The sequence below is a fragment of the Pleurodeles waltl genome, chromosome 5 (genome assembly GCF_031143425.1).
Source record: "Pleurodeles waltl isolate 20211129_DDA chromosome 5, aPleWal1.hap1.20221129, whole genome shotgun sequence".
NCBI classification, from domain to species: Eukaryota; Metazoa; Chordata; class Amphibia; order Caudata; family Salamandridae; genus Pleurodeles; species Pleurodeles waltl.
This window is the reverse complement of record NC_090444.1, coordinates 1,075,721,673-1,075,793,761: the sequence shown is the minus strand read 5'-3', so window position 1 is coordinate 1,075,793,761 and position 72,089 is coordinate 1,075,721,673.

Below are 72,089 nucleotides of genomic sequence, written 5' to 3'. Positions count from 1 at the left end.
ATCATAAACAAAACAAGTTCAGCCACATATCTATGTACATCCCAATCAAAACAACGGACAAAGAAAGGAGATACAACATCATCTTGTAAAGGAATACATTGCCAAGTAATGTGCCCATTTCCCTGTAGATTAAGAGTACCACAAATGAACAAAAGTGACATAAGTAAAAACATTAAACCATGTTTGGAGAGTCTGTAAGTTGGTGTGAGAAGGGAGGGATTCGAGACTAGTCTGCCAGGGACGTTATTTGTTTTGGTATTGAATACTGTAATGGAAGGACGGTAAAATCTTCACACATGGACGAAGTGTGACGTCCATGTACTAGTGGGACATGAGAAAAGCAGTAGGCCTTGTGAAAGAAATTGTACTAGCGGACCCGAAATAAAATCAAAGCCTTTCCGAGTAACCGCCAGTATATCTACCATGCGTCCCTTAATGAGAGCTTGCCGGAGAGCAAGGAAGGAACCTTTCATGCTGAAGCTAAAGCACTATTGGCTGCCCCAAACAAACCCAGAGATTAGAGCAGACACCTAGCATCTGATGTTTAGGGGATGGATTTCGGAGCCCTAAAAGTACACACTCTGGAGTGCATGGGACTGGGTAACCTAATATTTTCTTTATTTGAGCTAACATTTCGGTCCAGTAGGGTCGTATGGGTGGACAGTCCCACCAAATATGTTGAAAATCACCCAAAAGCCCACAGCCTCTTAAGCAATGATCTGAGATGTTTGGGAATGTTTTCTGAAGTTTTTCTGGATGTAGATACCAATCATAAAGCACTTTACACTACGCTTTCTAGAGGCCCAGTGAACGGTTACATTTCGATATATCGTTCCATAGCATCCGCTATTGCTTATCAGTGATTGGAGTGCTCAGCATACGTTCCCAAAAAACAATATGGTGGGGAGTGGGAATGATTGTGGTGGATTAGGAAAAAAGAAAGAAAGAAAAATATGGTCCCCTGTGTGGTCCCTGCTCTTCTTACTAATTGCTCTATAGGGAGATGCTCTCTAGAAGCAGCCTCGCGCATAGTTGATTGTAAAGCCCAGTGCTTCAGTTGGGTGTAGTGATAAATCTCTGAAACAGGTAACAAAGTTGCTACAACAGTTCTCGAATGTCAATATGTCCTCCACATGGGAAGAGATCTGTTACCTCCAATTTTTGTGACCTATCAAGTCATTGTTTCACAGTTCCATCTTAATAGTCATTTTCTAGACAAGGGATGTGGAGTCACTATTGATATTTCAGAACTGATTTGGGGTGATTCTCTTTCAGTTATCATTTTCTGTCTGTAGCTCAGATGCAGTCTTTGTTCAAGGTGCTGGCTTTTACAGTAGTAGCAAAAGTGCTGGCTCCCCGCAGAAGTATCCAAAACAAGGACACAATGATGCATGAGATTTCAGCATCTGGCTATCATCAGCCTTCATGGGCAATCATCAGGCATAGACAAAAGGGCAGCCCTGCTTTGAAACTTTGTCACATTTAACCATAGAAACCTATGACTTACCCATTCCTCCTACAATTTACCCTGTATCACAACTATGGAAGAACTAATCAGCAGCCCTTTGCTAGAAAAGGACCTCAAAGATTTTTTTGGGGTAGCCTTTACTTTATTCTCTCTCACTTCAGCACTGGGCCTCTACCCTCCATCTACAGGGATGCAGTCAATACTTACTCTCTGTGTAGGGCAAATGTATCTACTCTCCATCACGTCATGGAAAATGCTTCCTACTGGTCCGTGCACGTAGCATTTCGTCACACAAGTAGTCTTACTACTACGCAATTGCTACATACCCATAACACTTCTATGTACACGGAATGCCAGCACAAAGATATGGGAGTCACACAGCATCCATCTTTGGGACATCTGAGATAATCTGTCTGGAGCCTCCATAACCCCCTCTCCTGCACATCTCATCAGAGCCTTTTATGATTCTGAGCTCCTCTTTCTTTGCTGAGTACCATAGCCCATTGACCCCTTAATCATTAACAATTTGTCCTTACTTCAGCATTCTAAGTTTCTCAAACACCTTCTCCCATTCTTCAAAGACAACACCCATTTTCAGCTCTACACCTTTAAGCACCTTTGCCAGGTTGCAGTGTTTATGTCCTCAGATACACCCTAAGTCTACTGTGCCAGCAACAGGCAGAGATTGCTATTACTCAGAGGTCAGAGTGTAACAGCCTTAGCTTTTTATTCACTTTTTATGCTCTGTTTTCTAGCACATACTTAGTTCAAAAAGTGGGCTGGAGAGGTGGGGGTTCTCAGGGTTGGCAGCATAGGAAGCAAGAATAAGAACAATTTTAAAAAGGGTTATCCTAATACATATGACCTAGACTCACATAGGTGTCCTCTGGCTCTTGTCTTCTTTCTTCTCTTCCAGGTCCCCATTGCCTTTAGGCATTGGTCCTCCTTCTAGTCCTCATTTTTCTGGGCTGTTTTGGTCATCCTAATCCTCATCCTGCCCTAGTCTAAGTAGTTCTGGTCACCCTTCTACTGGTTTTCTGAATCTGTTTCTCCTAGTTGTAGTCCTTGGTGACCCTGTGCCTGGCTCATCCTTGTATTAGCCCTTCCTGGGTTTACTGATCCTGGTACTACAGACCCTCAACCTTATCCTGCTAGTCTGCTGGGTCCTTCCCCACCTAGCCCTGTTGTTCTGGGTCTCATAGGGCTGGCACTCCTAGTCTTTCTTGTTTGGGTCATCCTGATTCTCCTTGCCATGGTCCTTGCGGTCCACCTTGTACTGGGTCCACTGGCCCTGGTCCTCCTTATTTGATCTTCTTAGGCTGAGACTGTAACTTCAGGCCAGGTTTCCTTGGATCTGACCTCTCTGGTCCTACTTATTGTGATCTTTCTAGTCAACCTAATCCTCCCTCATAATGTTCCTGTTCTTACTGGCCCTAGTCCACCTGCTCCTGACCTGACTAGTTCTCCTCATCCTTCTCCAACATATCATGATACTATTGGCCCCGATTCTCCTTCTCATTGCCATCCTGTATTAATTTTTCAACTTTGTCCTAATCATCCTTGTTCAGGTCATCCTGTTCTTAGCCACCCGGCATGGCCATCATGGCTCCAGTCATCCTGGCCTTCCTTGTCCTGGTCTTCCTTTTCCTCCTCGTTGTGATACTCCTGGGTCTCTGTGACTTAAGCTTCCTTTTCTCCTTGGTTCAGGTCCCACTGATCCCCCCCCTTGTTCCTCTTAGCTCTTGTCCTACTGGCTCTGGTTGATTTCCCAACTTCTCTTGATTATTTAACCTGTTTTCCTAATGTTCCTCGCTCTCAGTCTGGTTTGCCAAGAAATGGTCTTCCTATTCCTGATCCTCATAGTCCATGTTCTCTTCCTGGTTTTGTGCCCACTAGACTTGATCCTTTTGTTTCTGGTCCTTTTTGTTTGGGTCTTTGCATGCCTTATCCTCTTGGTTCTGGCCCCTGGTAAATTTACACCTTTTTCTCCTAGGTCTTTCTTTTCTTTCAAGATCCTCTTGACTCTTGTCTGTTTGACGTGGTCCTTCTGATTCTTCCCGCCCTGCTCCTCTAATTCCTAGTGCATCAGTTACTGGTCATGCTAGTCCTCTCAGTCTACCTGGCCTTTTATGTCCTGACCCTCTTAGGCTTTGCCCTCTTAGCCCTTGCCTTCCTGGTATGGATCATCCTTGTCCTCCTGGTGTTGAGCCCTGTCCTCATGGTCCTTCTGGCACTGCGCCCAGTGGTCTGGGCCCTCCTGGTCCTGGCTTGTTTGGGTCCTTCTGAGCCTCATCATTTAGATCCTGGCCCTCCTGGACATCCTGGTCCAATCCCCTATGTCTCCCAGGCTCTGGCTGTCCTGGTCATCCTATTCTTCATCACCCTGGTCCTGCTACCTCCAGATCCTGGTATTTCTCCTGCACTTGGTACTCTGGGCCTTGGTCCTTTGATCACTGTCTCCCTGGCATGTCTATAGCTGTTCCTGGTCCTCTTGGTGCCGATCCTTCTAATCCTCCTTGCTCTGGTCCTGATCCTCATGGCTCTGGTCCATTTGGTATTCTTAGTACTAACCCCCTCATCTATCTTACTTATCCTGCCCCCCCGGACCTATTGGTCTGAATCTGTTCTTACTGGATCTGGTTCTGATCCTCCTGGCCATGGTCTTCTTGTTCCTTGTCCTTCTATGAAAACTCATCATGACCCTCCTTTATCTGCCCCTCCTGGGCCTGACTATCCTGTTGCTCATCCTCCTGACATCCTGTTCCTAGCCCTGAGGCCTGGACCTCCCGGTTGTAATCATCCTGGTCCTGATGTCCCTGGTCCTTATCTTCCTATCTGTGGTCCTCAAAGTCGTGATCCTCTTTGCCCATATCTTCCTGGCCCTCTTAGTCTTCTGTTTCCCGATCCTCTTAGAAATTTTCCGACTTACTCTGGTTGCCTGTGTGCCTAGTCTCAGCTATCTTGCGTTCCTAGTCAAAGTCAAGCTATTCTTGTTTTTCATAGTCAATGTCTTTTTCAAGATTATGGGGGTCATTCTGACCCTGGCGGTCAGTGTTAAAGCGGCGGCCAACCCGCCAACAGGCTGGCGGTCCAAAAAATGGAATTCTGACCCTGGCGGGAACCGCCAACACAGGCCGCCGCTTTAACACTCCGACCGCCACGGCGGGACAGACAAACAGCCCGGTGGTCACCGCCAACAGCCAGGCGGCAGACAATGTACCGCCCACCCTTTCACAACTCACCAATCCGGCACCTTTCCCGGGGCGGGAGCCCCGCCGATAAAAACACGGCGGAAACAGACTACGAACGGGAAAACGCTCACCTATACACACTCCACGAGGAAGGAGGACAGCATGGAGCCCGAATTACACATCCTACCGGCTATTGTCTACCTGCTCATCTACCACGAGTACGAACGCCGGCGCAGACGACAACAGTGAGTACTGCACCTACGACACAGGGGAGGGGGGAGGAGGAAAGCGTACGGGCACACACATATGCAACCCCCCCCAACTATCTACACACCAATGCAGAGCACCAAGTCACAGTGACACCACCCAAACCCCCCGGAATAATGCAAAGACATAATTAAAGTGAGAAACAACATTTATGTATATAAGAGGTTCTTTGACGTCATGGTAAAATAGAAATATGAATAGTAAAAAATCAAGTAAGAAAATTACGAAACCGATAAACATAGGCAATAAGTCCTGCACAGTCACCTAAATTTCCACTGTCCGTGGGCCAAAGTGTATCAACACATGGGCAAAGCCCACACAGGAGACCTGAGTCCGTTGGAGAGAACACTGCTGGGGCATCAGATGACAAAACTACAGGCACCTCAGGGGGAAGGGAAGGGGGGGCACCTCAGCCACATGAGTCCACGACGCCAGATCCACGAAGGGTCCACCATGCCCACTGTGCCATCCTGGGGAGTGCAAAGCCACAGTCTCTCAAGTCTTTACAGTGGGAGGGTTGCCCACCGTGCCATCCTGGGGAGTGCAAAGCCACAGTCTCACAAGTCTCGACAGTGGGTGTGTTGCCCACTGTACCATCCTGGGGAGTGCAAAGCCACAGTCTCTCAAGTCTTTACAGTGGGAGGGTTGCCCACTGGGCCATCCTGGGGAGTGCAAAGCCACAGTCTCACAAGTCTCTACAGTGGGTGGATTGCCCACTGTTACATCCTGGGGAGTGCAAAGCCACAGTCCATCAAGTGGATTACAGAGACCACTGGACATGGAGGAGGCATGGTGGGCAGAGTGCGTCGTGAAGGACTGCCCGACACAGAACCAGGACTGCCAATGGGCCAGCGGTGCTTGACAGGAAGGGCCCAGCGGAGCGGTGCTTGAGACGGCGGGGCCCAGCGGAGCGGTGCTTGACAGGAGGGGCCCAGCGGAGCGGTGCCTGAGATGAAGGGCCAAGCGGAGCGGTGCCTGACAGGAAGGGCCCAGCGGAGCGGTGCTTGACAGGAGGGGCCCAGCGGAGCGGTGCTTGACAGGAAGGGCCCAGCGGAGCGGTGCTTGAGACGACGGGGCCCAGCGGAGTGGTGCTTGACAGGAAGGGCCCAGCGGAGCGGTGCTTGAGATGGCGTGGCCCAGCGGAGCGGTGCCTGACAGGAAGGGCCCAGCGGAGCGGTGCTTGAGATGAAGGGCCCAGCGGAGCGGTGCTTGAGACGGCGTGGCCCAGCGGAGCGGTGCTTGAGACGGCGTGGCCCAGCGGAGCGGTGCTTGACAGGAAGGGCCCATCGGAGCGGTGCTTGACAGGAAGGGCCCAGCGGAGCGGTGCTTGACAGGAGGGGCCCAGCGGAGCGGTGCTTGACAGGAAGGGCCCAGCGGAGCGGTGCTTGACAGGAAGGGCCCAGCGGAGCGGTGCTTGAGATGAAGGGCCCAGCGGAGCGGTGCTTGAGACGGCGTAGCCCAGCGGAGCGGTGCTTGACAGGAAGGGCCCAGCGGAGCGGTGCTTGAGACGGCGTGGCCCAGCGGAGCGGTGCTTGAGACGGCGTGGCCCAGCGGAGCGGTGCTTGACAGGAAGGGCCCAGCGGAGCGGTGCTTGAGACGGCGTGGCCCAGCGGAGCGGTGCCTGACAGGAAGGGCCCAGCGGAGCGGTGCTTGAGACGGCGTGGCCTAGCGGAGCGGTGCTTGACAGGAAGGGCCCAGAGGAGCGGTGCTTGAGACGGCGTGGCCCAGCGGAGCGGTGCTTGACAGGAAGGGCCCAGCGCAGCGGTGCTTGAGACGGCGTGGCCCAGCGGAGCGGTGCCTGACAGGAAGGGCCCAGCGGAGCGGTGCTTGAGACGGCGTGGCCCAGCGGAGCGGTGCTTGACAGGAAGGGCCCAGCGGAGCGGTGCCTGACAGGAAGGGCCCAGCGGAGCGGTGCTTGAGACGGCGTGGCCCAGCGGAGCGGTGCTTGACAGGAAGGGCCCAGCGGAGCGGTGCTTGACAGGAAGGGCCCAGCGGAGCGGTGCTTGACAGGAAGGGCCCAGCGGAGCGGTGCTTGACAGGAGGGGCCCAGCGGAGCGGTGCTTGACAGGAAGGGCCCAGCGGAGCGGTGCTTGACAGGAAGGGCCCAGCAGAGCGGTGCTTGACAGGAGGGGCCCAGCGGAGCGGTGCTTGAGACAGCGGGGCCCAGCGGAGCGGTGCCTGACAGGAAGGGCCCTCTTCAGCGGTGTCTTTCTGCACGGCGGGGCCCTCTTCAGCGGTGTCTTTCTGCACGGCGGGGCCCTCTTCAGCGGTGCCTTTCTGCACGGCGGGGCCCTCTTCAGCGGTGCCTTTCTGCACGGCGGGGCCCTCTTCAGCGGTGTCTTTCTGCACGGCGGGGCCCTCTTCAGCGGTGCCTTTCTGCACGGCGGGGCCCTCTTCAGCGGTGCCTTTCTGCACGGCGGGGCCCTCTTCAGCAGTGTCTTTCTGCACGGCGGGGCCCTCTTCAGTGGTGTCTCTGCACGGCGGGGCCCTCTTCAGCGGTGCCTTTCTGCACGGCGGGGCCCTCTTCAGCGGTGCCTTTCTGCACGGCGGGGCCCTCTTCAGCGGTGCCTTTCTGCACGGCGGGGCCCTCTTCAGCGGTGTCTTTCTGCACGGCGGGGCCCTCTTCAGCGGTGCCTTTCTGCACGGCGGGGCCCTCTTCAGCGGTGCTTGCCCAGTCATCCAAGGGAGCCAGACCTGGCCAGGACTCCCTGCTTAGTCGCCCTCCGACCGTGCAGTTGCTGGACCCTTCTGTGACGGAGTCCTGGGCCCGTGGGTGTCCTCCCTCACACCCGGGATGGGGCTTGTGGGGCCCTCCTGGTCCGCGCCCCTGCTGGCTGACTTCTCCGCCCTGCTGCCCTTGCCCTCCTTCGATGAGGCTCTCTGGCCCTTGGCTCCCCTGGATGTTGTGGCAGGTGAGGGCCCAGGACTTTGCTCATTGGGGGCAGCCGTGTCAGTCTTCTCGCGGCGGCCCCTGATTTTACGGGTCCTCTTCCCAGGGGGGGGGCTGGCTGTTCCCTTGCTGCTGGCCGATGTATCTGTGCTGGGAAAGGGTGGACTCCAAAACCCCTGCACAATGTTGACACTTGAAGCAGGGCTGGTGGTGGCTGAGGTGCTCTTGGGACTCTTAGCAGATGGAGGGGGTGGGTCAGGTGGGGCAAAGAGGTTAAGTTTGGAGAGGTAAAGTTTTTTAGGACCAATGTAAAGGGTAGGTGTAGTGGGTATGGGAGTGGAGGAAGAGGATGTGGTTGTAGGAGAGTCAGGTGTGCTGTCTTTGGGTGCAGGTGCTTGTGACGTAGGCTGTCGTGAGGTGGTTGGCTGTTGGGTGGGTGGCTGCCTGCGCTTGTGTGTCTTGGAAGAGGGGGTGACAGACATAGTGGGAGAGGACACAGGGGACGTGTAAATGGCAGTGGGGGTGGTGACTGCACGTGTGCGGACTGTACTGGAGGGTGTTCTGGTGATGGAAGTACTGGCTGATGGTGGTGTGCATGCAGGTGTGAGTGGAGACGTCACAGGGAGGGAGGAGGGAGACGAGGAGGAGGGGGACACAGGGGTGGTAGTGACTGTTGGCATGTCTGCATCTGGGTGTTGCTTGGGTGAATGCTTGTGTGATCTGTGGTGCTTATGTCTGGATGAGCTGCCCTTGGGTGTTGAGGTGTGTGCAGGCTGGTCTGATGGTGTGGATGGGATAGGCTGAGGAACAGGAGACAGAGACAGGGTGGAGGCAGTTAGAAGAGGGAGGCTGGAAACAGGGACAATGACTGCCGTCAGTGCTGAGGCCAGAGCATTGAACGATTGTTGATGGGCAGCCTGACCCGAATGAATGCCCTCCAGGTATGCATTGCTCCGATGCACCTCCCTCTCTACCCCCTGGATGGCATTCAAAAGGGTAGGCTGCCCAACAATGATGGTCTGTAGGAGGTCAATGACCTCCGCACTGAGGGCAGCAGGGGTAACAGGGGCAGGGCCTGAGGTGCCTGGGGCGAAGGAGATGCCCGCCTTCTTGGGCGAGCGGGCACGGAGCGAAGGCTGAGGGGCTGCTGGGAGGGCGGAGCTGGTGCGCTGGGTGGCGGCTGTACCTGTAGAGGCGGGGGGCCCGGATGTTGCCGCCACCGCTAGGGAGCTCCCTTCCGAGGATGTGTCGGTGTCGCTGGTGTCACCACGGGTCCCCGTTGTGGTGCTCCCCTCGCCCTCCGTATCACTGGTGACCTCGGTGTCTGTAGCATGGCCCACCGGGGCCTTGTGAGTTGCAGCTCCCTCATGCTCCGATGCCAATTCTCCTCCGCCTGATGATGCTAATGCACACATGCACAAGAAGACAAAGAAAAAGGGTGGGGAAAGAAATAAAAACAGGTTGAGAGCATGCATTGTCAACACCGTTGGCGGAGAGGACAGATACAGGAGCCTCATGCACTACGCCGCGCAATCGGGGTACACTACTCAGTACTTGTGACTAGGCCAACAGGTCTCTGGACAACATATGCGCACATGGGTGATGCTGGACCATGCCTTGCTGTTCTTGGCACCCTACAGAGGTGGGGGGCGGGGGCACAGGGCCATGCCTAAAGGAGGGGACTACACTACAGAAAGCACCCTGGCCTAATGTCACCCACAGCCCTCCTCCCCCACCCAGGCACCTCCACTGCGCGTAAAGATAGCAGTATGTGCTGGTACTCTCCCCCTTGTGTCTGCTGTGAACCCGCATTTGCGCCGGATTTTAGCGCCTGGGTCAGGGCAGGCGGTAAGGGACCTGTGGGCTCAGAATGAGCCCAGAGGTGCCCTCCCCTGCCCCCAGGGACACCCCCTGCCACCCTTGCCCACCCCAGGAGGACACCCAAGGATGGAGGGACCCACCCCAGGGACATTAAGGTAAGTCCAGGTAAGTATATATATATACATTTTTTTTTGTGGCATAGGGGGGCCTGATTTGTGCCCCCCTACATGCCACTATGCCCAATGACCATGCCCAGGGGACAGAAGTCCCCTGGGCATGGCCATTGGGCAAGGGGGCATGACTCCTGTCTTTGCTAAGACAGGAGTCATTTCAATGGGGGATGGGCGTCGTAAAAAAATGGCGCAAATCGGGTTAAGACGATTTTTTTGCCTCAGCCTGACTTGCCCCATTTTTGGACGCCCAAACGCCATTTTTCCCTACGCCGGCGCTGCCTGGTGTACGTGGTTTTTTTTCACGCACACCAGGCAGCGCCGGTCGGCTAACGCCATTCAATAAATACGGCGCCCGCATGGCGCTTCAGAATGGCGTTAGCCGGCGCTAATTTTTTTGGCGCAAAACTGCGTTAGCGCAGTTTTGCGTCAAAAAGTATAAATATGGGCCATTGTTTTCCCTGAGGAGGGTGATTTGGCCACTGTGAAGGGTGATTTCTATGCCCTTGGACATATCCCCAACATCATTGGTGCCATTGATGGGACCCATGTGGCTTTAGTACCCCCAAAAGACAATGAGCAGGTGTACAGAAATAGAAAAAGTTACCATTCGATGAATGTCCAGGTGGTCTGTTTGGCTGACCAGTACATCTCCCATCTAAATGCCAAGTTCCCTGGGTCAGTGCATGACGCGTATGTCATGCGAAATAGCAGCATCCCTTATGTGATGGAACAGCTACAGAGACACCGTGTGTGGCTAATAGGTGACTCTGGTTACCCCAACCTGCCTTGGCTATTGACCCCAGTGAGGAATCCCCGGACCAGGGCAGAGGAACGGTACAATGAGGCACATGGGCGAACTAGGAGGATTATAGAACGGACCCTCGGGGTCCTGAAGGCCAGGTTTAGGTGCCTGCATATGACAGGGGGATCCCTCATGTACTCACCAAAGAAGGTGTGTCATATCATCGTGGCCTGCTGTATGCTTCACAACCTGGCTTTGCGATGCCAGGTGCCTTTCCTGCAGGAGGATGGTCCAGATGGTGGTGTTGTAGCAGCTGTGGAGCCTGTGGAGAGTGAAGAGGAGGAAGACGACGGGGACGACACGGACAACAGGGACACAGTTATACAACAGTACTTTCAGTAGCACCCAGGTAAGAATCACCCACGCCATTTTACATTTACTTCTGGCCTCCTGCATCTCTACTTTCTGTGTTTCCCCCCAGTTCCTTTTCACTGATTTTTGACTTTCCCTTCCCTTTTCAGAGCTGTATGACCCACAGCGTGACTTCTGCTTTGTTTGCCCATGGACTAATGCTTATTGACACTGGTATGTTGTCATCACAATGTAAATTAACATTATTGCACCGTTATGTGTAATACATTTGTAAAGAATACAAGCAGACTCCTGACATTTGAAGTGCAATTGGTGATTTATTTTAGGTGCTGCGTATAGGTCCGTGATAGTAAAACGGTTATGGGTGGGGGTGGAGTAATGTCCATGGCAGAGTCCAGTTCTCAGTGGCACAGGTGCAATGTCCATATGCCTGTGGAAGGATGGAGCAGGGGCAGTTCAAGGTTGGACAGGGTGCCAATGTGGGACAGTGGGACGACATCAGGGGATATCTTAGGCTGGCGGGGGTCTTGGCATCCTACTCTGTCTTCTTGTGTGATCTCAGGTTCCGCTTGCGGGGTGGTTGATCTTCAGCAGGAGGTGGGGTTCTGGTGGCCTGTCGTGGTGTGGGGGCCTCCTATCCACTTGCGCCGGCGGAGGTGGTAGGCTGTTCGTCGTCCGGGCTGGTGACAGGGGCCCTTTGGGGTGCCACATGGTCCCGCAATGTGGTGACTATCTGGTTGAGGGCCAGGACGATGGTCCCCATTGCGGTACCGATGTGCCGGAGTTCGTCTCTGAACCCCATGTACCGTTCCTCCTGCTGTGCCTAGATCTCCTGGAACCTGGCCAGTACCGTCGCCATCGTCTCCTGGGAGCGGTGGTATGCTCCCATGATGGTGGTGAGGGCCTCTTGGAGAGTGGGTTCCCTGGGCCAGTCAACCCCCTCTCGCACAGTAGCCCTCCCAGTTGCCCTGTTTCCCCGGGCCTCTGTCCCCTGGACGGTGTGCCCACTACCACTGCCCCCAGGTCCCTGTTGTTGTTGGGGTGGTGGGTCTGCCTGGGTGCCCTGTAGTGGCGGACACACCGCTGATTGACCTGTCCTGGAGACAGAAGCATGGGCCCGCTGGGTGGGAGCTGTGCTGGTATTCCCAGAGGGGGTTGGGTCTGCTGCGGCCTGTGTCTGTGTGTGGGGAACCGACTGTCCAGAGGTCCCCGATGGTCCGGGCTGGTCATCAGGTTCCAGGTCGACAGAGCTGCTGTCATCACTGTGGGCCTGTTCTGGGGGCGGGATGGACAAATCTGGACCCTCCTGGCCGGTGTGTTGGCGTTCGGGCCCTGCAGGGGTAAAATAGTATGGTTATTGCTTCTGTGTGTGCCATGGCGTGCGATTTGTGGGTGCCCTTGTCCCCCAGTGCTGGCATTCCCTTGTGGGAGGAGTTGTGAGGGTGGTTTGGGGGGGGAATGGGTTTGTGCAGTGGTCATGCTTGGGTGATGGGTGTCCATGGTTTGTGGTGGCATTCAGGGATTGGTGTTGTGTTGGGTGGGTTGTGCTGGTGAGACATTGGCAGGGAGGAAGTGTGCTGGGGGGTTGGGGGTGAGGGTGGGGGTGCGGGTTGGCATGCTGGTGGTTGGTGGGGGGTGAAGTATTTGGGATTAGACTTACCATTGTCCATTCCTCCGCCTACTCCACCGAGGCCCGCAGGATGCAGGATGTTCAAGACCTCTTGCTCCCATGATGTGAATTCGGGTGGAGTGGGTGGGGGTCCGCCGCCAGTCTTCTGCACAGCGATGTTGTGTCTTGACACCATCGACCGCACCTTCCCCCGTAGGTCGTTCCAGCGCTTTCGGATGTCTTCCCGGTTTCTGGGATGCTGTCCCACAGCGTTGACCCTGTCGACGATCCTTTGCCATAGCTCCGCCTTCCTGGCTATTGTGGTGTGCTGCACCTGTGTGCCGAATAGCTGGGGCTCTACCCTGATTATTTCCTCCACCATCACCCTGAGTTCTTGGTCCGAGAACCTGGGGTGTCTTTGGGGTGCCATGGGGTGGTGTGGGGTGGTGTTTGTGGTGATGAGTGTGGTGTGTGTTGTGTGCGTGTGGTGTTTTGTGCGTGGATGTAGTGTGGGTGATGATGTTGTGTTCCTCTGTGTGTTGGGGTTTGCGATTGCTGTGCTCTCTCTCTCTCTCTCTCTCTCTCTCTCTCTCTCTCTCTCTCTCTCTCGCCTTCTCTCCGAATTTCTAGTAGTGGGGGTTTGTGGGTGATGTGGGTGTGTGTTTATAGTTGATTGGATGTGTGGGTGTGGTGTGTGTATGTGTATCAGGTGCGTGTATTTCGAATTGTCCAATGTGGCTGTGTTTTGTAATGGTGTGTGTATTTTGACCGCGGCGGTGTGTACCGCCAATGGAATACCGCGGTTGAAAGACGGCCGCGTGGATTCGTGGGTCGTAATGGCATGGGCGTGTTCGTGTTGGCGTGACGGTGGAGGTTTGGTCATCTCCAGTTTATCGCTGACCGCTGATGAGGCGGCCTTCCGTGGATGTCGGGTTTTTGGCGGTTTGGAAGTTGTGGGTCAGAATGACCGTGGCGGTTTACCGCGGCCGCGGCGGTAGAATGGCGGACTTCTGACCGGCGGTAAGAGCCTTTTACCGCCGAGGTCAGAATGACCACCTATGTGCCCATTGTCACTGATCCTCTTGGTCCTGTACTTTATAATTTGGCTTCTCCTGGGCCTAGTGCTTCTGGACCTTACCCACCTGCCACCCTCGTCTTGGTCTCAGTGGTCCTGGTCATCCAGGTCCTTCTTGCCCTACTTTGCTTGTTATAATAAATGTTGCCTTTTGGCCGTCATGCCCTTCTTTGTTCCACGAGTCATGAGCCCATCTAGCCATGTTTCTTTCTGGTACTCTTAGTACTGGTCACCATGTCCTGGCTTTCCTCACTGTCAACCTTCTAGCCCTGGTCCTACATGTCCTCGACCATCTTGCTTCTCGTGCCCTGGCACTCTTAGCTTTTGTCCCACTGGGTTGGGTTATCCTAGTTCTCCTTGACCTGTTCCTTGCCCATTTAGTCCTAACTCTAATGCAGCCATTGACCCAGCCCCTCTTCATCCATATTCTTCTTGTTCAGGTCCTCCTGAGGCTGGTCATTTTAGTCCTGGTCCTCTTGGTCAATCACTGTCCAGGTCCCCTTGGTCTTCCAGATTCTGATTGGCCCTCTTACATCTGATTCTCCTTACACTGGTCCTGCTCCTTATTTTACATGCTCTGCTCCACTTGGTACTACCCCTGGGGCCTTTCTAGTCCCTGTCCAGCTGATCCTACTATCCTGGACATACTGGCTATTGCCCACCATGTCCTGATCTTTGTAGTACTCGTTTAATCTGGTCCGGATCCTCTGGGCACTTGTCCACCTGCTTCATGCCTGCAAGGTTCTACAATAACTTGTCCTGTCACAGATCATAGTAGCCTTTCCTAGTTCTGATGTTCCTTGACCTCTGGTTTATGCTATTCTATGAACTTCCTGGCCCTGTACTTCCTGGTCTTGGTCTGTCTGGTTATAATTTTCATGAACTCCTGCCCGTAGTCCTCTAGATTGTGGGTCTCCTGTTTCACAGGTTTCCTGGTCCTGGATCTTTTCTTCCTCCTCACCCTAAATTCTCGCCCATCAGTCATCTTGGTCCTGCTCCCCTGGTTTATCTAGTTCCTAATCCTTCTGATCCTATTCCCCCTGGTTCATGTAGTCCTAGTCTCAGTTCTGGTACTGCTTTGTCCGGTACTCATGTATCAGGTCTTCTGGTGCTGGTCAACTGGCTTTGGTTTCTCAAGCCCTCCTAGTTCCTCGGCCCTCCTGCCCCATAATACTCCTACTATTTGCCCAGGTCTCCTGGTTTGCCTTTTCTACCTTGTTCTTGTCCATTTGACTATGGTCCCTACCATAACCCCTTTCAGAGGACCACAGGGCTCGTAGGGGCTACTGGGCCCAACCGTGGTGGTTGAGGCCTTTTGCTACTGATGTCCTGTGTCCTGAGCCTACTGTGGATCCTGAGCAATTATGCCAAGTACCCCTTCTGCACTTGACTCTGAGTGGTAAGGTGTCTATAGTGCTGCAGCACCATTATCAGCAAGTCCTCCAGGGCTTCACAGGCCCAGTTCCAGTCTAACCTCTCTGGCGGTACGGAAGTGATCAGTGTTGCAGCTAGTACTCACTCCGTGGGTGATCATGGGTCAAGATCCTGTTCGGCAAAGATGAGCTATGCGTAGTTAATGCAGCAGCACCCAGCAGATGCAGGCTCTCTCCTCTGAGGAGTGCTTGCAGTTTCTTCACCAAACATAGCTGGTCCTGCTTGGCAAACATGAGATGTCACTCTTCCCTAAAGTGGATGGGGGAATTCTCTGGCTCCTGACTGGAGCATCAGTGAGGTGCAACATTTTCGGGTGCATCCTGGTGACCCTCGGGGTACCAGTCAAGTGTAGTTGGCAGGCTGGACCTGCAAGTCATGGCAGTAAGCCTCTCGTCCGGGCAATGACCTGAACACTTGGCCCCAGTAATTCCAGCAGCTCTCACTAGCATACAGGATTGTCCTGTTAATCACAATCAGGCAAAGACGCTTATGCTTCGATCGCCCACACCACACTAGACCTTTCTGGCATATGGGGTGGCCGATCTCAGTGGATTCAATTTTAATGCTCCTGGCCCAAATAAGTTCAACGTTGGCCCCCTCTGGCATATGGAGTCACCGTGGTGTGCTGTGGTAGGCTTGGCACTTCCTGCACAGTGCTTCTCACTTGACTTAGATCACAGCAACCATTTGCTGGCATACAGGGGTCGCTGGACTGTTCCTGCACACAGGCAAAGACCCAATTGGTGTGCAGCTGTTTTCCTAAAAACGTCACTTAGGGAGTCCCTTGGTAGGGCTCTCTAATGGAGCTCACTCCCTCCAACACTCTCCTCTTCCTCACAAGGCACACAGTTCTTTATAAGTAGGCAGGTGATGGTGCTGCAGGTTCCAGGTTCCAGGACATGATCTCGGTTTTCCTTGGGTGATGTCCCCTACTCAGCAGGAAAACTAGCAGGTCTTGGCTTCTAGTCCTTGTCACAGCCAGAAGTCTTGTCGAGCTTCCCCTTCTCACACAGCTCTTCTGGACGCTTGATGGATGACAAAGTTTGTGGGCTCCACCTCCCCTTCTTATAGTCCATTTCCAGACACCAAAATGTGATTTAGGGTCTGAGTCTTTGAAGTTTCATGTTGGTGTTCTGGTTCTTTTGAAGTGTCCACTTCTCTTTTTCTTCTTTCCCCTTGAAAGAATGTTTGTCACAGCAGGCAAGTCTCCGAAGTTGATAGACTCACAACACAATTGATATGAGTGACCCAAGTCCACACCTGGATTTCAGGCTCAATGATGTGTGCATCTAAAATGGTAATCCCAGGCTCCGACCTCTACTCTTTATGATTCCCTTATCAGCCACATCCCCTTTCCCGATTTGCCTGATTTGTGTTCAGGCCCCTTCCTTGTGATCTATCACTGAGGCAAAGAGCAACCTCTTGAAGTGTAAAGGGAGGGTCCCTTCCTTTCTTCCTTCCTTCCTTCCTTCCTTCCTTCCTTCCTTCCTTCCTTCCTCCCTCCAGTGTGACCCATTCAGTGCACAGGAATGCAGCAATGCACAAGTCTATCTTGGGGAATGTCTCTACTCCTCATGTCTACACTAAGCAGGCCTGGGGCTTCCCAAAATGGAACCCAGGGTTCTCCATGTAATGTACCAATGCAGGTACACTCATTCAGTGTACATTTACACATACTTATTGGCCAGCACTGTTACATTTGTATCCATTGTACCATTACAGGTGCACATACATTCAGTACAAACAGTCTGCATGTACTGTTCAGTACTGAAGCTTTTCTGTACTGTGCTAGGGTATGCTATTTGCAAACACAAACTGCCAGTACACACATTCATCATTTGCACTACAAAACATTTCACTCTTCAGGTATTGTACTTCATGCAAGCACACATACACGCAGTACATGCTTTCATTGAGTATGATTTGCACAGTTCTCCATCTCTCATGTAATGTATTCTTCACAAGATTATATACACAGTACAGGCACTTACCACACATATACTGCACAGTAGTGCGCTGTCCCTGTACTGTACACGTCCTAGGCACACATACATCCAGCGCACTCACTGCTTGAGCTGAGCAGCACTTCACATCTACCTGATATAGGCCAATTTTGAATTAAACACACAGCAGCAAAACTTTTAAAAAGTTGAGTGAGGCTGTAGGTCTTGCTTCAGTGATACCAGGCAAAGATGACCTACTCACTACTGATCACTACATTGTATGCTGCCACCACTGCCCTTCCACTGCTTAAATCCTGGTGAAGGCTGTAGCCTTCAAACCACTATGAGGGTAGCATTTTGTGTGCCTGTCCTGGTTCAAAAAATCTGCAATCAAAACGCCAGGTTCACCTATGACAAAAAATCAGCATTAGGGATCCAGACAACAGTACAGTTGGGCACTCAAGGCAGGGGTACACATCTTTAACCATGCTTTGGACTTTTCTGTCCCAACAGATGTCACTCCGAGATCAGATTACCCCAAACCAACACCTAACCTGGAGAGATTGGGTGATCAGATTGGTAATCAGCATTGTTGTGGCTCAATCTGGCTCTGTGCTCACCTACAAAATCTAACCCTTCCAAAGAAATAGACCATCTCAGCAGCTTGGGATTCTTACCCACCAGAGCCATTGACCATTTCAGTGACTTATAATCTGTTTGCACCACAAACCTAGAGCCAAACAAACATTGGCAGAACTTACACAAGGCCCACAATATGGCAAAGCACTCTTTCTCAGTATCTGCCCAATTGTGTTTTCTGAGTAGTAATCTCCTACTAATAAAGGCTACTAGACGCTCTCTACAGTTGTCAACCAGTTGAGCTACAACTGCTCCAGCTCCTTTGTTAGAGGCATCCATCTGTACAATAAAAGACTGATTGTAGTCAGGTGTTTTCAGTACTGGTGCAGGGCATAGTGCCTTCCTCAAAGGCCTTTTGACACTTTGCAGTTCATATCAATTTCCTGAGTTGCTTTCCAAAGGTCAGAGCAGTCAATGAGGCAACTATACTTCCATATTCATGCTTCCGCTGGACACATCATGATGTTGCTCAGTGCCAATGTGACCGTGGTGGTCAACCACCACGTCCCAGCAGGCAGAAATGGAGTGTATAAAGGAAGCAACTCACCTGCAGGCAGCGTTACATGTCCCGTGCCCCCATGGAGCCCATCACACATGTCCTGCCACTGCTGCTGCTCATCAATGAAGTCCGAAATCCATGTTCCCATGGATGCAACCAATGGTAAGACAAAACATCTATCTGTGGCATGAAGCTCAACAAAAGATTGTTGCGCTACCATCCACATGATATGGGGTGTATGCTACGGGCACCAAGTATACTTGGCATTTTGTTCACAGTCGGAGTCATTCACAATGAATGACACATTCACAGCTATCAAATGCCCCCTTTGGGCAGGTCACTGACACTGCACTGCCACACTACACAAACACACCTGTCTGCTCATCAAAGGCACAGGGACAGTGAAGTGTACAGAACAGTATATCACACAACAGCAACACCACAGCAACACTACATCTACCAATTCAACTGACACCCTCACATTCCTCACATGCATTGGACTGTCATCAGATTGAAGACACATATGTATGGATGTATCATGTAGCACAAATACCCCTCACATTAAACATCCATATAATAGACCCACGCATCACACATATTGCAAAACAATGGAATGTCAATGGGATACACAATATTTTGTGAAAAAATTATGCAAGGCTCACAATGCAGACTAATTCCCGCACAATAGGAATGGGGGCATCAGGAGCAGTCCTGGAAGGATGCTGCCTTCGGACACATTTCACTTTGCACATGCCCCTTAAGCAACACTCGTACAGGAACTGGCCCTTCAGGTATCTAAGGGACAAACAATAGGAGAGCCAGTGTCATGCCAATCTGCAAGATGTGCAAGAGCAAGTCAAGAAAGCAAATATAACAGCAATAGCATAGGCCATATATCTAGATGTAGTAGCTGCAAGGTACACACATAAAAAGGACACTTGCTCAGTCAAATGCAAAGGAAGGTAGCATAATTGAACACCCGCCATGTGTGGACAAACAAAACTCAAGCTTCTATACATGAGATGAATGCTCAACCCATATTAGGGAGGTAAGTCTAACAGCATACATGCTGACATTGGCCACCTCAAGGTGAAATACTTACCACAGCAAACATAACACAATTCAGTGATACCCCAATTGGATTACCACCCAAATATCCAAAGAGTGAATATCTACCCTTGTCGTGGGCGACACCAGCACTGCTCACAAAGTCAGATTTTGCAAACAACTGCAAATGGATCAGCATTCAGGGTGTAACACACACAACTGTACACATACATGACAAGTTACTCAGAAACAACAAAAAGGTAGAAAGGTAATGGCAGGACAAATGTGTACCTAACACAACAACTTTGGTTTATTTGAACAAAAACAATTATAATCAAAGGCCATTCGCAGGTCAGTAGCAAAGTCCATGCACAGTACTGTGCCCAACATTGACTCCAATCACTGCCAGGGAACCTCCACAGGAAGAGGCATTAAGTGGGCAGGCAGGCACCTCAGGGATCATTCTTGGGTGGGGTAGGGTCAGATTTGGGATAGGTGAAGTTGGGTTTAGGAGAAGGGGGATTTTTCTTCAGGGGTGGGCTTGTTCTTGGGAGGAGGTGTATTGGTACTTGCAGGGGGCAGCTGTGACGGGGATGACTTGGATGTGGAAGGGATGGGTTGGGATGTAGGTGGGGCCTCTTGGGCTTGGGAGGGGGGTTGAAGGAACAGGGAAAAGGGAAAGCTCAAAAAGGAAACTTTCCTTAGGAAAACAGGTAGGGGCAACAGAAGGGGTTGAAGATTTGGAGGTTGAGGGAGTGGTGGCCTTCTCTGTGGGTGTAGATGCCTTGGGTGTGTGAGTGTGAGGTATGCTTGTGTTTGGGTGGTGTCTGTTGCATGTGTGAGTATGGGTGTTTGCATGTCTTATGGGCCTGGGAGGTGGATGTGCTGGGTGATGTGGGAGCGGTGGATATGTTTGTCTGTTGGGGTGGTGTCTGTGGGTTTTATGGATGTGGTAGATGTGTGTGTCTGTTGGGGTGGTATCTGTGGGTTTGGTGGATGTTGTGGATGTGTCTATGTATGTTGGAGTAGTGTCTGGGGGTGTGGTGGCTGTGTCTGTGGGTGTTATGGTGATGTCTGGGGGTATAGAGTCTGAGGTGTGTGGATCTGTGGGTTGTGAGCTGTTGTATGGTGGGTGTGGGGGATGTATCACTGTGTCAGGGAGACCTGATCCTCGGGGCCTGTGCACGTTCCCAACATGTCCACCACTAGACAGCTCCAAAACTCTGATAGAAATATCACAGAGCCTGAGAGAGTCCAAGTGGGGGGAAAGGGGATTAGGTAGGGAACAGCAGGGAAGGAGACCTGTAGTAAGCAAAAGTTTAAACAACACAATATCAAGATATAATCACAGTGACTTTCACTAGACTATGGTTCTAAGCGTTCTCATACTGTAACCTAAGAACCTAAGAAGTGACTATCACTAGGCCTCAAGAACTCTGGGTACCTGGAAAAAATCAAGAATGGTTAATACAATGTTTCATATGGACTTTTCATGAAATGTCACATATGTCTTGGAATACAAGAACCTTCTAGAATAATGTTTCAGATCAAACTTTGCATTTGAAACATGAGGACAAAGGCAATCTGAAAAATTCCCAGGAAAATAATAGGAATTGTACCAGGAACTTAGGGGCATATTTATACTCTGTCTGCGCCGATTATGCGTCCACAATTTTGACACACAATCAGCGCAAACGTTGCCCCGTATTTAAACTTTGACGCCCGAGCCCGCGGACGCCAAAATTCCGCTGTGTGCATCATTTTTTGGATGTGGCAACCCGCCTTGCGTTAATTATATGCAAGGTAGGCGTTTCCGTCCAAAAAATGGCTTAAAAGGCCGTGCGTCGTATTTATGCTTTTGGGCAAAAACACCTGTATTTAATCAGAAACACACAGAACAAACAGCAGAGCAGCAGAGCAGCAGAGCAGCAACAGGGAGCCATGGAGGTGATACTAGCCAGCGTGCACACAGACGCAGAGCCCAGCAGCAACAACAGCAGCTACAACAACACCAGCAGGGACCCTAAAGGCAGCGCAGAAGGCAGGAAAGGATATTCCACCCAAGAACCACCCTTCAGGGCCTCAGGGAACACAACATCATCCAGAGGTACCGGTTGAACTGGCAGGCCATTCAGCAGCTGCTGCGCAACATTGAACAGCAGTTGGCCCCCACTTTGGTGACACCCCGCACCATCCCAACAGAAACAAAGCTGCTTTCCGTACTTCATATGCTGGCAAGTGGCTCTTTCCAAACAACTGGTGCCCTGGTTGGCGGAATATCACAACCATCATTCTCTGCCTTTTTGCCCAAAGCACTGGATGCCATCATTCGACTGACACCCCACCACATCTGCTCCCCTAACACACTGCAGAAGCAGCAGGAAACAAAACAGGGGTTCTATCTCATCAGTGGCTTCCCACACATCCTTGGTGCAATCGACTGCACACATGTACGCCTTGTGCCACCTGCTGCAACTGAACACCTCTACCGCAACAGGAAGCACACACATTCCATCAACGTGCAGGCCATAGTCGATCACCAGGGATTGATCACCAACATCGTGGCTAAATATCCTGGGAATGTACATGACTCATACATCTTTCGTCACTGCACCATCAATGAACACTTCCAGGATGGACGGTATGGCAATGGACTACTTGTTGGTAAGTGCAAAAACCTACTTATATACACAAAGCACAGCAACCCTCTAGGACACACAACACATACACCACAACAGCAACATGTGAACAGGAACACACTGAGTTCGTGACACCGCTAACCATGTTTCTTAAGTCACCATTGAACCTGTCACACATCGGAAATTACTGTACAGCCTAATGTTAAGACGTCAATGAGTGTGGTTGCCTAAATGTCACCTTGCTAATTGTAAGTGTCCCAATGACCTTTACATTAATCCATTGCATAAGTTTCAAGGTATGGGATGTCCAGGGTACATTGATATGAACGTGTTAACAACACTTTCAATTTTAACTGTGCATGGAACTATCATCTCAACCCCGGTGAAGACACACGGACACCTGTATCACAAGTCACAATGCTAGGGAGGGCACACTGTACTGCAAATCCCAAAACATACTGCTGACAAATGGTTAGCAGACAAACACTTGTTCAGCCAAGGAAACAACACAATGCAGATGGTACATACTACAAGCATAGGATGCCACATTAGTACACAAAAGAGTCACAGACAACACAAGACAACTACTGCCATGAAAGGTCTTTTCAATAGTGCCAGCTACATCAACATGATCCCAATCATTTTCTCTTGCAGCTGATCAGGGGTATGGCATCCAGCCATGGATTATGACACCATTTGGCAACCCAAGTACTGCTGCAGAGCATGCCTACAACGACGCCCATAAGAGGACACGCAGCATTGTCGAGCGGACTTTTGGCATCCTCAAGTCAAAGTTCTGCTGCCTCGACATCACTGTTGGTAGCCTCCTATATTCCCCCGAGATGGTCTGTAGGATCATCCTCACATGTGCAATATTGCACAACATTTGTATCAAAAGAAACATTCCCCTCCTGGAACCAGAGCCACACATGCCTGAAGAGGAGGAAGAGGAGGATGCTGGCCTGCAACAGGAGGGGGAACTACAGAACACGGCCGCTGGTATACGCAGGCGGCAACAGATTGTAAATAATTTCTTCTGAATATGATCACCTTCACCACTTTAGTGAACAAATTTAAATAAACACCTGTTCTAATCACCATATCATGGTCTGGCTATTCCTTTTTGCACACCTTCATCTCTACTTAGCAGAATAAGAGTGTTGCCTCATGGAGCATTGCTGAGATACTGAGTAGGACACGGAACATCCCAGAGCTAATGTGATGCCTAACATACAATGGTCACATACACACACACTCTTAATGACATATATCATGTACATATCTCCTTTGAAGGCCAATAGCAGAGGACCACAACTATTTCACACATACATGTTGAAAGCAAGGTCCAACGCAGCATATGGCACACAACTAAGACACCATCACTCAATAAGGGGAAAACAAGCCTCATACATGAGGAAGTCAATGTGCTTTGGCATCAGTAACAGGAATGCCTGACCAGACCCTTGACAGCAGTAAGTCCAACTGCATCCAATCATTGCAAGGACTATCTGTGACTAGAGTTCTCTAGAAGCAGAACATAGGCAGCACAAGTGCCACACATATGACAAGCATTGTGCACATGACATTCCATGTACATGTCAGCCCATTTCCTAACTCCTGACACACCCATGCACCTGGTCACAACCCACCTGTCGGAAGAGGTCCCTGGAATACTAAGATGTGTACCCTGATATTACCTCCTCTACACACACAGACCAACATTAGCAAACCAGTGTGCTACACCCTTTCCTATGGTATGCCATTATCATAGAACATCTGACTACAAGGACGTCAGGTCAATTTATAGACTGTCTTCTAGTTTCAAAGCCCTGTTAGCACATGTAGATTGCTTCCCCTTGTGAAAATGTCTGTTGGCCCTTAGAATGCAAGTCTCACCTACAGGACTGGTGAGAAACAGATGGATCCCACACCTCTGATCACCTCCATGCACACCACCCATTTCAAAAAGCACTGCCCCTGATGATGCCTGGAACAGCATAGGAGTTGCCATTATGTCAAATACACCGTCAAGCATTGTTACTAATTAAGCCGTGTAACACAGCCCTTGGGTTCATTTGTCACCTTCAAAAACACAGGACGTACACAGTTTGACATGTCAACTGTCTAGTTTGTCCTCAAAACAGTCTCAGTCAGACCACTGATTACGTAACTTGTCAAGTAACTGGATCCTGAATCACCTTGCATTCTGTCAGCCTGACTGGCAACTGTCTGTACGTCACACTAAAGTATCCCTGTGTCTACATATGTACCACACTTGCGTTAGCAAACCTCTCATTCATCAGGGGGCATTGGGCATGGGCTTCTTCCATGCATACCCAAAAACATTGTATAGCATCATCTGCCTTTTAACTGTACCATTTGAGTTACATCCTCTTGAAAAAGCAAAATTCATGGCCCATCCCTTGTCTGGGTTGCATTTATGCATGAATGATAAAGTGTGACAGTGTCCCAGGGCCGTAGGCAGGGATTGGGTACGGGGCTTTCAGCACAACCAGCAACCTCTGATAATGTCCATGAATAATACACAAATGTCAGGAGCCTGACATTTCACACACAGCATCACAGTGCGCACAACATAGTGATGGGCCGTGTGTGGTGAATAGCTGCGAGAATAATCAGCACAGAGGCTATGATGTTCCCAAATGCAGTGGGAAGTGCAGAGGCCAACCAGTGTACAAATGTTGTAATGACACCTGCCGGAACATGACACCTGAGACATTATCTCACTCAGCACACCAAGGTTGCCCTGTTGACTGTCCAATTACACATCTTTAGTGACAGGGTGGGACCATCCACATGTTGGTTCACATGTCTACATCTACTTTACTCACATTGATCAACCAAGGATACTCAGTAGATACAGGAATAGCTGCCACTGAATCATGATGAGTCCTGGACCGAACTGTGACAAATTACACCCCAAACAATCTACAGGATCATCATTGGACCACACACATGAACAAGACACCTATGTGCAATTGATCACTGGAAATAAGTGGACATGTGCTGTCTTGTATGCTGGTCCACCACAGCCACTTGATAGTTGGGGCTCACTACTATGGCCTCAACTGTGGTGTCATCATGCATATGAGATTCACCCTTGTCTGTCTGTGCAAACAACATGGTACCCACTTCCTCAATGCATGTGTATGACTCACTGTGGGATTCTCCAAGTAGTGCCTAGGAAGCTCTTACCAATACTCTAGGACATAGGATGTAGAAAATGTGGACCATTGACATGAACAAGCGTCTGCCATCCATCTGGTGCATGCTATGTCACATGTGGTGTCTACGTGACCCTAAAACTTGGAAGTACACTTTACGGGTGTTGTTACATGTATGACTAACACATGCCCTCGCTCATTTCCAATATGACTTGCATCTAAGGATTGGACACATGGACGTCACATTCATACAACCATATGTACAATAATGCTTCATGTGATACACACACACTTGGTCAACCAACACATTAGTTGTGAAAGCACACAATTTGAGCCAAAGGCATTTAGGTATTGTACATATGTGCGTCACATTGCTATCCTCTCCTTATGCCAAACATGCACAATTTGTGCAACACATATATGTAGGCCACACTTATGACCATCTATTGCATCAGCCAACTGTACAAATACTGTGAAGGGAGTAGTGGATCATGTTCCGCTGCAGTATGATGTCACACATGTGAACATACATCATACTGTCTTCAATTAGCCAGTCTCTGATGTGTTCAAAATGTAAAATAACCAAAAAAGAAGTAAAAATGCCCCAAACCAGTTAATGCACTGTAATTGTCCCTAGCGTTGTGCGTCATTTTTTGACAACCAAAACTGTATTTGCGTCATTTTTTTTGACGCACAAGAGTGAAATTTAGCCCGCATCCAGATATTTGTACAGTCCATGTATCATTATGTGGATGCGGGTTAATACTCACGTCTGTGTGTCAAAAAAATGATGCAAATACAGTTTTGGTAAAAAAAAATGACGCATAACGCAAAAAAGGCGGGACTTTTCATACAGGAAGTGATGTAATAGGATATCCTGTTTACAGATCATGTACAGTGGGTGTACTTTCACTTTCACTTTGCAGTCTATGATCCTTCTAGACTGTGTGGCTGTGTAGAGAGTGTTGTCCTGAGATTTTGTGCTGTTTTTGTCCTGTGTGCTATCTATATTGTCAATTTGTGAAATAAATATTGTTTGTGTATACTGTACTACTGTGTTTTGTCTACATTTGTTCATTTATCTTGTGTTTTTCTTGTTTGTGGGAGTCTGTTGTGGGTAGTGTTAGTTTGGGGATAATTGGGCTCTTTTAGTGTTTAGGTTTACTTTTTTCTGTCTTTGTACCCCTACTTTCCCCCTTTTCCCCTTTCTATTTCTTTTACCCCTATTCCATATCACTTATAAGTATGCTTGGTAGGCCACGTCTTGGCAGGATGGGGGAAGAGGAGTTGGGGGGCTTCATCTGGCTGGTGATGCATTTCTTGCCGCTCATGATCCAGGCAGGGGGCATGGTGATACGGGGGTATCCCACAGAGGCGCACAGAATCCGGTGGGGAAAGGTGCTGCATCACCTGCAGCGTGTGTATGCCAGCCAGAGGAGTGACCACCAGCTGAAGCACTGGTGGGCTGACCTCATCACCAGGGAGCAGGATCTCTTGGACCACCTGGGAATCATGATTGGTGGCACTATTGGTGAGTACGAATTATGTTAATGTGCACGATTAAATGCTCTGTAGTGACATCAGGGGATTAGTGTAATGTCTGCCAGCTAACTTCCTGACTGTGTGTAATGCTGGGGAAATATAAGGGGATCATTGATGCACCATGGCAACGATCACAATTGCTAGCTGTCAGGTAGTACGTGCTCAGCAAACTTACAGGTTACTTTTCCATGAAGGAAATTGGTGCAGCCTTTTTGTCAGAACAGCTAACAAAATATGAGCCAATCATGTCTATATAGGGTACTATTGACAGAGAAGTACAGATGTACCAACATTTAGGCCAACTATGTTGACGCAATAGCTAGACTGACTTTAGAATCACTACATGATGCTGAAAATGAGTGCTGCCTTCACATCAATTGATAATAGCAAAGTGGCTCAGACATATGTCTCATGTGAGTCTGGTGAGTGTGGAAGGAAAGCGTTCACAGAAGTACTATGAATGTGTGGGATTATTGTGTTCCTTGATCTTTTTGGATACATGTCAGTTCTTGATTTGAAAACATTGTGAAAAGGTGTAAGGTGCCCTCAGCTAACATCTTAAGATGTTTGTTGGAATTAGTTGAGCCACAATCCAAATATGGATGGCAGTCCAAGTGTATGCACATGGCATCACATCTCCATGGTTGGTGCAAATCACCATAGCTGGGCCACATCAATTGACTATACTGTAACAACAGGATGGCTTACAAAAGTCCCTGCCCCTCCCTCTGTACATTGGGATCTAAGTGCAATAAATGTGTCATGGCCACAAGGCATGTTTGACTGGTAATGCAGTCCTCAAGTAACCAGGCTTTGGATGTCTCTCTTGGATGCACATGATGAGACAATTACACTCCATATTCTTTAGTGCTCACCAATTATGGGGCATGTTTGCAACCACATGATAGTTAGGGCCAATGTATGTGTGCAGATATGTGTGTAACTGTCACAGGAGACCCATGATATGTACAAGTTGGCCGTGATATATCAGACGCAGTACCATCATGTCTGAATGGCTGCCATTTCATTACTAAGCCTACACATTGTAAATGTTTATGAAATTGTTGCACTGTGCACAGATTTTGAGCACATTTCTTCCTTCCATACCTTACAGGTGGACCGGCACCCTACTCTGTGGGAGAGGTGGCTACATTTGAGGACCCCAACCACTCCAGTAAGTGTTGACATGTCTGTTATGTGTTGTGTTTGCTGGTTATGGACTCATGTGAGTTGGACGCATAGCAAGGTGTGATGCGTTGGGCAAGCTTTTCTCTTGTTCCATGAGTGGGAATGCAGTTCTCACATGTTTTGAGTTTGCCAATGCGTATCCAATGGTATCATGTAGGGATTATAGGACATCCCTGTGGGCCCCACTGTGAGTACAGGGGATAGTCATGTGTGTGACACTTGTATGACCAAGAGTCGCACTGGAAGTCAGCCCCAATTTAGTCAGCCTGTCAGACCCACATTCTCTAAGATTGGTACAGCAAATAGCTTTCCAACAGACATCTGCTTCCCTATTTACCTACGTTATTTTGAAACAGTAGGTAGAACCTCCTAGCAGCATGTACTTCCACATGTAGTGCAACAAGTCTGTGGAACCTGAGTGCAATGGCCTAGGTGTGCATGCAATTCATGATCATGGGTGTTCTAGCAACTCTGTGTCTGATGTAAGTCAGGCCTCACTGGAAGTATATGTTGTGTACCAAGTTCTGCATTTCCTGACATGTCTGACCCTATGAGTGCTCTAGGGTTTGCTGACTCCTAATTGTAGATAGACCTTACCTGTGGTGTGTCTGTAGAGACAAACATGTGTGGAGTTTCCTATACACTCCTCGGTGTACATGTTGTTGGCAAATTATAGTTGTGTATCCACCGCCCCCCTCAAACACGGCCATGGGTTTGTGAATGGGGTACCTAGTACTGATGCTATGAGTATGTTACACATACATGTGAATAAGTGGTGGCTTGGTTGCATACTAGTATACACACTCAGGTTTGGCACTTGGTACTATACTGGCAAGTCCAGTTACAACTTGCAGACCATGTGGCTTTAGTTTTGCTTTCCGTACACTGACATTTGTAGCCCAGGTCTTGGCGGAGGATATGCAGCATGATTCTTAGATGATAACTGGCAGAACTATTACCCATCTTGTAGGTTATGGATGTGCTTTGTGTGATGTGACCTTTGTAGTCTGGCCTGCCATATACTTCCTCAGGGACATTCAATGCTCTGTATTGTGATATGAGCTGTTACAAGTACAGTAGATGTAATGTCTGATTAATTTCCTGTGCCATTTCACACAATGCAGTTACTAATGTAGAAAATCTGCATTTGTCTTCACAGCTGCTAACATGACTCCAGACCAGGTCTGTGAATTTCAGCGCTGGGCCATGCGATATCAGCACATCCTGCTGGTGGAGTCGGGGTTCCGGAGGATGGCCCGGCGATATCGCCATGAACGGGCCTCCGGGGCATGGAGAGCCTTACCACAGGGTGGGCCTACTTTGCCCACCACAGCCACCACCAGCACAACCACCAATACGAGCCAGGTGGCCCCACCCACAGCTGCCACTGTTGGTCCAACATCTGCTGGACTTCCTGGCCCCAGCATTGCCACCGGTGCAGGACAGCCCACTAGGCCTGACACCACACCCACACAGACCTCCTCCACCGGTACCCAGACTGCCACTGCTCCATCTGTTGACCCTGCAGCCTTCAACCGAATGGAACATAAGATGGACAAAGTGCTGCGCAAGTTGAGCCACCTGAGCCGGGACGTGCAGCACATTAACCGGCGGATCAAGTCCATTAAGAGGACCCTCCGGAGGGCCAATCTCTAGACACTTTTTTTGATGGACATGATTCCCTCCCCTCCCTCCTCTTTCCTTGTTCTTATAGTTAGTGGGCTTAGGGGGCTTAGTGTTAGGTTAGTTTAGGCTGTTAGTTTAGTTAGTGTTAGTGGGTGGGGGTGGGGGGTCCTCATTCTTTATATTTTTACTTATTAAGTGTGTGGGTGGGGGGCTATGTTGGGGTTCTTGTGTGTTAAAAAAAAAAAATACAAAAAAAAATATATTTGTATAGGATAGTATAGTATGTGTTTAGGTTAGTATGTGTTGTCCTCCATGTGTCCCGTCTCATAAGGGGGGGTGGGGGATAGATGTTTAGAACGTTTCGTTACATGTGATAAGTAAGTGTAGCTTAGATTAATTAGGGACAGTTGTGGGTAATGAGTAGTCAGGGTAGATTAGGGTAGGTAAGATTTTTCCCTCAGTTTCCTCATCTGTGGTTAGCATTTAATAAATATTTGGTTACCCCTTAATAGTATGTGTTGAATGGTACTTGATCGTGGGTTTGGATTCAGTGTACATCAATTTGGTACTATAACATCTGTGTCCTATGCTACAAACAAATCCCAACTGAGCTGTACGATTTGCAGCTAGCCCAGAGCTACCTTGCAAAGTGTCGACCCTTTGTTGCAACCACCAATCACAGTTAATATGGATCCCAATGTGTTTCTGTTGATGTGTGTTTTCAAAGTCACTAACAGTGCTTCCAGACTTGATATTGGTGAAACAGTTTTAGGTCTGACTGCAGTGTGATGATCATGCACACCCTTAGAAGATGAGTTCTCATTGGCAATCTTGTATTCTTGTCTTCATGACCCTCATACATCATTTGTGACACAGTTCGGCATGATTACCTATTTGTATGTTAACTCAGACACCTTCATTTGTGCAGTTTTTTTAGTGTTTACTTAGATTAGTGTGGCATGTTTATTGTGTTATTTTTGCATGTTTACAACATTTTGCGACCACTATTTGATGACTTAGTTATCCCCTGAGGAAGCATTCTTCTGTCCAACACAGCATGGTGGTGTATGGTTTCTCACTTCATCCGATTTGTCCCTCAGGAAGGGCAGGGTATGATGCAATCATGGGCACTGTGCAGAATTCTCTGATACATATTATCAGGACAGTTGTATTGACAAGCTACGTAATTTGACAGTAGGCACATTTCAGTTATCTACTTCACAGTTGATATGTCACATTACCCAGAGACAGATTTGTTGTGTAAGTGCTATTTATTGAAACGTGCTGTAGTGCTATCTGTACATTGTCCATGATTGTGAGTCCATTATAGTGACATTTTAAATTGGGATCCAACACAAGGGGTTACGGAAATGCTTTTGACATGCTGGGGTTGATGCTTCAGACAGTGCAGAGGGACAGGATTTGGCAATAAGTAGGAGAGAGACAATCACTGGGCTGGGTGACAAGATATACAGTGGTTCGCAGAACAGTGCTCGAGTAAAGTTGTTGCAAGACTGGCAAGTTACAATGCGCAGGACCTTGGTAAATGTGGACCATGTGGCAGGGACTAGTGCTTCCGGGTCATTTTCCTTGTGAATGTGATCTGTTCCATGTCTTCTGATGTGTGTGTTGCCTGCTTTGTCCTTGTTGTTGTTGGTTGTGAAGGGGCAACACACACCTCAGTGTTAGAAGACGTGGAGTCAGACATCCCGGTCGCTGCTCCCTGTGAATGTCTTAAGGGCAGTACTGCAGCAAGGAGGGTCTGCTGGTTCGTGAGAATAGCAGCCACATCACGATGGTAGGCAGCCAGGTCGGCCCTGAGGGTGTCATGATTGCATTCGTGCATGCAGTTGAAGGTTTGGGGTGCGAGGTGTTGTGGCAACTCCCTTACTGCAGTGGTGAATTCCTTGACAGTTTCTTATAGTCCTTGCAGTATGGATGTTAGGGCTTGCATAGTTGCTGCCTGATCTGCAGATGACATCATGCACAAACGCATCCCATCAAGGCTGGCTGCCATAGTTTGCATCCCCACCGCACCTCCTTGGCCAGCTCCCTGTGTACTCCAACTACAGTTCTCTCAAAGCTGGTGCCAGTGTCATCTGAGTCCTCAGCTGTATTGGAGCTGGCAGGTCTTACAATTGGGGTGGTGGGTGGATCCTCTGTGATGGCTGCTTGTTCTGTGCTCCTCCTTGTGACTGAAGGTGGGGTCTGGAGGGTTTCAAGGACCTTTTGGATAGTCTCCTGGGGAATGTTTATCGGCTCGTCATCCATGTCATCAGGGAAATCTGGGACAGGCATATCCGCAGGAGATCCATCTTCCTCTGCAATTAAACCAGGTACAATTAGTGTGTCTGTGTTGTGGCAATTTTGATGTGACGTGCCTGCCTTTTGATGAATTCACTTTGTGATCTTGTTTTGTGTTAATTTCTTCAGTCCTTCAGATGGGCATTCTTCCAGGCCTATGGCCTACCTGTGTGTCACATGTATGTTATTGAGTTATCAGACTTGTCAGCCTCATCGCCTCTAGGTGTTGATTTATGCCAAATAGAGAATTGCCACCTTCTTTTCCTACTCGACCCTCCGCGTACATCCATTCTCATGGTGAGACCTTTCACTGGCTGTGGGTGTACTGATGGCCCTGGAAGCACACTTAACAATCTGGACCTGCCCCAATATCTGATCTTTCACATCCACTTAAATGTAATTGACATGTGGCATATCCTATGCATGGCAATGTTATGATCCGATATGGATGTTGACATTGTTAATGTGTCCTGCTGATGTTGGGGAATGTGTGTTACATTGGATTGCCCTGATTATCCTATCAGTGTCCTATTTCCTCCTCTGACTGTGCAGGTGTATTTCAGTGATCAGTTACATGTGTCCCTTCCTCAATGCTGTTGTCTGAGCAGTATGACATTTGGGATGTTGCCTTGTTACCCAGGCACAGGATGGACCCTGACATATGCAGCATGGGTGTGTCCTTAGTGCTGTGTAGCTCCTATTGTTGTTTACATTGGCTGATGTTTGCGACAACTATGGGCATTGACATTTGAGAGTACTGGGGTCTTTGTCTTGTTTCTGGGGATTGTTGCAGTTGTCATCCTCACCCCCTAATTTAGGTGTGTATGATCCATGGGGAGGTTACTGCCATTGGCTACTTGAGCTGCACACAGAGCAGAGGTGGTAGTGGAAACTGTTGTCGCAGTTACATTCCAGTTGTCAGTATGGCTAGAGGATTGCTAATAGGGCCCTAGTTAATGTAGGGGGTATGTTGGCTGACGTGTGCCGGGATGTCAGTTTGACGTAGAGGCCTTCCCTCCTTGCGTGGCTTTCCCTTTCCCTTTGCTCCATTGTTGGCATGACAGCATGCCCCCATGGGACTGTTGTTGGTGTTGTGTAATGGAGTGCCCCAGATCTTCTCAGAACGGGCCATGCCCCCCTGCCGTGCCCCTTTACCCATGCCACTCCATGTATTAGATGACTTCCATGCATTTAGTGGTCGGTACTCCCCCCTGGTTGTAGATGACATTATTGCATTTTAATTCCCCATGCGACTTACCCTGCATGTGCGTTGTCTCCTGGTAGTCTGCGCTGTCCTGTCCTTGAATCCCTGTGACGATCTCTTCAGGGATGACGGCTGCGACCATCTCCTCCATGTGGTCCAGGGCCTCCTGGTGTGCTGGACTCCCACCTCCAGTCTGCAGTGCTGCCTTCCTGTTCCTGGCCATCTTTTCCTTGGTCCTGCGCTTGCAGTCATGCCAGCGTTCCTTGCACTCGATGACTGTTCTGCGTACTTCAGCCACACTGTTAATCTTGTCGACAATTTGTTGCCATATGGCCTCTCTCCTACTGATTGGCAACTTTGATGTGACAAACAGTTGGTGCTGGTGTTCCGTCACCTCTTTAACCAGAATTTCCTGCTCCTCTGCACTAAAGCGACACTTTCTTTTCTTCTTAAAAGTGTCCTGGTTCTTGTGTGGGTCCTCCTGGCTGGTTCCTGGTCTGCTGTCATCTTCCTGGGGTCTGTAGTGGCATCTGGGATCCATTTTGACTCTCCTTATGGTGAAATGGCTGTGTTCGCTGTTTTTTTTTACGCTATTGCGTCAAAAAAAACGGCGCATATCTGGTTTGCGGTGTTGTAAATCGACCCACAGTCATTTCCGCCGCGTTAATGTCGTTTTCCTTTACGACTTAGCCGGCGGTAATATTTTTGACGCAAAACTGCGCCGGCGCAGTTTTGCATCAAAAAGTATAAATATGGGCTCCAATTTGCACAAAGAATGTCATATTTTGAATTTAGCGTCTTCACAGAAAATCCAGAAGCCCAGGATAAATGTGTGCACTTCAACAAACACTACACATCAAAGTTTTAATTGCCATGAGATGATCGCGCACACTGTTGCCGATCTGAAAATCAAGTTTTACATGTTGGAAATGAATCGCACACACTGTCGTTTCTAACAAGGATATGAAAAAGCCACGAAATGATCAAGCACACTGTTGCCGATCTGAACATCAAGATTTACATGCGGGAAATAATTTGCGCACACTGCCAATTCGAACAAGGATATGCAAATGCCAATAAATGATCGCGCAAGGTTTTGCTGATCTGAACACCAAGTTTTACATGCGGGAAATGAATCGTGCACACTGACGATTCGAACAAGAACATGCAAATGTCATGAAATTATCGCGCAAGCTTTTGCCGATCTGAACACCAAGTTTTACATGCGGGAAATGAATCGCGCACACTGCCGATTCGAACAAGAAAATGCAAATGCCATGAAATGATCGCGCAAGCTTTTGCTGATCTGAACACCACGTTTTACATGAGGGGATTGAATTGCGTACACTGCCGATTCGAACAAGAACATGCAAATGCCATGAAATGATCGCGCAAGCTTTTGCTGATCTGAACATCAAGTTTTTCATGAGAGCAATGACTTGCGTACTCTGAAAGTTTCACGAGTAGGCCCAAAACTCAAGAATTTTTGAGAACGGGGTCGGGGGCCCAGCCCGACCTCCACCTTACGACCCTGCTCAAGGATCACCAATATAATGCGGGGCAGGCCTGGAACATCAAGGTAGGCCTCCGGAACAGGAGCTCAGGAAGTTGCTGCTGCTCTGCACCGGGACCTCTGAATAGTGAGCAAGTGGAGCTGGGCTGGCTCCCTTATTTAGAGTCTGGCCCAGCCCACAAACCACACCCAGTCATGCTGCAGGGAAAGCTTCTAGAAGGTCCTAGAAAGGGATCACACCCTAACACACTCAGTAAGCCTGCAGCAATACATTGCAAATGAACAGTTATTGCAAACATCACTAATAGTGTTTTTCAAGGTTAAAGTTTGCAATGCAAAAGGTTAACATACTGCATATAAATACAATGCATGAATTATGCCCTTGCATAAAGGCTGGGTTTTTGCATTTTTGTCGCCCGTAGAGCGCGCACTGTCCTGATGTTGACACACTGGCTGCTCTGCTGGTGTCTGTGGGTATGGTGGTTGTGGTGAGTGTGTTGGTGGGGGTGTTCGGGGTTTCTGTTGAAATGGTGGCTGATATGGTGTCTATTGGTGACTGTTGAGTGCCTGCATTCCGGTGTGTCTTGTGGTGTTTGTGTCTATGTGTGCTGCTTGTGTGTGTTGAGGTGGGTGTGTGCAGATGTGACTGTGTGCTCGGGACAGGTAGATGAATAGGGAATTTGTATTAGGTAAAGGGAGATGGAGGGGAGAGGAATGTGGGGGGTGGCTGCATGCCAACAGTGAGGAGGCCAAAGCCTGAAAAGATCTCTGTAGGCCAGACATGTCAGTATGAATGCCTTCAAGGTACGCATTTGTCTGCTGAAGTTGGCTTGCCAACCCCTGGATGGCTTTCACAGTGACAGTCTCCCCCACAAAGATACTTCTCAAGGGGTCAAAAGCCTCCTCACTCAGGGCAGCAGAGGTAACAGGGTCTGAGGCTGAGATGTCTGTCACGAAGGAGATGCCCACCCTCTTGGGTGAATGGGTACGAAGAGCAACAGGGAGTGTGGCAATAGAAATGTGGACGGCGGACAAAGATAGTCCAGGAGCAGGTCCTGATGGGTCCACCACCAGTAGGGAGTGGCCACTGGAGGAAGAACCCAAAGATGTCTTCTTCGCTTGCTTGGGAAGATGTTACAAATACAAAGAGAAAAAGGGTCACTACATGCTTCTAATCACACTTGTACAACAGTTGTGATTAGCAATATTATCAATACATCAAGAATGCCCTAGCAACAAACTACATCAAGGTGGCTCATACATGTACCACACCATATGCATGCATGTCACATGATCTGCCAAAAGTTGCCCAGACGAATACCTGAATTCCAGACATCTCCAATTGCATGGGTGAAGTTGTGCAATCACAGTAACCACTGAACAAGTAGGAGACCTCATCACTGTTGCCTCATGGAGCATGCCTCAGTTACCTGTTGTCATACAATATTAGGGCAATGTTAAGTTCAATCCCACAGATCCCACACAAGGTCATGCATACATCTATCTGTCATATACACAATACCTAAGAATAAGAAAGGATGATCCAAAATCCTGCCACGTTGATACAAGATGCTGCATCAATGGCATGGAAATGCACATTGGGGGAAAAAACTGTAGTCCTACCTGTCATGTCTTTCATTGCTACTGCATTTGTACATGCCAAATGACATGCTATGACGGTTCAGGATATGTGTAAGCCACCAATCAATGGTGACATTCTCCTGTCTGTGGCACCACATGCCATTTAGCCCCATTACATGTGTCCAAGTTCAAAACCCCTAAAGAACAATGTGTGCTCTGTCACATGCTTGATGGCCGCCTTCACATTACAGACAGTAGTTAGGCACCAGCACTCATCACACACTGAAGACAAGTGGCCTCTGGGGGGCAGATGCCAAATTACTCACTTGACAAGACACATGGATGAGGACAGTGATCAATCACTTTTTTTTCTTTGGGGTGTAACTGTGAGTAGTGGTCTGTTGTATAGAATTTAGACCCACTAAAACAACAACAATTACTTGATTGATCAATGAACACATCCATGTCCCTAGAGAGCAATTTCATGCTGGAGTTTACTTGGTTGTGTCCTTGGTCCCTGGGCTAATAAGAAAGGCACATCCGTATGCACCAAAATATCATCTATACACAAACAGTTACTCATCTTGTGTGTCACACATGGCCCATCCCCAGTCATCAGGGGGAGATGGCAGAACCTAACACATCAACTTGGCTATGTGACAGGCAGGAATATGAACTTAACTCACCCCCTTGTGGCTGCTGTGCTCTCCTTAAATGTCCATCAAGCTCCGGGAATTCCACAGCCAGAATGGAGACCATTAGAGGGGTCAGGCTTCGACGTGCGCCCCATCCACAGTGGGAGGACAGCCCCAACTGGACCGCCGCCCAGCGTGTCAACATACCACAAGTGCAAAGTACACATGTCAATAAGTACAGGGACATGACTACACACTTTTGGAGTCCTCTGCAGACTAACCTACTACTCTGCTCTTGGCCTACTGACATGAGGTAGCCCATGCTTCAGCAACATGTACTGTGATGTGAGCCACAATGAAACACCACAAACCAATGTGGCTTCTGAGGGGTAAACACCTTAGGCCTGATTAGGCAAACACAGTTACACTCTGCAACATTGACTCAATGCATACAGTTCCTACAGGCTACTACCATAGTATACACTTCACCCTTACACTTGAGTGACAATCAAAGGGCTGGCATGGTGGGCCATTTCAGGGTGGGTTTCTGTGGTATGTACCTGTACCACAGAACACACCTTTGAACATATGTTGCTAACCTACAGAGATGGCATACAATATACAAAGTTATGTTTTGTTCAATTTCAGCTATGACACCAAGGTACTAAGTCACATGTCATGGCCTCCCAGGAATCTACACACTGTCTGCATTGTGAGTTTGTCATTTGTGCAATACACCTATACAGGACAAACATGACTTATGTGAAGTTTACAACAGAACTGTGGTAATAAGGGACCTGACATGAGTCAAAAAGACACATTTACAATGATGCAAAAATGCATAGGTGGACTGTTCAGGGATTTACCTCAGTACCCATTCCTGATCTAGTCAATGAACTGAGGTATTCAGGGCAAGTTTTGCCACTAAAACCTCATATTGGCTACATGACAGAATGTACAGGTCTACAGGAAGTGGGCACAATGCCACAGTTGCATAGTCACAGTGATTCTCCCGCATCCTGGAGTATGTTCCATACTGGGAGATACATTTGACAGGCCCTGGTCTGTGCAGGCTGAGCATACAGAACATACATAACACTCACATTTCCATCACTTCCATGCATGACAGTACATCATGTGGCCATCAGCAATGTTGCTTGTGTGGCAACATGAATGGCACAGTGAGTCATGATATGCGTTCCAGGCAACAGCTTTGCAAGGACAAATGTGGGGTGACGGATCTGTGGCACAATACACATTGCTTATAAGATCCTCAAATGACTTAGACAAAGTGCATACACAACTCATGCTGTCATGCACATACATGTTGTCTAACATTTACAAACTTCATAAACAAAGACATGTCATTTTATGCCAGTGAAGTCTAATTGCCTAGTAATGTGCATCCAACACAAGGAGGATCACAAGGAGGATCTAGGACCTCTAAAAACCTCACACAACACAATGTGAATGAACACAACTTATAGTACTGATATCCAAAACCTGCACCATGTACATCCCATTGATGCCACACAAACTGCAACAACAGGCACACAAAAAGTCTAACTGGCACTTAGGAGCACATTGCAACCTGTGAGGATGGAAATTATGGTGTTGAACTGAGGCAATTGTGCTAGCAAGGTTCTTACTTGCTCCTCTGGTGAGCCACAGAGCTGACCATACAGGGGAAGGACCTTGCTCACAAGCCTCACCAGGTCCTTTGGAGACAAGGCAGGGGCCCTTTCACCTGCTGGACATGACATGATTGCTCCCAGAGACAGCACAAAGCAGAAGAAGTGGTGGATTTGTTTCTGGCAGCAGTGATTTTTCACAATGCGGCATATCCGTACGCCACGTAGCAGTCATCACCGCTGACAGACACAGCCATTGGGCCTCGACTGCCATGGGCAACAACGTAAGCTTATGGATGTGCCCATCACAGTTGGTGCCGCCCACCACATGGACAACTTCCGCCAGCAGACGCGGGCAGTTCCTGATGTCCGGTGGTGTAAGTCTGGCATCTGCCATTTTGGTGGTTTGAAGTACTGTACAGGGACCTGTTAGTTCTGTCACAACAACAATATATGTCTAGGATTACCACAAGAATCCTCATTCCGTCTTGCTGTGTAGGTCCGATTACACAATGACCAGTGTAGTGTGTTGAGGGCATGAATGGCATATGACAGCGGTGTACGGTCCACCACTGCTGACAGTATTTTTGGCGATTGAAAAAAATTACACATTTCAAGTTGCAATTGAGTAGCAGATAGTTGGGTGTCACCCAAATCCATAACGTGGACACCTATGTTGACAACCACTTGCTGTGATGTGTACTGGGTGTAATGTATTTCCAGTCAGTAATGCTTTGTCATATGATATTGTTGGTATGCATCATGTATGTTCTGTGGACACAGTGAGTAATGTTCCAAACTTATGTGTTTCCACACATAGGTACCCTGGGAGAGGGAGGATGTGACAGCCTCCTGTCTACCATCCATTGCTAGACATTCAGACCATGGAGGAATGCCATATTATCCGGCTTTGCCATCTGAATAGGCAAACAATAGTGGATTTATGCCAACAGTTGAAACCAGATCTGATGGCAGCTATCAGGAATCCATACTGCATCCCACCCATTATTCAAGTCATGTCAGTATTTCGCTTCCTGGCCACAGGGTCCTTCCAACATACCGTGGCCCTATCTGGTGGCATGTCCCAACCTATGTTCAGTCTAGTGTTGAGAGATTTTCTCTCAACAATGTTGAAACACACTGACAACTATATCAGGTTCCACCGATGTGAGGATTTAGCCAATGTAAAGGCTGACTTCTATGGTTTTCCTCACCTCCCACATATGGTAGGGGCCATTTATGGCACACATGTTGGCTTGGTGCCACCACAGGCAAATGAACAAGTATTTCGCAACAGAAAGAACTTCCATTCCATCAACATGCAAGTTTAACGGATCTCTACATTTAGTGGATCTCTACATCTTAAACGTATGTGGTCGTTTTCCTGGATCAGCCCATGATTCCTTTATTATGCGGAACAGCATCATACCCCAACTGATGTCACAACTGCAACCAGAGAGGGCCTGGCTGGTTGGTAAGTCACGGCTGTCCTGAATGGGTGTGAGCAATGTCAGGTGATACAGTTATGAAGCCAATGACTCATTATTGCACCTATGTCCCATTCCTTAACAGGAGACTCAGCATATCCAAACCATCCTTGGTTATTGAAGCAAGTGAGGAATCCAACTATGCCAGGGGAAGTCTGCGTCAATGAGGCCCCTGGAAGAACACAGCGGGAAGTGGAGCTGGCTTTTGGGCTCCTGAAGGTCAGATTTTGCTGACTGGACAGGACTGGTGGAATCCTCCTCTACTCACCCGGGCAAGTGTGTCAGATCAATGTGGCATGCTGCATGCTCCACAACTTTGCACTGTGGAGGAATATCCCGTACATCCCAGAAAAGGGGGAGTCTGCAGTGCCACAGGGTGAGAATCCTGAAATGCCAACTGAAGATGATAGTGGTGAAGAGGAAGGAGCTGACGTGCAAGAAGATCTCATCCACAGCTACTTCTCTTGTGTGTATATCATGTCATGGCTGTGACTGTACAATACACTGTAGTTGTGAGAATGTGAGTTTAGTGTTTTTACACAGTTAGGGAGCAAATACTCTGCAAAAATCAGCCAAAGGCTGATTGACGAGCCAGCTTTTGACACATTACCACCTTGATAATGTTGCTTTCTTTGCGTAAGATTCCTTGCAATGTACTTTGTTCTCCAGATGCTTGCTCTAAGGCTTGTGTCAAATGTATGGTTAAAAGCCTATACTTCTTGTTCTGCCCTTTGTACAGATACCTTCACCATGACATCCCCATGTGGGCATGTGGAGAGAGTCCCTCTTTACCTGGTGTGTCCGCGAGGTTGGCGCAGGTTCGCCTCAGTCCACTAACCTAGATCCACACCTGGAAAGAAGAAAAAAACGCTAGGTATATAGAGGACGGGAGAAACCACCAACAATAACAATGGACTTCTGCTTTCAGGGGCCGGGACACTGAAGCACTTCCCCAAAGCCCGACAAGAATTGGATAAAAGATCCAGAGCGGGAGAGAGCATGTGGCTCGGAGGTGGCAAAGAACAATGTGGAAGGCACAGAGGGAGAGAGAGACACCAAGACTAGAGGGGGAATGAGTGTTGAAGATAGCAACCAGCACAGCCCCCGGACAACAGAGCAGAACATTCCAGATGAAGTAGGAAAGGCCTGCCTGATGGAAGAGACGGAAACATGGACTTAGGAGTGGTGGAACCTGGACCCACCTGATGAGGCATACACGCCCACCACAACTCACATAGAGTTGTGGCAAACACTGTGAGTGAACAGGGATCAATTTGTCAGCATCATATGATTTTTATTTTTTTTCTCTTTCCTCCCCTCATTTCTTCTTTTCCTATTATCTTTGTTTTTCTTCTGTAATTCGTCAGTGGGAACCTCAACGTTTTTTTTCCTTCATTTTGGAACCCTCCCTTTCCAGCAAAATTGAAAAAAGAAGGAAGGGAAGGGTGGAGGAGGAAGTGGGATATCTTCCTGGCAAGCACTGAGTACGGGGCACACTGACACTGAATGCAGGATCATTTGTAAAAGTCCCTTTTGAGTGTCTTTGGCTAAAAGGAAGGGAATGGCCTTCTCCCTTATTAGCAAACATAATGCAGGACTACTTATTCTCACTGTCTGAATTTCTCTGCACTGGGTGTTGTGGTGATGGTCTAAATTAGGAAATGAAAAAGGATAGAATACTTATTGCACTGTCTCCTTCTCCTGAGCGTCCTGGCGGGCGAAGTCTGAGAACCTGTGAAATGAGAGGAGAAACCAAGAAGAAGATTACTAGATCATTGACAACCGAGAACAACGACAATCCCCTCCCTCAACAAGGACATGTTAAAGTCCACATTTTGTTTTGGGTATATAAATACAATAAACAGCAACATTCAACAAAAGCCTAAGCCTCGTAAGCCATATTTCCACCCCACCCTCCGACGGGGCATTTCAGAGTTGGGGCATTGGCAGGTATGTAATGCTGTTCTGACATATGAAGTAGACATGGATTGTTTCAGGTAATGTAGATCACAGAGTTTGGTTGTAGGAGACCTGTGCAAAGACAGCTTGCACAGTTTTGGATGGAAGTTCAGAAGTGCCCATTGGCCTTGTTTTCTGTCCTGTGGTGAGCCTGATGCATCATGTGTGTAATCATGTTTCTGAATATATGTAGTCGTAGACCACAACCAAATCAGTTTCCCTTCACTTTGGCTAAACACTCTTTTTGTATGACCTGTACATAGCTGTAGATGTGTTTCATCATTGTAGGCCACGGTGCCTGTGTCGAAACACTGACATATGCTTGTGTCATGCCACCAGATGCATGAGCATTGGAATATGATGACCCTATGATCAAAAACTGTTGTACTGCCATCTGACTGAATCTTGGATTATGTGATGTTGGATAACTTTGGTGTGGTGTGTGACAAGGCTCAAGCTGGTGACATCAACCACTTCAATATTTGCCTGTTCTATAGGACCATGTCTGGCAAATCCCTTTTTGGCTGTGGTCTGGAGTTCTGTACCTATAAATATGTTCATTTAGTCAGTATGGTTCAAAGATTTCTGATTTTGAATGTTTCAGACATGTTGAGAGCCTATCTGCTGGTCACTGTAATAAAATTGTTAGTTTGACCAGACACTTGTATTATTGTGTTTCTGTGGGATGGTTGTGTTCCTGAGCTGGATACTAAGTACTTTGAACATATCCCATCTTGAATAAGTACCCTGGATCATCATCACATGGGTCACATGGTCTGACATCTCTACATGGCTAAATATGAAATCAAACTCAGCAGACAATGAGTCAGTGATTGGTGATTGGTGAAGCTACGACTAACATGTGTGACATGAATCAACAAAATATAAGTAATGTGAAGGGGTCTGTCATGGTGAATAAACTTGTTAGAGTAGATGCCACACCACTGGGAGTCCACCGTCTAGAGTATTCCTCCCATTGGAAATGGAAGTTGGTTCAGGATCAGTTCACAGAGTGAATGTGTAACACAAAAAGGAGGACATTAAGGAAGGGGGCTATTGCTGGTAGAGGTGGGTGTCTTGCTATCTGCACCTCCTCCATTCTTTGCTGGACGTCCCTGCTTGCGGGGCAGAGGGATCAGCTGCTACAGAGGCAGGGGTCTGTGGCTGGTTTTTCCTCTGGCAGGGCCTCCTTTCCTGTGGTTGCTGCCAATGTTGATGGGCCTGCTGTTGAAGAGCTTAAGGAAGGGGAAGATTGGTTTTGAAAAGTCCTGCTAAGGGTTGTGTGTATGTACCTCAGTACCCCTGTTAGGGACACCATGTTGAAATTGTGGACCACCATCTGTTTATGCATGTCCCTATGCATGTCCCTCTGTAGCTGCTTGATTTTCTAAAGTTCGTTCAACACCTGTCCAATCATGCCTTGGAACTCCTGATAGACCCCCAAGACATGGCTGATGGTGTCCTGGCCAACAGCAGCCCCAGTGGCCTCACTCTGCTGGCCCACAGCATCTCTCCAACACACCCTACCCCCACGAGCCTGTGCCTTTGCCATAGGGCTCCCTCTCCACCTGGGTCCTGAAACCACAGTGTCCATAGTATGGTGCTATACCTCAGAATCCAGGACTGGGGGTCATAGGATGGTGGAGATTACGGTAGGTTCACAGGTTGGGGGGGCAAATGGTTTTCTGTGATGTTGATGCAACAGGGCTGGGAGGAGACGGTATGGGCACAGTGAGACTCACTGTTGTTGACAAGCATGTCTGGATGGGCCAGAACCTTCCTACATGTCCACAAGTCCAGGAGTGTTGTCATCACTGAGGGCTTCATCCAGGGAGGGTAGCGGTAGTCTGTTCTGTGGCCTCCATGTGCCCAGCAGCAGATCCACCTGTTTGTGAAAGATGTACATTGTTACTGGTTGAATTGTGACACCTAACTCCAAAGGTTTTATATTACAGTAAGCAGAGACCTTGAACCAAGTTAATTTGTAGGTAATCCAATTGTTGCAAGTAACCAAAGTATTAGGTGATTTGAAATGACATGTGAAGCTTGCCTAAACTATTGGACTCATCCAGCTGATGAGATGTGCAGATCAGTTGCACTTTGGATGATGGAATGAAAATGACATCTTACCACCAGCGCAGCCAACACAGTGGAGAGGCAGCATATGACTTTGATCATTTGGAGGCCTAGTTAAGTGGCGTGCAGACAAACCCAGGACTTTGTTGTATATGTGACTGGAGTCATCATGTGCACAGTGCTGTATCAATGTGTCTGCTCCCAATACCAATCAGGTGATGCTGGTTGGGGCCTTAGGAATACCTGTTGAACACACTGGGTAAGGTGTGCTTCCTGTCCTCAATAGTTTCATCTTGGGTTAAGAAGTCAAGATGGAGCTAGGTAAACAGACACGTCTCTGAGTTGAGATTGATCTGTATCTTGGTCACTTCCAGGTGAGTAACCTTTAATAGAGAATTGGCAAATAAGGGAATTCGGGCAAGTAACTACTGGGCTGGTGTTTGGAGTCACAACAACAGAGTTTATTGGGCTTGGCAGTCAGGTATCTCTCGCTACTTTCCAACACTAGACGAATGGTAGTCTCCATGGCGAGCACACTTCACTAGTGAGTTGGCAAACAAGGGTATTTGGACAAGTGTCCACTGGACTGATGTTTGGAGTCACAACAACAGGGTCTCTTGGGAGTTGCAGTCAGATCATTCCCTCTACTGCACACACAGTACAAATCGTATCCTCCCGGGTGAGTAACATTCAGTTGAGAGTACAGACACAGGTGATTGGGTCATGTGACCACTGGACTGGTATTTGTAGTGACAACAGGGCATATTGGGCTTTGCAGTCAGGTCAGTCCCTCTACTTCCAAACAATTGACAAATGGTATACTCCCAGGTGAGTACATATCATTTGAGAGTTGACAAACAGGAGAATATGGGCAAGTGAACAACACTGGTGTTTGGAATTACAGTCACAGGCCTCCTAGGAGTTGTAGTTAGGTCACTCCCTCCACTCCCCAACACTTGACAACTGTTGTGTAATACACATCTGCATGCAGGCTGCATTTAGGGTTTGAGCATACCTTTACATTTTGGGGCATACCATGGATCCTGGAATGTATTTTTGGTGTTGTGAGATTTACAGGCACCATTTGGACGTATGACATGTGATGGGCCTTGGCAAATGTTGGGTCCAATGATACACATTGACAGTGTTATATCTCAGATACTCTGGGTATTGAGTCTTGGTGAAATACATGAACAAGACATTGGGAAAAGGTGAGCTGTGAGCATGCATGACATTGCATTTTTGTGAAATTGTTTGTCTTGTAAGTTACTAGACTCCACTCTCCTCAGGATGCACGATTGCCAACACCTTCTCCTCCCATGGAAACAGTTGTAATGAGGTCCTGGGAGGGCCACCACCAGTCTTTTTGGCCTGTAGCTCGTGCATGGAGACCAGAGAATGGGCATAGCCCCTGAGGTTGTTCCACCTCTTCCTAATGTCCTCCTTTGTGTACAGGTTGGTGCCTACAGCATTCACTCTGCCGACAATCCGGTCCCACATTTCCATTTTTCTACTGAGAGGAGTGTGCTGGACATGTGCTCCAAAAAATTGTGGCTCTACTCTTATTATTTCATCCACCATGACTTTCAACTCATCTTTGGAGAAACAGGGATTTTTAGAACGTGACATGTTGGGGAAAAAATGAGTGACAGGGATTTACTTAACAGGGGAAGTGCAATAGGGAGTGAATGGACAAAAGTATGTGAAATATGTTATACGGGATGGTGAAAAAAAGGGGTGCCTTATCTAAGAATTGTTTTTAAATGGTGGTCATGGTTCTTTGTCTTCCAGTGGAGATGCAAAGGATTGTGGTCTGTGAAGGGTTGTGTTTTATAGTGTGCTTTGCAGGTGTGTCCACTGGAGCAATGTGTATCAGCTGTGTTGTTAAATTTATCCAATGTGCAGTTGTCTGTTACTTTGCTGACCGTGGACTGCAGTGGTCGACTGCCATAGGCTAACCGCTACCAGTAGACCACCACAGTGACTGTGTGATTGTGATAGGCTCGGTGGCTGGCCGCGGCACTGATAGCGCTGGAGGTCAGACCATCTACATATGAACCTCCATGCCACTGGCAGTCTGCCTTTCTGGAGCGGTCCAGCCTGTATAACTTATAATACAGAAGTCTGGGGACCGTCAGGGCAGCAATCTTTTTGGGACTGCCAGCATGGCAGCCTGGCGGTCTGATTGCTAAACTCATAACAGGTCCTAAATCTTAGCATCCAATGGGCAAATCTTCCTGTTCCTCACCTCATGCAGATGGTAGCCTAAAGAGGACTGCTGCACCTGATACTTGGTCACCTTGATGGTCAACTTTGCCTCATATATCCGTGCCAACACCTGTTCCAGATGCCTCAGGTGGCCCTCACATGAATTGCTGAACACAGCAATATTACCCAAGTAGGCCACACAGAACTCTTCTAACCCTGAGGGCACATGGTTCATCAGGTGCTGAAAAGAAAAGAAGCAGGAGCATTTTTCAAACCAAAGGGGATCACTTTAAATTGCTACAAACCCTCTGGTGTAGAAAATGCAGTCTTCTCAGTATTTGTTTCCAACGAGATCTGCCAGTGACCACTGGTCAAAGGGATGGGCATCAGTTTTGGTTACTTCATTGAGGGCTCATAGAACTGCAAGTCTGTAGACCTTTGCTGGGACTAGACCAAGTACTACGAGATCTCTCAATGACTCCCAGGTCTAACATTTTGGCAACTTCCACCTTAAAGCATCCCAAACCCGGTCCGACATTCTATATTCTGCCATTCACTGGCAGACTGTTATCTATGTCTGTCATGGATACAGGCAGGTGTCAATCCTGGAGTCAGCAAGGCACACCAACCCAATACCTCTCTACACTCTCTCTTCTGCTCAGCCATTAACTCAGGGGCTAACTGAGCCCCTTCTTGAACCCTTTCCACTGTGCCATCCTTTGTGTCGCTATGTACTAAGTCAGGAAGAGGCTCTCTGTCTTTCTCAGCTTTCTCTGCCCTAGCCATGATATTCACTGTATAGTATAGCCAGCGATAAGGCTTCAGCTTGTTCTTGTTCTTGAATTCCCTTGAGGAGCCTGTGTCCATCAAGTAGTTTCCCTCAGACACTTTCTACACTACTCTGTATTGTGCATATCATTTGTCCTCCAAAGCCCTGGGGCAGGTAAGCCTTAGCGCCAACATCTCCTGGCTTTCCTGATACCCAGTCAGTGTAACTTTCTAGTCATACAGTTCCTTTAGCAGCAGTTGGCTAGCCTGAAGGTTTTTCTCTGCCTGACTCATATATTATGCCGTCAACTTCCTGAGGCCATTCACATAGTCCACCACATCCTTTTGTTGATACTCTGATGTTCCTTCCCACCATTCCCAGACTAAGACGAGTGGACCCTGCACCGGGTGACTATGCCAAAGTTCAAAGGAACTGAACCCTACTCCCTTCTGTGGAATCTCTTGGTAGGCAAACAAGAGACATGACAGGAGAAAATCCCACTTCTTCCCACTTCTTCCTGAGGTTCTCTGGCAGAGTTCCCATAATGCTCTTTAGTTTTTTGTAAATCCGCTCCACAAAAACCATTCGTTTATGTATGGTATGACGTGGAGAAGTGGTATGTCACACCAGCTTGCTCCCACATCTCTCTCCTATAAGAAGTGATGATGTTGGTTCCACCTTCGGAAATTACAGTCCTTGGAAATCCAATCCTAAAAAATATCCCCATGATAGCTCTTGCTACCACTTTTTCGTCATGCTCCTCGAAAATGAGCAGTTTCAGTGCACCTGGCAGTGTGATCCACCAAAGCCAAGATGTACTTGTTGTCTGACAATGAGAGGGGGTCAAATGGAACAACAATGTTTATTCGCACCCGCCCAGATGCAGTGGCATGACAAAACTTGAGGGGGTACTCCTGGAAAGTACCTGGAGGGGGCCGTCTCTCCTCTGGACCCAGTCAGGGGCCTGCTGTTCATGCACAATGTACTGTGCTGAGGGAGACCCCTGGAGCTTGGAGACTGCCCTGCGAGTGTTGCAGGTGCCTTTGTTATGCCACTTTCCAGATGGGACATCTAGAACTGGTGGAGGAACTAGCAGTGCCTTTGCCTTCCCTCCTGTCTTATCACTCATTTGGAAAGCCGGACAGGTCCTACAGAACCTCTCTGTGTCTCTATGCATCCCTGACCAGTAGAAGACAGGGTTCAGCCTATCCTAGGTTTTTCTAATTCCTAAGTGTCCTGCTAAGGGCACTCCATGGGCCAATGACAACAAGAAGTTCCTTTGCACTAATTAAACCACTAGCCGTTTACTAGTTCCTGCCTAAGGATTTACCGGTTCACTATAAATTAGACCATCCTCCCAGTCAACACAGTGTTTTCCACCCACTCCTTTACTGACCTGACACTGGGCTTTTTTCTGTAGTATCACAAGCATAGGGCACTCCTCCTGTGCCTTGCTGAAATCTTCCTAGGTAGTCCCTCCAGTAGCTGACAACCCCTGCATCTCTGCAAGTGACCAGACTCCAACAAATGGTCCACTTTGGGAGGAGCCTCATATTCCTTTCCCTCTGGATTAGAAGTGATGATCTTCACGGCCACTGCCTTGCCAGGGTCTGCCCTTTCCTGCAAACTACCTTGTCCTGGTCCTTGCAAATCAGGGATGATCATATCCTCACTCTAAGACTCAGGTGTTGCCTATACTCTGGCCAACACAGCTGATGTTGATCAAGTCATTAATACTTCTAGTCTGGCACCAAGCCAAGCAGGGCCGGCTTTAGAGCTGGTGGCGTCCAGTGCAACCATTTTTTGGTGCCCCCTCCTCCATGACCCCTCGGATTCCCTCCCTACAACCCAGCAAAAGTGCCCCTCACCTCTCAAAAGCCCCTCTCTCACATGCATTTCATTTGTTTTATACTGCTGGTAAAGACTTGATTTGCTAATCCATTCAGCTATCCACATAAAATACAGATCTATTTCTTGCTGCAGGTATATTAATCCTCTAAGCTACTTTATGGCGAAGCAAATCTTCTACTAGACAAAACTCCATCTCTTTCGCTCGAGCTGGAACATTAGAGAACACACAAGAGTTATCTTTTGCTGCCTTAAAGCTAGGTGCACAAGCAGGTCAGCATCAGGTGCTTTTACATCATAAATTATTGCTAAACAAAGCATCCCCCTGAGGTCAGTGCCCCCCTTCAGGCCAGTGTCCAGTGTGGCTGCACCAGCTGCACTGCCTTAAAGCCGGCCCTGACGCCAAGGGCAATCAAATCATCCATCTCTTTTTTTCTCTCTTCCCTTTCCCCTTTTGACCGACATCAATTATGGTTGCCTTGCCATTGAGTTCAACATTAACATGGGCAAGCAGATACTTCATGCCCTCTACACCGGCTATCAATCCTGTATACTTGGTTCCAGGGAGTATCTCCTCAAGCATAAAGTACTTCCTCTCAACCATAGTGCAGAAGGCTCCACTTTCTGCACACATTTCATTGTGTTAGAATGGATGTGCTTCAGAGTATCTGACCCCTCCCCCATGTGTATAGCTACTAGATTAAGCACAACTGGTTGTTATCGACTACTTTCACCTTCGTAGAACATGTTTGCTATCACAGGTGTTGCTAGGTTAAGTTCCTTCTCTTGATGATCTATTTTAAAATGTCCCACCTTTTGGTACTTAAAACAAGTCACCACCTTGTACTTAGAAGGGCTTCCTTGCCTTCCTTTCCTATGATGCTCCTACCTGGACACATTATTACCATTCCCATGTTTCCTCAGCCCTCTTCGAGTCCCATGAGAATTAGCCTGGCCCTTACCCCCTGTGTGGAACCAGCCTGTGGAGAGTTCTTCTCCCTCTTTGGCTTAGAACCATGGTGCTCCAGGCCTTTGTGAACCCTGTCAGTCAACAACTTATAAGCTAACGCTGCAAGCTTTGTTGGATCTTTCTCTGTCAGGTCAGACAGGCTTTGCCTAAGCAAGGTGGAGCACACCTCTCTGAGTCACTATGTGACCTCAAGTGGTTAAGGGACTGAAAATCTTTGGCCTCCATCCCTCTTACCCACTTATTCCAATCACACAAAACACCATGAATCCAAGCCTCAAACAAAACACAATTTTCTCTTTTGCAGTCTCAGATTCCCTGCAAGTACTGCACTGGCTTCAGCCCAAAGCTCCTAACATGAGCCTTTTTCATTCACTCATAAACCATCAGGTCTGTCACAGCCATCCTCCAAAAGACGACTGCCCCATCCAAATGCATGCGCCCACTAAGGCAACTGCCACCTCATTTAAGGCTTGCACCTTACATGCAACCTCAAAGCTCAAAAAATCTTTTTAAAATATCCTGGCCTTCCAGAAAGACATGCACTACATCTTTTGGAACCTTTGCCACATCTGGCCTGAACTGGAAGTAGGGTCACTTATCTCAGATGGAGTTGTCATTGCTGCCATCCTAATTTTCTCTCTCTCAAGGGCTAGCTCTTCCTTTAACAGCTTTCTTTCCCTTTTCTTCTGTTTGTCCTCTATCTTCCTCTGTTTCTCTGTTTCTTTTCTCTTTCTCACAACAAGTTCTATTCTATAGCTCATTCCTCCTGACTCACACTCCTATTCTCCTCTTGTTCCCAGTGAACTAGTATTAGCTTCTCCCTTTCTTCACCAGGCACGCCTGGCATCCAAAATCGAACCCAGGGTCCTCCATGTAATGTCCCCATGCAGGCATACTCACTCAGTGTACATTCACAGCATACTTAGGCCCAGTTGTTTCACTGATGAGGAGTTGCGGGGGGATGGTGGAGGAAATAGTCAGGGTAGAGCCACAGCTGTTTGGAGCACAGGTACAGCAGATCTCCATTGCCAGGAAGATGGAGCTATGGCAGAGGATTGTGGACAGGGTGAATGCCGTAGGACAACATCCACACACAAGGGACGACATTCAGAACAGTGGAACGACCTACGGTGGAAGGTGTGTTCCATTGCAGCAAGGCACCAGCTTGCCATCAGGAGGACTGCCGTTAGACCCCTACCTCCTCCCCCACAGCTGACAGCATGGGAGGAGCAAGTCTTGGCAATACTGCATCCTGAGGGCCTCACTGGAAAACCAGAGGACTGAGCCACCATTATCAACCTACCACCACCCCATACCTGCATGCCCTTTCACCCCTTCAGCCTGACTCCCTTCGACCCACTCCATCCCACACAGTGCACCACCCCAATTATCACACCTAAATGCCTACACCTGCATGCCATACACAATGCAAGCACCACCCCCCCAGCTCTGCATGCACACCCACCACCAATGCATGGACAGAATGTAGAACTACCAATCCCACAATCCATCACCATACACTAGCAAATGTGGGAGGACAACACCAGTATCATTGGCAAAGGTAGAAATGCGCAATATGTGACAGACAATTACCATAACAAATCACTCACATCCCCACAGGTTCCCCAGCCACTGTCAGAGGTGAGGAGGTGCCACAGCAACCCAGTCCCCCACAAGAAGATCCCCTCAGTGATACAGCAACTCTGGAGGTCTTGATCTGGATTAACTCCCTAGCCCATCTGAGGCCACTGGTCAGTCGGCTACCACATCCCACAGCCATCCCCCCCTCAGACTCAAACACCACAGCAGCCAGCCAACGCCACCGAACCTCTGTCCCCAGGACACATCAATCAGTAGTGTGCCCACCTGTACAGGGACCCGAGTTGACACCACACAGGCAAGTTGATGAAGATCCTTGTGTCAGTGGGAGTGGGCACACCGTTCAGGGGACACAGGTACAGGGGGCTAGGGAAAGTCAGAGGACAGCTGTGCACCGGGGGGAAGACAGGCCCAAGGAGCCCACTGGCCAGGAGGCACTTACAAATGTCCTGGGGCATACCAACAATCCCAGGACAGGACTGGTCAGGTGTTACACACCATGTAGGAGAACCAGCGGCTGCAGGGGGAACACCACCAGAAGGTTATGCAACAATTGCAGTCCTTGAATACCACCATGACCTCCATTGCAGGGGTGCTGAGTGACATGGCGAACGTCATGCAGGACTACAGCACACCAGCGGGCCCCTAACACTTGCCAGTGTACTGACCAGCCCTCCACATCTGCTGCAGCTAGTGGACAGGAGGCCCTGCCACAGGACTCACAGACCACCAACACACCTCCCCCTGCAGAAGGTGAACCACCCATTAAATGTTTCCTCTGAGCCAGACAGACACCAGAGACAGTTGCCAAGACCAAGACCACCGCCAGAAATTGAACCCCTCAAGAATGTCCCCCTTATGTTCCACTGAGTCACCTTGTTCACTTTGGATTGCCATTGCTCCTCATCCTATGGCCCATTGGGCACTGGACGTGTGCTACAAGGAGACGAGCCCACTACGCTGGACTGTTACCAACCATCACCCCACTCAATTGCACTTCCCATTGTTTTTGTAAAAGTCATATAAATATGCTTGAACACAACTTGAGTAATAGTGCTTTGTCAGATAGAAATGTGCAATGTATTGAACTGTATTGAACTGCATTATCCTGTGCAAATCTTTTCATGGGTCAATCCATCCAACAAATGTGTCTCAGCAGTCTGTAGTCATGACATCAAAACACTGTTGTAACCACACCAACATCTGCAATAAGGGAAGGCATAGGTGACAGTCAATTGTGATGCAAAGGTAGTGACTGGCACAGCACTACAGCCACACAGCACTTTACTGAAATGGAGACATGTATAGATCAACAGTCTTACCTGAGTGTCTTTGGAAGTACTGCTTAATGATATGTGTCATGTTGTCCACACCCTCCTCCTCTTCCTCCTCACTGTCCTCAGTGTCCATTGCTGCCACAGGTGCATTGTCACCCCTCCTCCTGCCGATAGGGCACATGGCGTCTGAGGGCCAAATTGTGCAGCATGCAGCAAACCACCACAATCATGCAGACTTTCTCAAGGGAGTAGCATAGGGATCCACTTGTCAAATGGAAGTACCTGAACCTGGCTTTCAGGAGACTGAAAGTGTGTTCCACAATCCTCCTGGTACACACATGAACATAATTGTACTGATTTTTAGTGCCTGTTCTCTGATTCCTAACAGGGGTCAAGAGCCAGGACAGGTTTGGGTAGTCGGAGTCACCTGGAAAAAGAGAGGGACACACATTAGCCATGCACAATGGCATGGGGTATGACTCCAGTAGGCATACACTGACATACATGGGGTGGGGACTCAAGCCCACCTATGAGCCACACTCTGTGCCTCTGTAGTCGTGCCATCACCTGTGGGACGCTGCTATTCCTCAAGACATAGGCATCATGCACAGATCCAGGATACTTGGCAGTGACATGGGAGATGTACTGGTCAGCAAGGCACACCATCTGGACATTGAGAGAGTGGAAACTCTTCATATTCCTGTACACCTGTTGATTAGCCCTGGAAGAGACTAATATGGGTCTCGTCAATGGCCCTAATCATATGTGGTATGCGTCGCATTGCGTAAAATCCAGCCTTTACAGTGGGCAAATCTTCACTCTGTGGGAATGAGATGTAGCTGCACATGTGTTTGAGCATGGCAGGCAAAACCCTTACAAGTACAATCGAGAACATTGGCTGTGACATTCCTGCAGCCAAGCCCACAGTCAGCTGAAAAGAACCAGTTGCCAGGAAATGGAGCAGTGATAGTACCTGCACAAGAGGGGGAATTACTGTGGTGCAACAGATAGTAGGTAGCAGATAAGGCTCCAATTGTGCTCCGTGATTGGGGCCCTGTCCAGATGACAGTCACCTATAATGTGCCAGTCCTCCAGTGTAGCCTAATCCAGAAGGGTTCTGCACACAGGTGTTTGCCTCCTCCTCCTATTCCTCTGAAGTGGTTGGTATCTAAGTGAGCCAAAAGTAAAATAGGTGTGACTACAGAACCTATGGACACACAACATCATAGTACACAGAGCACGTATGTATTTAGGACACTAGCATTGTCTAGGTGTGTACACTCAACACCAATGACGCACATACAAATTCCAAACATGAGTAGTAGCAGTAGGAAATGGCAACCGCCTGTCCTGTATGCAGGGACAAGTGGAAGTGACCTCCCTCTCCCAGCGTTATGCGCTATGGCGGAAGGCGGTCTGCAACGTCATGCAATTCCTTATTGGCTAACATGGGGCTCTATGGAGTACAGGAACCCATAATGATCAATGCCAGTGGTGATATTGTTCAAAGCTGTGGACGTGACTGCCATTTTCTTTCTTCCACTTCACTTGATTCCTGACTTTCCACTGGATGACATCTCCACTCTGTGTGCTGCTGTGATCTGTGTCTGGAACCTGCCATGGCCTGTGCTACAGGAGAAAGGGCCCCAGCCTTTACATCGGAGGAGTTGGAGAAGCTCGTGGATGGGGTCCTACCCCTGTATGGGCAGTTGTATGGGCCCCCAGACCAACAGCTAAGTACATCATGGACACATTGCATGCGACATGGCTGCATGTAGATGTATGTGTGTGTTAGCAGTGTCATTTGGGGGGTACAGCTGCAGGCAATGTGAATGCAGAGGTACGGGTCATGTGTGTGCTCGATGAGGGGCAAATGCAGTATGTGAGGCATTTGTTTGACAGGCTGGATTGTCTGGTTCATGGTGTCCCTTTCTCTGCGTTTCCTCTGCAGGTCAGCGCCCATCAGAAGAAGGGGTTGTGGCGTGCCAAAGCAAAGGATGTGTGGACCCTGGGGGTCCATAGCCAGTGGAGCATCCACTGCAGGAAATGGTGGGAGGACCTGAGATGCTGAGCCCGGAAGACCGCGGAGGCCCAGCTGGGGACCGCCTCCCAATGAGGGAGTAGTGCCCGTCTGAGCCTGACCCACCTAATGGCCCGCATACTGGCGGTGTCCAATCCTGGGTTGGATGGGCACTTGAGGGAATCACAGCAGCCACAAGGGGGTGAGTACAGTGTGTGTGGCATTCACTTTTTTGTTGCCTGCCACGGGATTTGGGTGCGAGTTTCTAGTCAGTGGATGTCCAAATATGCTGATTTGGCCATTCCTCACGGTCCTGCTTAGCTATGTAGGGTGGTATTCATTGTTGGTATTGCTAGGTAGCTAGCATGCCATGTCAGACAGGGCTTAGTTGGCCTCTGTAGGTGTGCAGATGGTAGTGTTTGGGTTCCACCTGCTGTAGTACCTAGGCAATGGTTTGTCACTAAGGTCCATTCTGCATACTGTAAGTCCCAGGGAGTGATTGTGATGTGTATGCCACCTGTGCTGTTGGTGCTATGATTGACCCTGTGCTCCCTTTTACCCCCCTTCTTTTGTCATCCTGTCCATGTGTGCATTAGCATCATCTGGTGACGGAGCGGGGCACCAGTGAGTGGGGGAGCTGCAGCCCACAGGACCCAGGAGGCAGAGTCCACCGACACCGAGGGGACCAGTGGAACGGAGGGTGAGGGGAGCACCACGGGGGGGCTGGAGCTGATACAACTGACTCTGAATCCTCCTCTGATGGAAGCTCCCTGGTGGTGGCAGACCCGTCTGGGACCACCCCAGCTACAACATCTTCCGCCACCCCCGTACCACCACCACCCTCCCAGTAGCCCCCCAACCAGTTGGCCGTGCCCGCTCACCTAGGAGGGTGGGCGTCTACTTCGCCCCAGGCACCTCAGGCCCTGCCCCAGTCAGCCCTGCTGCCCTCTGTGAGGAGGCTATTGACCTCCTGAGATCCATCTCTGTAGGGCAGTCAACCACAGTGAATGCCATCCAGGGACTGGCATCCCTGATGCACCAATGCAATACCTACCTGGAGGCCATTCACGGTGTCTTGGTGGCCCTACAGAGATCGTTTTAGGCCTCATCTCTGACGGCAGCCAGTGTCCCTGTTTCTTCCAACCCCCTTCCAACTACCTCTTCCCAGTCCCTGTCTCCTTTCCCCCAACCCATCCCACGCACATATTCTGACAAGCATGCACCCAAAACAACAGACAGGACTCACGCTAAGAAACAAAGGCAGCACATTTTAGTCCACAAGCACATACATAGTCAACACACAGATGCACACACAACAGCCACTTCTTCCACTGTCTCCACGTCCTCCTCCTCCCTCACAGTCACATCAGCACTCACACCTGCATGCCCTGCATCAACAGTCCCAGATCATGCCACCTGTACAGCCTTGCCTACAGTCACCACTAAAGCAGACCAGCACACATGCACCCCACACACCACATGTGCAATCACCACCCCACCATCACCACCTCATGCAGCACACCCACCTCACTTGCAGACACCACCTCAACATACATCCACATGTCCTGTTTGTCCTCCCCCACCCTGTCTGCCGCCCTCCAAAGACATATAAATGCCCCCACTAGTGCACCCAACAGCCATCCACCTCACACACGCACACTGTCCATGCACCTGCACCCAAGTCCAGCACACCTCCTCCTACAACCACTCTCTCTATCTCCACTCTCAATCCTCCTCCCACAACCCACCTCCTTGGTCCTAAGAAGCTTTTCCTTTCCTGCCTTGACCTCTTCCTCCCCACCCCCACCCCCACCCCACCACTTCCTGCCCATAAGAGAAAAGTCCAACCTCCCCAGCTCAGTACCTCCAGCTCCAAATTGACTCCTGTTCCTCACCCTAAGAGTACTCCTGCGACTAAGGTGCAAAATAGTAGAACTCCATCCCCCGTCCCAAGGCCACTCCTCCGCCCCAAAACAGAAGGGCAAGGACCCGCCCCCTCCCAAGCAGAAGGACCCCCTTCTGAAAAAAAAAAAAACACACCCCCACCTCCCCTGCCCCCCGAGGTGCCTGCCTACCATCTCGATGATGGCCCTGCCCAGTAGAGTGCCAATGTTGGGCCTTGGACATTTCCCTGTGACCACTTGCATACTTTTGACTGGCCACTGGCCCTGCCTGTACATATGTCATTCATTATTTATTTCAATTACCGCTCATTTTCCAACATGATAACAGTGGTTGGACTAGAGGTATGTGTCCTAGCTTTCTTTGCTCCTCCTGGGTTCTGTTGGGGTTTATTTACTCTGCAGATAGTTCTGGGTGTGTGATGTGTGTGTGTGGTGTGTCTTCTGCGTGTGCGTGTCACTATCCCCTCCCTCCCTTGTGTGCTAAGCGGCTGTACTCACCGTCGTTGTCTTCATGTGCGTTGGTGCTCCTGGACCGCCATTGCGTGTTACAGCGTTGGGAAGACTTTCAGTTCTGGTTCCATGGCAGCTGCAGACTCCTCTGTGTCTCTGGAGGTGAGTGTCTCCTTCTATATGATGTGTTTCCACCAGGCTTTTGGCGGCGAGGCTACCGCTCCAGAAATCCTTGCGCTCTGCTATGTCATATTATGGTGGGCGGATCCTTGTCTTCCTCCAGCCTGCAGGTGGCTACCACCGTGTTCAGTGGTCGTACCACACTGACTGTTCGGGTGATACATTGGCTGTCTATGGGACAGATCACCACCATGGTCATCCTTTGGTGGTCAGTACCGCCAGCAGTTAGCTGACTGCCAATGTCATAATGAGGGCCATATTTGTTTGGATTTTTATAATTCATAATTTTTTGTTTTTTTAATTTTTTTACATAGAGCCCCATATATAACTCCCACCCAACTCCCCCAAAACGAAAAATAAAAATAAAACCCACCCACCAACTATACTAACTATGTCCTCCAACTAACCTAATCTATGCTACCCAACCTATTACTACCCACCTAAGACCCACTAAAACTATTTACAATATAAAATTGGGGAAGGGAAGGAACTGGGATGCTGTGCATATTGTTGTTCACAGCTTTTTGAGCTTTTTCCTGCAGTACTTTAAAAGTTTGTAATTCCTAGCATTGTCCTGCACTAGTTTGGCCAACCTGCCTTTATCTCAGCCATGTCCCTCCTCATGTCTGCCTCAAAGCTGGAGACTGTGGCAGCTGGTGGTGGCTGTTTCTGGGCTGGTGTTGAGGTTTGTGCTGTGGCTGTGGAGGGGGTGGGAGCAGCGGAGGCACCCCGACCTTTGCCGTGGAGCTAGATGTTGTTTTGGTGGTTGCGGCCTGTTTAGGTGGTCCCCCATGTGGAAATGCCTGCCGAGACTCTGATGACTTTTCCCGCTGATATCTCTTGCTCATCTTCCGGTAACCTGCTTGCACTTTTAGATTGTGGCAGAAACACTCTGCCCTCTTGTCAAAAGCACGCATCTGTGCTGGAGTCATTGTGGCAGCTAAAACATAAGGAGAACATGACATCCAAAACTGCACTGGGTAGAGACAGAACAGCCATGCAATGAATACAGCATCATCAGATGACACATTGTATCCACCAGATATTCCACAACAATGTCAAGATCCAAATCAAGACTAAACTGCCTAACAGGCATCTATGGTATCATGTTCATGTCAAAGAGATAACGGCTATCTATTATGCACGATAGAGCCCAGATTTAAGTTGGACTAGTGCGTCCTTGCGCCACTTTGCCTCATCATTCTTGTGAGGCTGATGTGGCCCAACAAGGCCAAATCCCTTTGCCATAGTCACAAAGTGACGCAATTCATGCATTACCACTTGGTTCCCCCTTGCGCTACATTATGCCTTGGCCAGGCATCATGGATGCAAAGTGGGATTCACCCGATAGGGAGGGCAGGAAAAATGGTGCTAAGGGTGTCTAAGAAATTCCACTTTGTTGTTTATTTTTTCTTGTTAACACCTGCTCTGAGCAGGCGTTACAAGGGTCCACACCATTGCTTACAATGGGCCTCTATCTTCAGTTCAGGGTTAGTGCCAATATTTTTTGCACTAAGCCTGAACAGTACATCAATATAGTCTACAGATTGTATCCTATTGCCCCCTACCCTGTGGCATGGTGTGTCGAATTTCTAATGTGGCGAACATATGGAGGCAGTAGGGGTGCACCAAGGGCACAGGAAAAGTGGCACAGCAATGGGTACAGCATCAGTATTCATTAATATTAAACTACCTGTGCACATGCCTTTTTACATCTCTGAAGTACCAGGTAAACACTCACCATGCACATCTCATACACATGTGATGTGACCATGTTCACTCACAATTATCATAATGGGTAGATCATGTAGGTTAATCCGCACACATCTTGTTTGCTACAATCCGTAGACATGTCCCACGTCCATCTGGAGCAGAGCTGAAATCTCAATGTGTACTCAACTGACTGTTGCCCATTATAAAAAGGCTCCTTGCATGGCCGCTGCCTCACTTCATTTCAGAAGAGAAGTGAAGCACCGGTGGTGCAAGCATCTCATTGATAAGCCCCCTAGAGACCTCAGCACATATACATAATATGTACCATGTACAAAGTAAATTAATGCAACGTGTGACACACAGTGCAGCAACATGTGCTGTGACAAATATGTTGGCAAGAGCCATGCAAAACTAAAAGCCAGCACCTCTGGCACATATCTTGACTGACATCACTATTTTTGTGGGCATAATTACCTTTTCCTAAGACCCACAATTCCATTGCAGCACACGTTGGCACCTGTGCATCAATCTACCTATTCCACATCCTCAACACTACATCAGACATGATGTTGATACCCAAGCTCAAATGATAGTATCTTATTTGTCACTCATGCCATTTTAACATGGTATTGCACACATCATACCATCTCAGACACAACCCTGGATCTACACATTTGACATACAAGCAGACACTTACTGGCTGCATCGGTGTCTTCAAACCAGGAAACCTCTTCAATAGTGTAGAGAAGAGGTCCACCTGCAAGACATGACAGAAACACACAGCTTTGTGATTATTGAACAAATAAAAGTATGGACAACTGTTACACATTCAACTTGTTTAGCTGAGTCAGCTAGTCAACTTAGTGTTAGGAATGAACAACTGCCAACCATTACATGTCTGTCAGTGAGACACAGGGCCAGATTAAAAAGGCGCTAGCGTCACCAGACCGTCACTTTTCGTGACTCTCCGGTGGCACTTTTCACTGCACTACATATACAAGGAGCTGTAATGCCACTTTTTGTAGCATAACGCCTCCATTTAAATATGGGCCAGTATGATGCAGTTATCTGCTATTTTTGTGTGTGCCACCTACGGCAGTAATGCACACCTTGCATTCTTCAGACCTGGTGCTGCCATCATGTGGCACTAGGCTTTCACACCGCCACAATGCTTGCATTGGCCAAATAACGACATATGATTAGGTTGTAGTTGCCTGGGTGTGCAATGGGTGTTGCAGTTGGCGTCCCATAGCAACACTCATAGCTTTTGGCACCACTCCAGATTTACGAGATATCATCAATTAATGGCCGCACCAAAAGAGTAACGCATGGCAAAATATGAGGAATGCTTTTATGCAACCTCGTTTCTTGCTTTTTCTTTGTGTATGCCATTCGTCCGCACACACAGAAGGAGTAAAATGCCATGGGTGATTGCTTATGTGCAGGAAGGCGTCCCTTCCTGTACATTAACAATCTATGATAATTGATGCTTTGGCACAACTTTGTGTGCTGCATTCTGCAGCACACATAGAAGTGTCAAATCACCATTGTAGATTGTTTATGTTCAGGAAGGGATACCTTCCTGCAAATAGACACTCCCCTCAATGCAGACACACTTGCTCTATGGTCAAGGTATGCCTGCATTGGCGCAGGCAGTTGAATTATGTGCTGGTGCAGGCGCAGATGCAGGGCTGCACCATACTCTTGGAAATACGGCACAGCCCTGTGTTTAAAAACCAGCGCAGCGCAGTGCTGCTGATGTTGGCACAGCACCACGCTGTGCCTGTTTCTTTCATATGTGGCTCATAGTTAGCACACAATGACATGCACAGATGTGGGTGGCAGGCACATGTACAGGTTTCAGATACATAAGTTTCATACTTTTGGGGGACAGGATACTCTCCATTGGCAGAACCTTTGGATCTATGTATCATATGGCACACCATGGCCGATGTCAGGACAGTGACGTTAAAAACAATTTCATTATGGTTGCACTTAACATGTTTAGCACCATACATCCAGATGCTATACGTGCAAAGTGAAAATTGGCATTTTAATGACAACGGAATAGTCATGTAACCAACCTGCCTTAGGCACAAATACAAGTTGTCTCCAAAAAAGGCACAGTGTAACCAAGTTGATTTCAAGGCTATTTTTGTGTGTGCCACCTATGGCAGGAATACACACCTTTCATTCTTCAGACATGGCGCTGTCATCATGTCGCACTAGGCTTTCACACCGCCACAATGCTTGCACTGGCCAAATTTTGACATATGATTAGGTTGTAGTTGGCTCCTCCATTGGCAACATTACTTTTCAAAACGTAGACACAGATGTTGTATATGAGGCACTCACTCCTTCTTACATTTGTGTTGCTGTCATGTCACTCTGCACATACATGACTCAAGGCACACACACACTCATGACTAGCAATACTCCTGCATCATGTTTTCCATCACATAAACATTACTTTGCACATTTACACAGTTGTAAAGACCAGGATTGACATGTACTTTTGTGCCTGGGAAACATGTACCCTTGCACCATTGCACATGTGTGTCTGATATTTGCCACTTTATTGTGTATATGTGATACACAAGATACACAGAGAGGAATGTGCAATGTCTGCAACCTCATAAATGCCAGTTGGTTTAGACACAAAACTTCCTGTCCTGACCCCTGTCAGCACATGCTGCAGTCATCCTTATGTCCTACTGTCATGCATATGCAAATTAGGATGTTGCAATGCAAAAGAGTACTTAACAACAGGTCAGCCAACAAGGTGATCCAGGAGATCCCTTTCTCACACAATGAGGTCTGCCCCCTGGTGCTTTGCTGAGCTCTCATAAATGGGTATTTATGGACATTACCCCCAAAATAATAATACACTACCCACCTAACCCCAAATACCCAACAACACTACCGACACTACCCCAAGACAAACACCAGACTAGACAAATACAGGACTAAAACACTACACAAAACGTACAAATATAACAAATTGGACTAAACAGCAACAGTACAAAGCACAAAACTCTCAAAAAACACCTCTCCTCAACCAGCACCAGCTCCACACAACCTCTCACAAGCACAGACTAAAAGACTGTACAGTAAAAGTGAAAGGAAATTCACTTTATCATGTGTGCAACAAGGGAATCCTGTTACATCACTTTCTGGTCATATGCGTCACGTTTTTTGATATGCATCTTTTTTTTGACCCATGACAGCCATGCGTGGGTTTTTTCCATGAAGGTTGACAAGGCCTGTCAACTTACAATTGACACGCAGGGGCCAGGCATCCTTTTTAGCACCTGCGATGTTTGTAGGACAATGGTATGTGTCAAAATTTTTGACATATACTGGGCATGCATGAATTTTGGGGAGACGGCTGAGACGGCAAGACAGTTCAGACGTGCATGGTGCAAGGCGTCATTTTAGTTATTTGCGATGTATGGAGAAGAACCATATGCGTCAATTTTCTGACACATAACGACCATTTGTTGATTTTGGTGGAAAGCCTGACAGTGAACCCACATTCACATTCTTTGTTATAGGGGCTATGCATCTATGTTGTTTGTAAGGTATGGCTATATGTATGTGCATGTGCATTTCATTGTGTACCGGCAACATAGGAATGTGTTACCATATGTCTGTATGTGTGTATGATGCATGCGAGGACTAATACTGTTTGCAAATGTGTCTGTGTATGAAGACTCTTTGCCACATGCACGTTTACACATCTGTACTGAGTGTACATATGTGATGCTACTCATGTTGTGGGTCTACTACATTGTCATGTCACAATTCTGACTGTATGTTACAATACACACCATAAGATAGGAAGGGCCAGGTGCAAATCTTTAGCAAAGGATGCTGTTGACTAAGGCTGAGATAAAATCCTGTAAGCCATTTCAATGTGAGTGCATATATGTGCACACTCTGGTGTGTTGTAAGGTGCAGACCTAACGAAGCAAAACAACACATGTAACATATGGTTCACAATGCACGCAACATGTTGGAGATGGTGTACTGACTGACATGTGCCATTGTAAGTATATGTTACATGTTTTTTGTGTGAAAATATATGTATCATGTCTGGTAAGTGCTGCATGATACAGTGGTGTGTTTAGGGATTGGATACATGTCAAATCTCTATTCCAGCAATCTGATATGTAGGCCATTGTTCCAAAGCTGTATACTCATATCTGTGTAAAATATGTTTCACAACGGGGGGAAATTTGTACTGGTCATGATAAGTTGTAAGTTATCATGTGACACATACACATTTTATCATGTGAATTGTTCTTATTTGTCCATCCACAAATTGACAGTGCCAAGCCTGATCCACCTAGCTGGGACATGTGTGGAAACATTTAGGTATTATGTGTTAACAACATACATTTTCAATGTTCAGTGACTCAAACTTTAATGTTATTCGCAGATTGATGAAATTGAATACCATCTTTATGGAAGGGGTTTTCTCATGCAGTGATGGCACCCTAGTCATCAGTGCTCCAGTGGCACTTTGAATGGCCACACAAGGCAATTGTTGCATGTATGGACACAAGGTGACTGTGGTCACCTCAGGTCAGTTCACTGTGCACAATCAGCAGGCCCCTGACTATGCCAAGGGTCAATGTAGCCTACACAGAGGTTTGAGGGGGCATTCGGTGGTGAGCTGCCATCCTCATGATGGATAATCAGCACTGCGATGCAAAGTCCTCTGCAGACACACATCTGCATATTTGTGAGGTTCTTGATTTCAGGCTTACCCTTTCATATAATGGGGACTGGCAGCTTGTTTGTGTAGGACATGCCTCATCGATTCACATGGTTTTACATGATTTGGCATAAATAGTTGTGGTTATTCCTAGGATGCTTGGTTAAGTCACTGATAGTTTGTGGAACTGGGTCTTGTCTGTAGACCCAGGGTACAGATATTGTCTTTCCTGGGCTTCCCTTCTTTGTGGATGATCACTATGGAAGCTGGTGCTGGTCTGATGGGAGTAGTCACCCCTTCTGGCTCTTCTCATACATCTGCTTCAGATGTGAGGCAAGCTTAGTGGCTGTCAACTTAAATGGTTCTATTGGTACCCCGTTGAGCCCTCATGCTTTGCTGGGCTTCACATCCCTGATGGCTCGTACAATTTCCTCCAGGGAACGTGCGTCTCCTAAGGCTTCCCTATCCTCTGTAGTGAGGCTTGGGAAGGGAATGTCACCCAGGAGCTTGCCTGCTTTGCTTTTTGTGAAGAAATACCTCGCTTAATCAAATTTCCCATAGTAGTGTACAAACGTTTGGACTATGGTTTGTCGACTACTAGCAAGTTCACCTGACTCCTTCTGGATGCCAGGAACATATCTATCCGCTGCCTCCTACCTGTCTAGCCAGGCCAATATTTTTCCTGTTTTGTCCCCATTACATTGATATGGTGCTGTGTTGCCCTATGGTGCATATTAGCAGCTTCCTGGGCCACGTCTCAGTATTCTTTTTGCTTAAGGGCTAGGGTGTGGGCTCCCTCTGTTCCTCCTCATCTGGTAAGCTGACCTCAAGGGACATAAACTCACATTCAAGAGCCTTCAATTTGGCCCTTTTTAATTTTTTCCCTTTCTCCATCATGGTGAGACCCACCCCCTTCGCTACTGTCGCATAGGCCGACCACAACGTGAGTGGAGACTCAACTCAAGTGCTGTTTCCCTGGAAATAATGGTCTTTTGCAGCTAACATCCATTCTCTAATATTTGGCTTTTTAAGGTACAAAGGGCTCAATACAATGCGGCTAGTGTTTGGCCTGTAGCCCGACCATACACCACCCACACAGGAGAATAGTCAGAAATACCCCTGGTTAAGTCAGTGGTCTCCCTGACTTTTAACAGCTGGGGAGTCGGCATGAGAAAGTGATCAATTCAGGAGAGACTATCATGCAAACCCAAGTAAAAGGATGAAGTGTTGGGTTAAGAGTACACCATACATCTGCCAGTCCCTGGGCAGTGAGGAAGTCTGCTAAAGTTTCTCTAACTGAGTCCAGGGACCTGGGAGAATGTCAGTGAATGCTATTACTCAGCGTTGCATTAAGGTCCCCTCACATGATCAATTCCTCATCTGAAGACTGTGTAGCAGAGTGGTCAAGGTTGGTAGTACCAAGTGGTGAAGCCATACTGTGATATCTGCTGAAGGTATGTTTCAGATGGTCCCCTCCCAGGTCCCAGAGAGCACCACATAGGGACCCAGCGGATCGGGCCATATTTGCCAAATTACCTGGGGCAGTTGTCTCCTCATCAAGATTACTACTCCACTAGAGGAGGTGGTATGGCCCACATTATCAGCCTTTTTATTTCCCCAAGGGTCAAGGGCATGACACCTATTACCTAGGTGAGTCTCTTGTAGAAGAACTATATCAGGGAAGTCTGGTTTGATGTACTGGAGCACCACTCCTCATTTGACTTTGTCACCTGGGCCATTGACATTCCAGCATGGCATCTTTAGGGTTGGCATACTAACTTTGGACATCCCACTGTATGGTGAATGGTTCACACAAGTGTCGGGCCAAAGCTGGTTGGAGTTCAGACTGTGGGAGTGAATATCCTATGTGCTCAGCTATGTTGACTGGACGTATGTGTCTTGCCTTAACATTTACTACAACAAATATCCAATAACCCCACTTCATTGCACCTCACCTGGTGAGGCGTAGCAGTTTGATGCATTCCCAAGTCTGCCACTAATGGTAAATCTGGGACTGCGCCAAAATCCATGGGTAGATGGGTGGGAACACCCACGCTCCACCCATTAAATGCCTCCCTGGGGCAGAGTAACAAAAGGCACCTGTTTGCGCTGCCTTGTGTGACTCTAGATTTAGCAAGCCATGCAGGGCCACACAACGTGGCCTTGCACGGCTTGGTAAATCTCACTTCAGTTTAGCATCACACTTGTGTCCCCTTGCATGTCACCGGGTGATGCAAAACCTTAATAAATATGGGCCATAAACTATAGCGCAAACTATTTGTGTGCCATATACTGAAGCTTCTACACCTGAAGTTTGATTGCTGCATTTCATCTTTGAATATTAAAATAGCCTGTGTGTTTATTTCAAATTGATTTCACTGTTTTTCATCGATAAGCAGCTTAGCTTAAACCATACACTTACCTTTGTACAAACTATTGTACATTTATACATGCACTTACTTCAAATATACATACATGTTGTATCCCTGTTACATGATGTTCACAGCCCTATCATTTTCTGGAGTTCCTTTCTTCTTCATGGCAGGCTAAATAAAAACCTGGTTCACAGTATTGATCCGGCTGCTGGTCAAATTGTATCCCATCTCTACATTTTAGCCTGTGGCTGGCTAAAGAGCACAGATTATGTACTATTTTGCTGGCTGATGGATAAATAGCAGCCATTATGTACTATCTGGCCGGCTGTCTTGTAAATAGCCACTTTATTTCATATTACCTCTGCCAAAACTGATTCTGTGCCATGAATAGCATTTTCTGCTACTTTAACTCTGTTCCCAATGTCAATTTCTAATCTTTACTAGATTTTGCATTTAAATATGGGGAAATGTCTCACCAAAGAAATTCTTGTGTGATATATTCTCTAATGTGAAATATAAAGATAAATACAATTTCCTAATTAACAACTTAGGTATTAATTTAACAATTGTCCTGTGGGACTCATTCAAAAGTGGTACCTTCTTATGTGTCTTATGGGGAACCCGTAGTTACACAGAGTTTTTCATCAGACCAAAATTAATTACGGAGAAGACAAAACACAGGACTGATATAGTTTGCATTTTGTAATGTTTTTACTCCAATCAAGTGTAACAATCAAGAAAATAAGTGATCATAGTGCAGACGACGCAGTGCTCCAATGATTATTATATTTACAAAGAACATAGATAAAAGACACTGTACAATTCCCAACGGTTGTATGCACTGATTGATAAAATTTATAACAGGGTTTGCATATGTCATTGTGAAATCCCTTAAAGTTACGTTACAAGTAACAACCAAGAGGGAAGGTTCATCAATGTTTCTACCCCGTGTGACTGTTAGGGTCTCTTCAGGACATAGTCATCTGACTTCCAGGCCTACACAAAGGTGAAACAGAAATAAAAATGTCATTTCTAAGCCCTGTGTTTTTACAGACTTTAAACTTCCATTGAGCAACTCACCGCCTAATAATGGGTTCACCTGTGTAACAGGAAGAAGTACCAGGTATTTAACTAATGTATAGTAAAAGGCTACAAAAATCATCACCTGAGTTCTTCACAAATCAGTGCCTGTATATACATTGGTGGTTTATGAGCACAAGAAAAGACCGTGCACCAATAGTGTGCATACAAGGTGACTCAATCAGAAAGGGTGTGACAGTGGGACCTCAAGTTATGAAGGCACAGCGTGTTACAACAATACACAGTTAAACTCCTCTTCCTATGTGCAAAGTGTGAATACCATTTTTTATACCATTGGTGAGAGGTCCAATACAACTTACTATTTGCTCATGGATTTGTTATATAAGAGCTCAATAATGAGAAAAACATCACCCTTATTTCTACTGAACGAATCACGCCTTATACAAGAAACTTGAAAGTTGATAAGACAGTACGGCATTGTTAGAAATGGGGTCTCTATTTGGCTATTGTTTGCACCCATCCAAGTAAGTAGGGACCCTCACTTTAGTCAGTGTAAGAGAGTCACACAGCTAAGATAACCCATGCTCACCCCCTTGGTAGCTTGACAAGAGCAGTCAGGCTCATCTCAGAGGCAATGTGTAAAGTATTTGCACACACACACACACACACACACACACACACACACCACACACACACACACACACAGTAACACAGTGAAAACACCACAAATGTACTCCCCACCAGTTTAGAAATGTAGCCAATATTTATCTGAGTAAAACAAGACCAAAACGTCAAAGATCCAACATACACAAGCAAAGATACAAATTTTCAATCTCAGTAAAGCACTTAGAAATACAATAACTCCAACTGGTTCTGTAACAGCATTTTGACGGAGTCATTCCCAACAATGTGACGCCACTCGCGAGAGAGTGTGGGCCGGTCATGGATTCACATCGACCCCAGGTACAGTACCTTTGGAAAACAAGGAAACAAAGCCTTTGCATCAACTAGGGGGAGGTGAGGCTCCATTGGAGCTGGTGCAGTCTCACTTCCTAACTGTTGAGGACGGGAGGTGTTGGTTCCTTACGGTGGTAGGGGAGGAGGTGCAGTGGCAAGGCATTGGTTTCTTATGATGCAGCGGGGTCCGTGAATCCAGCAGGTCATGATGTGAGGCGTCGACTTTGCTGTGTTGCAATCACACCACAGTGCCACCGATGCTGCGGCAGAGTAAGGTGTCCCAGATGTCAGGGATACACACTCAGAACTCGCGCTTTGGCAGGACTTCGGAGGTGCTGCAGCAGCATAAGGTCTGCAGCGTTGGTTGCGGACATTGCATTTAGCGGGGTCCACAGCTTTGGTGCAGGCAGCAGCGCAGAGTAGGACAGTGGCACCCGTTCCAAAGTAGCTCTGGAGTTGATGTTCTTGGCTTCTTCTAGGTTACACCAGAACTCATTTCCAAGGGCCCAGGAACTGGATTTGGCACCACTTGGCAAGTCTTGACTCTCAGCAAGAAAGCCCGGGTGCTGGCAGATGATGGCCCAAATGTATACTTTTTGGGGCAAAACTGCAGGAACGCAGTTTTGCACCAAAAAGTATAGCACCGGCTTGCGTCATTCTATAACACCAGCAGGGCTCTGTATTAATAGAATGGCGCAAACCAGTGCTAAACTTGGGCTTGCATCTTAAAAAAAGATGCTAGCCGGGTGGGGGTGGCAGTAGGGAAGGAGGGGTTTGTGCGTCAAAAAATGACGCTAGCCTCGTTCGAGGCAAAAAATGTCTTTAACCAGATTAGCACCATTTCCTGGTGCACAACTACCGAAAACATGACTTCTGTCTCAGGAAAGACAGAAGTCTTGCCCACCACCCTAATGGCCAGCACCGTGGACGAGTGTCCCCTGGGCCTGGCCATTGCACCCTGTGCCGTGCAGGGGCCCGGCAAAAAAAAAATATATATTTACCTTGATTTACCTGGGATGGGTTCCCCTATCCTTCAGTGTCCCTCTGGTGGGGGTGGGGGTGTTCCTGGGGCTTGGGGAAGACACCTGTGGTACCATTCCATTGTGTTTAACCATGGAGATGGGTCCACAGGTCCCCTAATGCCGGGTCTGACCCAGGCGTTAAATAATGGTGCTAAGCAAGCTTAGCACCATTATTTAGCCCCTCCTGGCACCCGTGCATCATTTTAGCACGGGGGATAAATATGGGACTATTGGGATAGCACCATTTTTTGGAAGGGAACGCCTACCTTGCATCTCATTGACACAGGGTTGGTTTACTCATCCAAAAAATGGTTAAAACCCCTATATTTTGACGTTAGACATGTCGAACGTCAAAATATAAATATGGAGTTAAGTTTGCACCAAATTTGCATAAAAAAATGCAAATTCTGCGCAAAAGGAGTGTAAATTGGGCTGAAGTATTTGTTGTCCGTGAGACTTCTAACAGGAGGCAGGTTCAGTCCAAGCCCTTGGAGAACCTTTTGAAGCAGGATGCAGAAAACAAAGTCCAGTCCTTTCACTCCCAAGACAGAGGCAGCAAGCAACTGCCTAGCACAGCTCCTACAGCATCTAGCTCTTCTTCCTGGCAGAATGTCCTCAGTCCATTAGGATTCTAAAGTAGTGGTCTGAGAGGTCCAATACTTATTCTCATTTCTGCCTTTGAAGTAGGCAAACTTCAAAGGGAAGTCATTGTAGAGCATACGACCCTGCCTTTTCTTCCCTGGCCCCAGACACACTCCAGAGGTTTGGAGACTGTTTTGAGTAAGGACAGGCACAGCCTTATTCATGTGCAAATGTCAGCTCCTCCCACCACTCAAGCCCAGGACGACCTATCTGGATACACAGGACACACCTCAGCTCACTTTGTGTGACTGTCTAGAGTGATTTTAGAAACGGCCCAACTGTCACCCTGAACCAGGAGTGTATTTTTAAATTGTGAGTACAGAGACCCCAAACTCTATGTTTCTATCTGCGCTCAAGGGGAAATTACACTTACAAAATATTTCAAGGCAATCCCTATATTACCCTAGGGGAGAGAAATGGCTTGCAATAGTGAAAAACTAATTTTGCAGTATTTCATATCAGGACATTAAAACACACAAGTATGTGTCCTATCTTTGAAATACTCTGCACCCTGCTCATGGGGCTGCCTTGGGTCTACCTTAGGGGTGACTTACATGTAATAAAAGGAAAGGTTTGGGCCTGGCAAGTGGGTGCACTTGCTAGGTTGAACTGGCAGTTTAAAACCACATACACAGACACTGCAGTGGCACGTCTGAGACCTGTTTAAAGGGCTACTCATGTGGGTGGCACAGTCAGTGCTGCAGGCCCACTAGCACCATTTGATGTACAGACCCTGAGCAGCTATAGTGCGCTTTACTAGGGACTTACTGGTAAATCAAATATGACAATCAACGGTAAACCAATTACCAATAAAATTTAGACAGAGAGCACTTGCACTTTAGCACTGGTCAGCAGTCCTTGGAACGCTCCTTCCTAATTGCGAGTCGCAATCCCTATTTTGAGAATCTGTATTTGCATGCCGGCCTGCGAAATAGGGATGCCACATTAGGAAAGGCCACTTTGCGGTCGCAAAAGATGAAATTCGCCTTTTGCAGCCACAAAGTTGTGTCGTACATTGGGCCCTATGTATGTAATTTAAACTGTTTGCGTAGCTTATGATAATAACACTGAAAGGTATAATCATTCCATTAATTATCTTTATCCTTTTAGGTTGCTTCATTTGTAGCTTAAAACTCATTTGATGCATAATCCAGACTTTTACAATTCGTTTTATTAGATCCTACACCCAGTAGACATGGACAGCCATCTGCCACTGAGGGAGTCCCCATTCCATACCAGGAACAAGGTTTCAGTGATGACTGCACTCCTGCAAGTCTGTATGATGAGGAGCTGTCTGGTCCATCAGATCTGGCTGGGCAAGCAGCTCCAACGAGTCTCACCTACACCTCCCACCCCAACTGTTACCACACCTCAGCCTATGGATACCTCCACTTCCTGGATCCAAAGCAACATCAGTCCAATCTTGCATCCCCCAGTCCTGGCTGCTGTTGATCCAACACCACCACCACCACCAATTCAGCCACGACCCAGTGAGATGGGGCTCACTGGATCAAGGAAACAGGGTAGTGGGGTTGTAGGGTTCGTGGGAGGGAATCTGTTGGCCAGCAGTGAGGCCACTGAGTTCTCTGTCACCCAGACCACCATCGGCCAAGTCTTGGGATCCCTCCATCAGTCCGACGACATGATGCACCAGGTCCTTACAGAGCTCAGGGACATGAAGCAGTTGAGGTGGGAGGACAATGTATAGATGGAGAATCTAAGCTCTAATTTGGGCACCCTGACAGCTTCTCCTTTCTGTGGTCCAATAACATCTGGGCCAACTACATCTGCCTCAGCCACAGAAAGGGAGGCTCTGTCATAAGAGGAAACCCTGCACCCATCTCAGTCCCTGCAACTGTGGATTCACCCCCCTCAGGAGGGGACATTCATCCAGACCACCAGGAGAGGATGGCAAGACTTTAACCACCACCAGCAAGAGAAGCAGAACCTACGTCCCTCCAGTGTGTGACTAAGATTCACTCTGTGGACTATTTTCTGGACACATTTACCTTGTTGATGCAAGTTGTATTTTGTGCTTTGAATTTCAACCAATTGTGGCTCTACAATAATAGTTTAACTCACCCTGACTGACTTTACTTTTTTGTTTGGGTTTTTGTTTTCATCCTGCTTCATCTTATTTGGGTCTGTTGAGTAAAATCAAAACTAACAAAGTAAAAGACTGATGTTGTATTTCTTTTATAAATTTGCTCAATTTTTACCTTCCTTCATACATTTTTATAATAATAATTAAAATGTTTGTTCCAGGTCAGTAATGTTTCTCGCATTTTTGTTAAAATAAAAACACAAACACACAAATCAAAATCTAAGCTTTTTATTAAATTCTAATAAAGAATTGTTTGTCATAGTTTACCAAAAACATTACAATCCATGCACAACCCAAATACTCAGTGCCATTTTTACATGTACAGTTCAAGGCCTTTCCACTATGGAAGAAAGGTAAATAATCTAAATAATCAGATACAATGGGCAAACTATTATTGATTTATAATATCAGCTGGAGCCAGGTCTCCCGGCTTACAAACGGGATCCTATATCAATAACACCAATAGTCAAAATCATGGTAGTACTGTGTTTTTTGGCCACCAGATCATATCTATACACTTGCAGTATCTGGTTGAATGTCACAACCAATT